This window comes from Spinacia oleracea, chromosome 1, assembly GCF_020520425.1.
Source record: "Spinacia oleracea cultivar Varoflay chromosome 1, BTI_SOV_V1, whole genome shotgun sequence".
Classification (NCBI taxonomy): domain Eukaryota; kingdom Viridiplantae; phylum Streptophyta; class Magnoliopsida; order Caryophyllales; family Amaranthaceae; genus Spinacia; species Spinacia oleracea.
The window spans coordinates 44,331,564-44,403,652 of record NC_079487.1 but is presented as its reverse complement, the minus strand read 5'-3'; the positions used below and the strand labels follow the sequence as shown (position 1 = coordinate 44,403,652).

The 72,089-nt window shown below is 36.7% G+C and overlaps 3 protein-coding genes and 1 long non-coding RNA gene across 14 annotated transcripts in view; 2 read left to right on the top strand and 2 right to left on the bottom strand.

Moving 5' to 3' along the window:
* Positions 1-10,036: 10,036 nt before the first annotated feature.
* LOC110801991 (uncharacterized) lies at positions 10,037-15,032 on the bottom strand. Of its 5 annotated transcripts, XR_008922471.1 has the most exons (7): positions 14,803-15,032; positions 14,482-14,672; positions 13,444-13,521; positions 13,186-13,320; positions 11,944-11,982; positions 11,747-11,849; positions 10,037-10,261 (listed from the first exon to the last, which is right to left on the bottom strand). It is a non-coding gene; the product is annotated as an uncharacterized lncRNA (long non-coding RNA). The 5 variants fall into 5 exon arrangements; XR_008922241.1 differs by having other exon boundaries at positions 11,747-11,982; XR_008922630.1 differs by lacking the exon at positions 11,944-11,982.
* Positions 15,033-17,048: 2,016 nt separating this feature from the next.
* On the top strand, positions 17,049-30,273 carry LOC110793796 (pyruvate kinase 1, cytosolic). The gene is made up of 16 exons (XM_021998696.2): positions 17,049-17,361; positions 18,796-18,892; positions 18,981-19,078; positions 19,172-19,327; positions 19,727-19,804; positions 19,893-20,024; positions 20,345-20,425; positions 20,778-20,846; positions 21,029-21,118; positions 28,421-28,565; positions 28,667-28,755; positions 28,992-29,087; positions 29,276-29,343; positions 29,453-29,552; positions 29,655-29,711; positions 29,875-30,273. The coding sequence occupies exons 1-16, from the start codon at positions 17,293-17,295 to the stop codon at positions 30,025-30,027; spliced, it is 1,578 nt and encodes a 525-aa protein (XP_021854388.1). The 5' UTR covers positions 17,049-17,292; the 3' UTR covers positions 30,028-30,273.
* A 17,200-nt stretch (positions 30,274-47,473) lies between these two features.
* LOC110793797 (cystathionine beta-lyase, chloroplastic) lies at positions 47,474-54,433 on the top strand. The gene is made up of 13 exons (XM_021998697.2): positions 47,474-47,704; positions 47,811-47,964; positions 48,195-48,307; positions 50,316-50,386; positions 50,509-50,600; positions 50,873-50,960; positions 51,043-51,154; positions 51,310-51,406; positions 51,522-51,603; positions 52,149-52,266; positions 53,283-53,390; positions 53,517-53,619; positions 53,974-54,433. Exons 1-13 carry the CDS (start codon positions 47,642-47,644, stop codon positions 54,147-54,149), a joined length of 1,377 nt encoding a protein of 458 aa, XP_021854389.2. The 5' UTR covers positions 47,474-47,641; the 3' UTR covers positions 54,150-54,433.
* Positions 54,434-56,231: 1,798 nt separating this feature from the next.
* The window catches only part of LOC110793798 (uncharacterized), a 22,507-nt gene continuing 6,649 nt past the window's right edge, over positions 56,232-72,089 (bottom strand). For 5 of the 7 annotated variants that reach the window (XM_056827728.1, XM_021998700.2, XM_021998705.2 and 2 more), the window contains 5 exons: positions 60,816-60,998; positions 58,664-59,125; positions 58,348-58,434; positions 56,968-57,042; positions 56,232-56,618 (listed from right to left, as the gene is read on the bottom strand). In XM_056827728.1, coding sequence (XP_056683706.1) covers positions 56,981-57,042; positions 58,348-58,434; positions 58,664-59,125; positions 60,816-60,998 — 794 coding nt within the window. In that variant the 3' untranslated portion in view covers positions 56,232-56,618; positions 56,968-56,980. The remainder of the gene's footprint in view (positions 56,619-56,967; positions 57,043-58,347; positions 58,435-58,663; positions 59,126-60,815; positions 60,999-72,089) is intronic. The other 2 variants (XM_056828083.1, XM_056828297.1) reach the window with 2 other exon arrangements.

The following is a 72,089-nucleotide window of genomic DNA, read 5'->3' as shown; positions in this document are numbered from 1 at the left end:
CCTTCACTATTATTCATTAAACCTAAAAGTAAAACCCTAACCCTAAATTCCTTTTCCTTTCGTCGAACTTCTGTTCGTCCGTTTTTCTCCTACTCCCGTTCGTTTTCAGAAAATAGTTTCTTCTTCAAAATTGTAGATCTCGAAAAGTTTTTTTTCCTCAAGAATCGATTGATTCTGAGTTATAGATTAGAAGTTATGAGCGTTCTACAATCCTGATGTAGTATTTCACTTTTCTCTTTTCTCTCCTTTTCTTTGCCTCCTCTTTGCGTCGCCTGCCCAGCCGAGCACCTTGCTCGTGCTTCCCTGCACTCGACACACTCACCCTCTCTCCTTGCTGCTTCCCATCACCGCACACTTGTGCACCATCACCCTCGCTCCTCGTCGCACACACTCGCACACTCGCCCCTTGCGAGTGATGTTGCCTTGTTGTCCCTCGCACAGCACGCTGCTCGTGCTCTCTCTCACTCGCACAGCCTCGTGCCTCGCCGAGCGCTGCTGCTGCCTCGTGCTCGTTGCCGAGCCGTGCTGCTGCCCCTGCCTTCGTGCTTGCACCGCACGCAACACACACACACAACCGTGTGATGTGTGTATTATACTCCGTATACTTTTATTCCTATTTTAATTCCGTTTTAAATTATTAAATTATTATTATTGTTTTGGATTATTTAAATTGCTGGGAACGGTTATGAACACCGTGTTTTAATGTTTTGTATTTAAATTGATGAGATTGATTTTAATTATACGAACTATTATTTTCAGATTTAGTAATTAATTAAAGTGTCAATTTTTATGGTTAAACATCGTTTTAATGATAACCTATTGATAGGATTTTAATTCCAACTGTTTAGGCGATTGATTCACATAATTTAATGACGATTTAAATTATGAGAATCAACTTAAAATTTCAGATTTATTATAAAACTTTAAAGTGTTGATTTTTAATGATTTTAAGGTCAAAAAGTCAATGTTTTTATACTAGGACTTGAGTTGACTATTTGAGACTATCAATTTAATGAATAACGATTAATTTCTAATTAAAAAAAAGGTTTTAGAATCTTAAATAGTTGCTGGAAATTTAGTAAACATGGATAATAATTAAGTTTCTCCATTATGTTTTTAGGAGTTGATTTATAGCTTTTAGTCGTGATTCGCACAGTGGCCCCTGTACTTAGGTATTCCAGGTACGTACATGACTAGAGTGACCACCTATTCCATGAGGATTATATGATGTGTATTGATTGTGAATCATGTGAACTTAAAGTGTTGAGAATTCATGTTTGATGTGTGAACAAGCATCTTGTGAATTAATATTGAATCTTTGAATTCTATGTGAACAACCATGTTATGGACTTTTATAATCGTTGAATTATGTCAAGCATGTTGTTCGAATTGATATGCATGAATGAGTGTTTCGTATGCAAGTTATTACGATTATGCTATTGTACAGGATGTCTAGCATACTTTGAGCCTATTGGATTTGCCTCAGTGCATTGTTTATTCTACCGCCGAATAGAATACATTTAAGAAGTTTATTGTGAATTCAACTAAGGACTATTCGTGCTAAGGGCACACCCCGCTTGTTAACAGGCAATGTCGGGTTATCTCAAACAGTGTTTTGAGAAGGAACAATGGGAGTAAATTCACTTGAGTCCTATGTTTGATCACAAGTCCTAAAGGATTAAAATGAAGTGTCATTGTTTATTTGTTTAATTGTTGGCATGTTATGTCTTGTGTGGAGTCTTGAGTCGCCTTGAACATTACATACTAATTAACGTAAAGTGTAACCCGAATGAGCTTCAAAACTCTTGGAACGTATATACCTTGAGTAATGAACAATGGGGGGAGTCGCGTCGGAGAAACTCGTACTCCTTGAATGATACAAGACGTTGTTTCATTCTTTTGGTTTTATCGCTTGTAATGCGCAGGAATTCCGTCGGTATGGTTCGACTGTCGGTAGAAAGCCCAACCTTAATTATTTGGTGCTTGGTTGGCTCCCAACACCCTAGGTTTCCCTCAGTGGTTTTGTTATTATATTTTACCCGTTCGAAGCTAATTCTTATTAATCTGTGAGTCAAGAGTCGTGTCAAGTGTCGAGTCTTGTCCTCATGATTATTTGTTTATTAAGTGGCTTTTGTATGTGGATTATAGTTATTAACTCGAGTGAAGCATGTTAGGATAGAATGTTATTCTAGCTTATTCGTACTCAACTTTTGTTGACTTCGTGCTTCATGTCTTTCGGTCATGGCCTTCGCCTTAATGACCCTATGATGATCCATCATTGCACTTGCATTGTTGGGGAGTAGTTTTCAATAAGCAAGTTCGTAGAGATAACTTGCGGGAGAAGTTATCATGGGAATAGTGTTGAGAGACTGTTTCATCTTCCGTATTTATAAACTCTATTTTGATTTTTAGTCATGACTACTACTATTATTACTTAAACTATAGTTAATGGGTTTTAAACTATTTAATGCTTTGGTTTTGGGCCTTAATGGTTCCAGGTTGTTGATTGACCATTAACTATTTATTATGTTTAAGTTATTTATTTCCGCTGCGTAATTCTGGTAAATAGCCTTAGCCGTTATCACGGTGGCGGTAATATCTTGGTAATTCTTTTATATTAGTCGGAAAAATTAATTATAAATATAAGGAATTATCAGGGTGATACAGGCATCCATCGATGCCTCATCGCCATCGCTCGTTGGGCGTGTGCACGCGTTGCCCTTTCGCCTTGCTCGATCACCCGCACAGCACACACCGCACAGGCAGGGGCGGACCTATGGTTACCCGGTAGGGTCCATAGGGACCCCCATTATTTTTTTAAAAAAAATTAGAGTATTTGTAATTTTAAAAAAAAAAATTGTGTTTGTGGTCCCCCAAATAAATCAGCAATAATATGAGAGAGGAAAAGTTGGAAAAAGATTCCCAACTTTCACGTGAAACAATAAAAGGGAGTAATAAATTTGGCTTTTTCCTAATTCCCAAATTGAATACTTCCAAAACTCATTAATTATTAAATAAATTAATTAATTAAAACCTAATTTGCTTTACCAATTACCAACGGCTGTTTCACTCATTCACTGTTTGGCTTTTCAACTTTCCCAAAATCTCTCACAATTCACAAATAATGGGTTTTTGAAATTAATCTCTCATCTCACATTCTCGATTTCTCACAGCACTGCCGTCTGGCCCACCTGCCGGACTGCCTGCCGCCCTGCCTGTCGTCGTGCCTGTCGTTGTGCCTGCCGCCTTGCTCTGTTGCTCACTGCTCTACGGCTCTACGCTGCGTCGCTTGGAGTCCTGGACCAGCGAGGGCAGCTGTAGACACCTACTTTTGTCCCCGTTCCCGCAAGGAAAATGTTCGATGATGAAAGCATAAAAACTCCACTTGACAACGCATCTCCTATAAAATAAACGAATCTCGATTCCCCATTTCATTTCACCCGAAACCTGCTATTTATGGAAGCCTGCTAAAAATAGTAACTGCCGTAAAAGGTAGCGTCTAAAAGTGGCAAATCGTAAAAGATAGAAACCTGTCAGAATTAGGTGTTGTATTCCAACATAAATCCTAAATGAGATAGAAAACCGCGAGAATCCTATTCCTAATAGGATTCGGAAATAGGAGTCACGTATTAATTAAAATCCTAACGAACCTAGAGTTCGTAACGGGCCCAGACGCATTCCGTCATAAAATTGGTACGCGCTAAAAGACTCGAATTAATCTCAAACTCTACGGATTTTAGGAATCCGGATCTGACTAAACAAAACTGCCCAGACCCTATTTTCAACGCCTGGCTCTGGGCGCCGAAATCTTCGGCGCCCAGGCCTGGGCGCTGAAAATACCTGGATACGTCTCTTTTCCTAATTCTTTGTGGATTAGAACTCTGCAATCCTATCTTTCCACGAACTCTTCCCTATAAATAGGCCCCTAGTTTCGACGTGAAACAACACACAACAACACACAATTCTATTCTGAGTATTGACTCCAACCCTTAGCCTAAGCCTCTCGCTGCGAAACTGTTCACGCGTTCTATCGCAATCGATCCATAAATCGAACAGAACGTATCCTGTCCCATAATTGAGATTCGTTAAATAAAAAGGAGAAATAGCAAAGTCAAAGTGGTTAGTTTTCTGAGAACCGTGACGCACCTCTCAAGGGTGCGTCGTAATGTGTCCCTTTTTGATGATTTAACTGCTTTCCTCGCCGTTTTTATGAACCGTTAAACTAACCTAATTTGATTGTTCTATCACGCCTAACAAATATGATATTTTTGGGAAATCGGATTATCATGCTAGGTCCCTTAATGCTATTTAAATCAGATAATCACGATCGAATTAGCATTATATGTTGCATATTGCTAAAATCAACTCAGATTAGTTTAATAGTTAACGCATGTCCCTTCAATTATTTATGCTGAGCTAGTAAGGATATCCTGCCTCTGGAGTTATCGACGAGCGAATTACTCCTCTCGGTAGTTACAGTCCCCCGAACCCTCAATCTCTACCTTGCGGGTGTATATTGAGAGATCCCCACACCAGGGATCACAAGGGAACCTACGGCCGTCGTGGTCAAACATAATTGCACTCCCTTTATGTCACGATAACCGGGTTTTGTCAGTTTTTCTCATTGTCGTTAAAAACTGAATGGCGACTCTTATATTACTAGTCAATTGGGTGTATACTCACAGGAAATCCAATTACACTTGATTGAATAAAAAGAATCGTCACACCCACGAGGGACAAGGTCACGCATTAGCCCCACGCTTTTTCGACCCCCTCACAGCAGCGACCAGTGGATCTGTGGATGCGGTTGAGCCTCCAAGTTCCGAGACTCCCAGACGCCGCCACCTCCACCGCGCCATGTCGGTTGCTCTTCAGCTCTTGGTAGTCCTCTCAAGTCTCAACTCTTAATTTTTCAATTAATTAATTTATATGGTTCAATTTTAATTAGTTTTTCTTTTTTGTAAATGAGATTTTGAGTGATTTTAATAATAAAATAACATTAATGGGTAGTGTATGATTGTTTGGATTATTGAGTATTGAATTTAAATATTTAATTGAATTATTAGAATTATTGAATACTTGATTATTTGAATTAATGAATACTTGATTATTAAATATTATGTGAATTATTGAATACTTGATTATTAAATAATTAATTGAATTACTGAATTTATTTAAAATTAATTGAATTTATTTGTAGTGATTGTGAATTTTTGAATTTGTGAATTTATTTTTAGTGATTGAATTAAATTTGATTGAATTTGTAAAGTTGTTAATTATTAGTGAATTTGTTTATTGTTGTTGTTTGGTTGATTTATTAGTGACTTTTATAGAACGAGACGTTTTTATCCAAGTTAGTGATGATGCTATTATGAAGCGGTTTCAAGGAATGCAAAATCGTCGAGGGAAAATGTAATTTTTTTTTATTTTTTTTTTAATATTTTCATTAGTTTTATTGTGTCTTATGAACGAATTTATTATTTTGAGTTTTCAAATTTATAGTTGACTTTTAATTTTGACTTTTATAGTTGACTTTTATTTTTATTTTTTTGCAATGAAGTTGTATTTAATTTTGGACCCCCATTTTATAATTCCTGGGTCCGCCCCTGCGCTCGCGCGCGCATGCTCGTGCCTTGCTCGCTGTCTATTACCGCATGGGCGACGAGCTCCCTTGCTCGTCATCGCATGCCTGCACTATGCAACACCCCTTAAGGGTAACACTTAGCTTCCATTGCTTCGTGCGTGCAAGATTGTGAACGATTCATAAATTGTCTTATGAACGAGTTTATTATTTTGAGTTTTCAAATTTATAGTTGACTTTTAATTTTGACTTTTATAGTTGACTTTTATTTTTATTTTTATTTTTTTGCAATGAAGTTGTATTTAATTTTGGACCCCCATTTTATAATTCCTGGATCCGCCCCTGCGCCCGCGCGCGCATGCTCGTGCCTTGCTCGCTGTCTATTACCGCATGGGCGACGAGCTCTCTTGCTCGTCATCGCATGCCTGCACTATGCAACACCCCTTAAGGGTAACACTTAGCTTCCATTGCTTCGTGCGTGCAAGATTGTGAACGATTCATAAATTGTCTTATGAACGAGTTTATTATTTTGCGTTTTCAAATTTATAGTTGACTTTTAATTTTGACTTTTATAGTTGACTTTTATTTTTATTTTTTTGCAATGAAGTTGTATTTAATTTTGGACCCCCATTTTATAATTCCTGGGTCCGCCCCTGCGCCCGCGCGCGCATGCTCGTGCCTTGCTCGCTGTCTATTACCGCATGGGCGACGAGCTCCCTTGCTCGTCATCGCATGCCTGCACTATGCAGCACCCCTTAAGGGTAACACTTAGCTTCCATTGCTTCGTGCGTGCAAGATTGTGAACGATTCATAAAAATTTTAAACTTTTCTATTTAAATTTAACGACAAATTAATAACCAATATTAATTTCACTAAATTTAGGCGAAAAATCAAAAATTTATTAGTCAAATTAATTTCCTATTACATGATTTCTTAGGTATTAAAATCTAGGTCATAAAATTTTAAAAAAAATTCAACTTTAACAAATTTTATGGTGGTTTTTAATCATATAATCCTAATTAAATTATCAATTAATTATGAAAATCAAAACAAATTTTAAATTATTTGAAATTCAAGAAATTAATTATAATTACAAATTAGGTTGTATAATTAACAAAATTAGACCTTAAAATTGTTAAACATATACTGTAGGTCAATCATAAATTCAAGATTTACATACAAGATTCGCAAATATTTATTTTAACATCATAAAAATTACAAAATTTGCATTCTAAAAAATAAAACCTTCGAAAAGTCATAGTTAGGCTTCGAATTTGTGAATTCTGGGTTCGGCATCAAATCTTTGATTTTTGTCATAATTTTAAAACGTCGTTTACATGCGAAATGCACTATAAAAACATAAGAATTCGACCATTATTGACAAAACTGCCGAAAATCCCGCGAACATATAATCAAATAATCGCACGAATTTGCAAATAATTACAATCACGAAATTAATCACCCCTTTAATTCATTGCAAATTTATAAAATTTAATCCATGTTAACTATAATTGATTATAGAATTAATTAGAGGCTCGTGATACCACTGTAGGGTTATGAATAATACAAACAATATAATTCATGCGGAAAAACCATAAAGTCGGGAATCCAAATAAATTGCCACATAATCAATTAGCATAATTTAGGTTACATACAATGTGATGCGTGCCTTCCCTAGCTGCTCCCGAATTGAACAAGGACACGTCTTTAGAGCTCCAAGTGTCGCCCCTCCGTAGAAAGTCCACAACACGTTCGAATCCGCCTTAGGTTCAACCAACTAGGATATTACTTAAGGTTTTATGCACTCGGGTTAGGCTATAAACTATGTTCTCCCTTGAACACAATCTAAGTAAAGAATATGATATTGGTGCATTAAATTATGAGGGCTAGCCTCATATTTATAGAGTAGGAAATAAGGAATTTGAGTCTCACTAGGAAAACAATTACCAAAATTGTAGCAATAATTAAACTCTTAATTAATCCAATTCTAGTAGGACTAGGAAAACTAATACTTAAAGCCAAAGGTAGTTGGCGACTAAGTAATCGGACATTGCTTGAAGCCCAAGACGAAACAACCAACGCAGCCACATGGGCCACGCTTGCGCGCGTGCCTGGCTAGGCCCAAACGCAGTTGCTGTTAGGTTATGATACATATAAAGCATATATATTTCATGCGGAAAAACCATAAAGTCAGGAATCCAAATTAATTGCCACATAACAATTAGCATAATTTAGGATGCATACTCTTTGTAGCATGCCCTCCCTAGCTGCTCTCGAACCGAACAAGAACAAGTTTAGGACTCTAAGTGTAGTCCCTCCGTAGATAGTCCACAGCGCGTTCGGATCCGCCTTAGATTTAATTAACTAGAATTGCACCTAAGGTTTTAAGTTATTCGAATAATTTGTGGCAAATTAACGTTAGTTTTAATCCTTAAAACTTATGTGAATACTTGAATTATGTGTTTATAAATTGTGAATACCATCACATATTTATAGGGTTGGAATAATGGAATTAGAAGTCTACTAGGTTTCAATTAATCTAATCCTATTAGAATTAGACATTAATTAAAACTAATAAAGTTATTGTTTAATTAAACAACTAACTCTAGTAACTTTAGGAAATTTAATATTTTAATCTAATACTAATTGTTTAAGGATTCGACGTATGCACGAACTCTACGCACAGCCCACGAGGGGCGTTGGGCATGCCGCGCGCGGAGCAGCTCGGCCCACAGCGCTGCGCAACCCACTGCCTTGGGCGCGCCAGTTGCCTTGCGCGTTGGGCCTGGCCTTGCGTGCTTGCTTGGCTGGGCCTGCGTGCCTTGGCTGCTGTGTTGCACGCATGGGCTTGCTAGGCGCAGGCCTGGCTCGTGCTGGGCCTTGCGTCTAGCAACCTCATCCGATGTTTATTTCGTACGATGCGCTTCCGATTAATTTTCCGATTTCGGAATTCATTTCCGATTCGAACAATATTTAATATTTCCGATTCCGGAATCAATTTCCGTTTCGAACAAATATTTAATATTTCCGATTCCGGAATTATTTTCCGATTCCGGTAATATTTCTGTTTCCGGCAATATTTTCGATTCCGGCAATATTTCCATTTCCGATAATATTTTCTGATACGTACCATGTTTCCGTTTCCGGCAACATCTACGATTTGGATAATATTTATATTTCCGATACGATCCATATTTCCGTTTCCGGCAATATCATCGTTTCCGGAGTATTCATAATTTGCCTTTGGCGATTTCAGCTCCCACTGGAACCGAGATCCGTCGATTCCGAATATCCATAAATTGAGTATTTAATTCCTTTAAATACTTGATCCGTTCACGTACTATTTGTGTGACCCTACGGGTTCAGTCAAGAGTAAGCTGTAGATTAATATTATTAATTCCACTTGAACTGAAGCGGCCTCTAGCTAGGCATACAGTTCACTTGATCTCACTGAATTATTAACTTGTATAATTAATTAATACTGAACCGCATTTATTAGACTTAGCTTTGAATGCATACTTGGACCAAGGGCATTATTTCCTTCAGTTGCTGCCGGCCCAAGGCCCAGCGCGCGTTGTAGTTTGGCCTTGGCCATGTGCGCTGCTGCTTGCTTTGGCTTGTTGTTGCTTGCCTTGGCTCGTTGCGGCCCACGGCGCTCCAGGCCCATCGCATACGGCTGGGCGCTGGTGGTGGGCTTCGAGCCTAGTGTTGTGTGCTCGGCCTTTTGCTTGTCGAGTGGTGGGCCGGCTCGCTTGCCGGCTTATCGCTCGTTGAGCTTCTGATTCGTTTTCCGATTCCGAAATCTTTTTCTGTTTCGAACAAATATTTACGTTTCCGTTAATATTTCCGATTCCGGAAATAATTTCCTATTCCGGTAACATTTCCGTTTCCGACAACATTTCCGATTCTGGCAATATTTCTATTTCCGATAATATTTTCCGAACGAACCATGTTTTCGTTTCCGACAACATATATGACTTGGATAATATTTATATTTTCGTCATGAACCATACACTAGAGGAAAAAAGCTCAAGTGCGGGCTCATTTTAAGGGGTTAAGTGCGGGCTTTTACATGTGCAGCACATGGCATGCCCGCACTTGATGTTTCTCAAGTGCTGCCAAAATATTGGCAGCACTTGATACTTCAAGTGCTGCCAATTTACAAAATGAGCCCGCACTTGACAAATTTGGTGCTGCCAATTTTGCAATATGAGCCCGCACTTAACAAAGTTTGTGCTGCCAACTTTGAAAATGAGCCCGCACTTGACAAATTTTGTGCTGCCAATTTTAGAAATTAGCCCGCACTTGACATAAAAATGGGCAGCACAAGCATAAAAAAGAGCCGCACTTGATATATAAATGAGTCGCACTTGATATAGAATTTTGTTATATAACTGATATCCCTGCTATATATATTATACAATTAGACCACGCCCACTAGTTAACCTCCATAAATCACATAAAACAAGTATCCAATTATATAGATAATTAAATTACATAGTATATAATTGTAAATATAAAAATCGATTACACTACAATCATATGGAAAACTAGCATTCACAATCTATGATTCACTACAAGAAAATATCAAAGACAATCTCTTAATGAAGTTTGCCAAATTATCTCGAACTTCATTTATCTCCTCCGTAGTGAAGGGTTGCTCCTCGGATTGTTGAATACCTTAAGAAGATCGACCATCAAAAAAGAAATATATACTTTAGTTGTATTATAAATATTGTATCGTATAATAAAGTAAAATTTTGCTCCCAATTAATAATGAACATTAATAATGAATTGTATAACAATAAAAATGGCTTATTTCACTCCTAACTTTCAACTAATGAACTTAACTAATTATTTTAAACCCTTTATATTTTAACATATTTAGTTTTATGTTTAAAAGACTCATTCCCACCTACTTTGTTCAAGTTATGCACATTTAAGGCTCGCTTGTTCATTATAGGTCACATTTTAACTTAAATAGTTTATTCCGGTCTCAACTTTCAACTAATGAACCTAATGAGTATTTTAAACCCGTAACTTGTTTATCATACTTATTTTAATGTTTCTAAGACTCATTCTCACCTACTTTGTTCAATTTAAGGCTAGTTTGTTCATTTTAGGTCACATTTTGACTAAAAATGACTTATTTCGCTCACAACTTTCAACTAATAAACCTAAATAAGTATTTTGTGTCCTTTACATGTTTAATTTACTTAGTTTTATGTTTCAAAGACTCATTCTCACCTACTTTAGTCAAGTTATGCACATTTAAGGCTCGTTTGTTCATTATAGGTCACATTTAAATAAAATAGTTTATTCCGGTCTCAACTTTCAACTAATGAACCTAATGAGTATTTTAAACCCGTAACTTGTTTATCATACTCATTTTAATGTTTCTAAGACTCATTCTCACCTACTTTGTTCAAGTTATGAACATTTAAGGCTAGTTTGTTCATTTTAGGTCACATTTTGACTAAAAATGACTTATTTCGCTCCCAATTTTCAACTAATAAACCATTTAAAGTATTTTGTGTCCTTTACATGTTTAATTTACTTAGTTTTATGTTTCAAAGACTCATTCTCGCCTACTTTGGTCAAGTTATGCACATTTAAAGCTCGTTTGATCATTATAGGTCACATTTTGACTAAAATGGCTTATTTCGGCCTCAACTTCCAACTACTGGACCTAAATAAATATTTTCAACTCTTTACATGTTTATTAGACTTATTTTAATATTTCAAACTCATTCTCACCTACTTTGGTCAAGTTATGCACATTTAAGCCTCGTTTCATTATTATAGGTCATATTTTATCTAAAATGTGTTTTTTCGTTCCTAACTTTCAACTAATGAACCTAAGACTCAACAAGTTTGAACTCTTTTACTTGTATGTTCAACCCTTTAATGTACAATTGCATTTAGCAAACACATATAATTTCATAATTTTCCATGACAGTAAGCTAAGTAAAACTTGTACAAGTCAAGTACTTTTATAAACATAATATTCAAGGTACAATTTATGTACGTTATACTCAGAAAGGAGATCAAAGAAAAATGGGGCTGCAACCACCTAATCATTGGCATATTGTATTGTTCTTTGGCAGTAGAAGATGAAAGAGAATATCACTTTCATTATAGAAAATTTGGGCAGGCTTAACTTACATCATAAAAAATGTACTTGGCTGTAAAGCAACTGGATACCCTTCAAGTCCAGTTCTCTTCACGAGTTTTTTCTGCATTAATGTCGTAACATCCCTGGACTCCCCTGAAAGTTTGATAAAAGGTGCAATAATAGATAAGGTGAGAAACGATTTACTAGCAACATGACAATCTTGGGAAAGGAATGAAATACAAAAAACCTGAAAAAGCTGGAGGATTCCTTATGGTGGAATCTCGGTCTGCAAACAGATTTATATTAATTAACGTACTTTAGCTATAATGCAGCACGAAAAAAAATAGAAGATACCATCTTACTAATGCATGTATAGTGCAATCATATTTATGTCAAGCAACAAGCTGTCTAATACAGAACAAACAACAAGTTCAAGCCTCTGACTTTCCAACACAGTATAGCCACTTGCTTTCTAGCAACACACTTGGAATTAAAGAGGCAAACCAACATAAAGGAAGAAAGATCCAGATTATCTAGAGGGGGGAAGGAAGTAAAACGGAGAGAACCTGAATATAAAATTATTATATTGGGAAGTAAAATAGGTGTCCAAGAGCATAATTTACATTGCATGTAGCTAAGAAAAAAAGACCTCGTGTTGACCTGTATTCAAAATTTGTCACACTGACTTGAACCATTGATAATTTTCATTTCAAATACAAGTAACTAGTACATGTATTAGTTAAGTACACAAGCAAAGGAAAGAAGAATGCCAATAATAAAATGAGCTAACAGCAAATATCAAATTAAAGTAGACAAAAACTCTTGCAATCTCTGATATGATAATTCCCTTTCTTAATCAAATCTAGTTATTGAATAATTTAAAGATGAATCAATCAGTGAGTACTTCCAAGCATAGCTCTTCTAAATCTAGAATTCAAGTTATATATTTAGTCTTTACACAATATTATCTGAAAGTTTACTCAAAACTTTCCACCAGTTTTGACTGTTCAATAATATGATATAGAAGTCATATATAATGTTTTCTATATGTTACAATCAAAGCTTCCGAGGAGAAATATGGGAGAAAATCATGACTCAATTCAAGTACCTAATACCTATTGCAACCAGTCATAATCAACTATACCCAAAAACCAATAGTTATCCTTGGGGCTCTAGTAATACCTACGCGCAATTGCAGACAGACAAGGATAAATGTAAAACAATTCCCACAAACCAAAAGTTATCCTTGGGGTTCTAAGACAGACTACCTTCTACCGATTGTTATAATACCCGTAGTCTCGTAGATAAACAGTTACTCCTCCCTTATTTTATATTTTCAGGCAGTAGACCACTATTTAAATTCTGTACAAGGTATTACTGACTTTATCAGATTTTACATCATAAAAACCAACTCTGATTGAAACAACTTCATCTTAAAAAATAATTAATTGCATCGTATAGTATATATAGACTGAGTTCATAACTATACTCGTGTTCAGGGCTGGTAGTGATAAACCACATTGAACCTTGACCCAGGAACAAGGCAGATTACCAGAATAAAGCAACCCGAACACGGCATTGATAGCCTGTGCAAAGCATGGATTTCCTCTGTAAAAGCAAAGCTCTTGCAACAATGAAAGCTACAGATGTTACCAGGCTTACATAGACCTCATACAACACATCAAGGAAGGAGTCATTGAATCATCAAAACTAAATAGCAAGACTAACAGAAAATCAGAATGTGTACCTGAGATAGTAGACTGAAGGCATTGAGATTGATGTACGCAAGTCGTAGCGCTAGCTTGATTATCTTAACATGCACTACCTTTATCCAAAAAATCAGTTGTAACCACCAAAAAGTTAGAATCACATGGATAGTAAGAAAAAAATCAAATTGTAAAGAAAAGTTCATTTCAATAAATAACTATTTGTTATATGTACTCAAATACTGCTCAAACAGTAAAAAGAGGCTTCTAAAAGAAACTCCAAACTCAGCAATCTAACTGACATGAACTGCAAATTCAACTAGAAAACATAAGAGAAAATTCAGCTAGTAAATATCATTTCTCACTTGTATTAAAATCCCTATAAGAAGTAAATTATGAATTTCACAAAAAGATAGTACGCAGAAAACTTCAACAGAATGAAACATATATAGTAATGTATGTAGAAAGGGCATATACTTGATTGCAGGTGGAACCAATAAGCTATTGAGTATTGACACTGGCAAGACGTAGTGACAATTCACACTTGAACTGCAACCTACAAGAACTGATGCAAACTAATGTCTAACTGGCCTAAGATAGACCTGGTCGTATGACTTGAACAATAATATCTTCCAAGCAGAATTGACTACTGTTTTTTTATCTCACTTAAACGGTATCCTAACCAATTTAAGCCTTTGATGAAAACTAGCTAAGACAACCAATTATAAGCAAAAACCCCTGTCATGGTTGTGGATTAATGATCAACCTCATCTTTTAAGTCAACTATACCAACAACAAAAATATATAGTACATCAATCAATAAAGAAAGGAAAAGGAATTAGATCAAAATTTATCCTCCAATATAGAACCTTTCATATATCACACTATGATTTTATCACATAATCCCCAAATTAGTAAACTCATAGCAGAAATCAAAGAACAATAAATAGCAAGTTTAAAATAAAATGAAAATCCAAATACATAAAATTTTCCAAAGGCAAATGACAAATAAAAATAAATCCAGTAAAATTAAAGAAATCCCCAAATAGATCGAACAAAAAGGAGAGAAAGAGAATAACCTCTCACCCATAAAGGTGGGAAGAATAAACGAAAGGGATAACTTTAGAAGAATCGTCATGGATGCCGGAACAGTCAACGATGGTATGAGAAGCTCCTGATCTTTTTCTCTACTGCTATTCCCATCACCTTCGCCGGCTATTTATCATCTCCCATCATCAACTTTGCATAGTTCTGCAACTATATGTAAGGTCTGCAAACCCCACCTCAATTAAGAACATATAAAACCTAAGATCTAAACCAAAGTAAGAAATTAATTTAGAAAACCTAAGATCTAAACTTGAAACTAATGATCAATAAAAGTTAGGTTTTAAGTTACAAACCTAGAAGAGATAAGGGGAGAGCAGAGCGTGACGGCGGTGGGGGAAGGAGGAAGAGCAGAGCGCAGCGGCGACAAGGAAGAGGAGAGAGGCACAAAAGAGATGGGTGAGCGAGTGTGCAGTGAGTTTCTTCGTTTCGCGGAACGACGGAGACAGAATGTGAGGGAAGAAGATGAAGAGCGGGAAAATGAAAAAAATTGAGACACCTTCTTTTTTTTTTTTTGGGAAAAATGTTTGTGCTGCTTGTTTATAAATGAGCCCGCACTTGACTCAAGTGCTGCTTATTTTCTAAAATGACCCGCACTTGTGAAAATGTAGTTTTAATTTATTTATTTTGTGCTCTCAAGTGCTGCCTTTTTATTAAATGAGCCGCACTTGAAGGGAAGCACATGGCAATTTTTCTACTAGTGATATTTCCATTTCATCTTCATTTCCGGAATATTCTTTACTTTGCCTTTTGACGATTTAAGCTCCCACTGGAACCGAGATCCGTAATTTCCGAATGATCATAAATAGAGTACTTAATGAATAATATATTTACTTATATACTTAATCCGTTCACGTGCTATTTGTGTGGCCCTACGAGTTCAGTCAAGAATAAGTTGTGGATTAATGTTATCAACTCCACCTGAACTGAAGCGGCCTCTAGCTAGGCATTCAGTTCACTTGATATCACTGAATTATTAACTTGTTAATTAATACTGAACCACATTTATTAGACTTAGCATTAAATGCATAAATGCAAATTTGGACCAAAGGCATTATTTCCTTCATTTTCCAGCTTTAAATTCCAACATTTCTATTCCATGCAAGTACCATATAAAACGGCGAAGTACAAAAGAGAGACTATTTAACAAAAAAAGTTTATGTATGTGAAACAAACACAACTCAATGAAGCGTAGTGTTTAGGACAGGTTTGAACACAAGCTAAAAGAATCTCTCTTAAAGCAAAGTATTCAGTTTTTAGTTAAGGAATGAAATCACTCTCAACCTAAACTAAAAGGGTTTTCAATTAACAAAATAAGTGAATCACTCTCAAATATTGTTAATTGGATTGAATTCTTGTAGTTTTACCTCCCAAGAGATTCGTGCAAGTTAGAATAAAAACACCGAGTTTTTAGTCTTTAAACACAACAGTTTATAACAATGTTTTTCAACTTCAAAATCTGCCCTTCATTGACAATCAGGCTTACATATAGATAGTACATGAGCTAAAGACTTAATACATCAGCAACCAATTCTTACACACTAAGGAAATAAACAAAGCAAAGAAATTACAAAATATCTCCTAAAACTGACTGAAATCAGCCAACCTCCTACTTGTTTGCTTCCTTCTCTTCATTGGACGAAATTCTAAATAAGGGAACCCATAGAAACCTTTCCTATACATGAATACATCTTCAACCAAGGAAAGAAATAATTGATTTGCTGCAAAAAGCCTTATGCCCAGATCAGAATAAAAAGGCAGGCTTCTTTTGTGTTAGGCAAATGAGAAGCTTTCCTAGCTAGGAAGGAAAGCTTGGAATTGGCTCAAAATCTGCAAGTAGCTTAAGCACCTCCATGAGTAAGCTAAGAGCTTACTACACCTTGCTTACACGTCCCAAAATGCTTCCATACTAAGCTAAATACATCCGGTTTTACGAAATCGTAAATTACAAAAAACTGTTTTAAGAGCTAAGTAGCTAATGAGCATAATTAGTGAAAGTAAAGCATGTTTAGGACTTTATTAACACTAATTGTCATTAAGCACCTCAATCACACACCTTACCAACATCCATGGGCAGCTGCTTGCTTGACCTACTTAGCTTCTTTTCCTTCGTTGCTTAATACGAGCACCTAGTACTAATCTTTAGGCCATGGATTTCTCATTTGTTGTGATTAAGATTAGTACTTAGCAATACTTGTTGATTTGCATCTGATTTCACATCAGTATGACCCTAAAAAAGTGAAGGAGGTAAAGCCTAGCGGAATTATCGAGATACTTCACTCTTTTTTCACCGACGATTATTCGTTAATAAAATGATAACATAGGAATTTTTTTTTTTTTAATCGTTCAATATAATGTCGGCATAGTCCTATTCCTATATATTCTGAAAAACTGAAACTAAGTTTTTTTCAAAATCATATTTCCACATGGTTTTGTATTTGATTTTGTCGTATTTGGTGTACACGTCTACACGATGCCCACGCCTTGCTTGCATGAGCTCATGGGCAATAGGAATACTCGCAACACAATCGGAGGTGCATTTATGTAATTTCCAAAATTTGGTTCCTACCTACCAAATGTGGATGACTGGAATTTGGATCTGGCTATTTTTAGTGTCCAAACTATTTCCTTCATTTTCAGGCAACTTCCCCAGTATCCCAGCAACAGCAACAGCAACAGCAACAACAACTGGCTAAAATCTCAGCAACACCAAACCAGACTTTTTGTTGCATAATTTCGTTGATTCTCCAAAAATTGTTTATTTTTCTGTAAAAAAATCCAAAAAAATGCAGGGCGGTCAGATGGTTGTTGAAGAGCCTATTCGTCTTTCCTCTGTTCTTACTCCCACTAAATCGGTACCCATTTCTAAATAATTTGAACAGTTGAAGTATATTCTAGTATTTGTTACTATTATTATGTCGGTTAATTTGTTGCTGATATTGGTTGGAACTTGATTTGGGTATTTTTTTGCTGTGGTATGCTACATCAGTTGAAATGTGTAATGTTTTATCTACTGAGTAGAATCTGCAGTATTGAACTTTCATGTGTTGGTTTCATCTTCTTTACTTTTGCACCAAAAAGAATTTAAAACAAAACATCAAATACATAAGTTTTATGAAACATCTACTTGTATGGAGGAAGATGAATTTTGTCGACAAGTCAACGACCCCGTCTTTATTGGGATTAAAGGCTTTGACGTAGTTGTTTTTGTTTGTTGATGTTCTATCTCCCCAAAATTTAGGAGCTAATACCAATCATTGCCCTCAATTTTAAGAGGGGTGTTTTTGGCAATGCAATCATAATCTCTATTGAAAGTGATAGCTCCATCATCATTAATCTAAAATTGTGCACCCTTAATGTGGTGATATTATGTTTTAGTACTTGTAAATAGTAACAATTACAACGGAAGTGAAAAATTGTTGCTGAATTTATTTTTGTTGTAACTTTTTTTACACAGTTGCTTAATGCAGAAAAAACAGTCTTTGTGCAAGATAGTCAATTATGCATTAACCCTTAAACTAAAAGTCCTCTCATTTCCTTGAAAAACTGTCACCGTTACTAATTGTTGCTTAATTTTATTTTGCTCGACTATGGGCAGTGCCGTCAATTTCTTTTCTGTGCTTAGAGTGTTCTTGGTGTGTTTGAGGTAATGCGTGTGTTTATGTGTGTGTGTGCGCGCGTGTGCTTACTTGGATTAGTCATTGAGAATGGAGAAGATCAGACTATAAATACACAGGAGCACCCTACCCTATCCAGGTTTTTGATGATATCTGGACGTTATACTTAAGTTAGTCATGTGAGCATATTCTGTCTTACAATGGTGCAAACTTTCAAATCATGAATAAGTTCTGAAGTTTTAACTGATCAAAGTCAAAAGGCAATTAGTATAAATGTCCGAATATGATCATCTGCCTCAACTTTTCCTGATTCCGTACCTTCTTCTCAAAAAGAAAAGAGGAGTTGGAGGCCTAAACAATTCTGTTAACGTTGATCAATGGATGTGGTAGAGTTGAGTAAACTCAAGTGGATGAATGTAGTCATTGTTACTGCCTTTTTCAATGGGTTCCTACTGTTAGAGTTAGCATCTTTCTTTAAGATTGCTCGACCGCTTAAAAAACGAGGTAAAAACATGTAATTAAATTGTGAAAATTTTCTAATTACAAGATTTTACGCAGAAATGATGCACCACCAATGTACCATTTCTTATATCTTGTAGTTTTGATGCTATATCAAACTTTCTTATCTCAAGCAAATAACACTTTTAACATTTTTACTAAATTTGGGTGCAGGGTTTTTCTCCATCATTGACAAAAATTATGGCAACTCTTGGACCAAAATCTCGCTCTGTTGAGACTATTGAGGCTTGTCTAAAAGCAGGAATGTCAGGTAAAATTCTGTGTGCTTCAAACATGGTTAGTAGACCATTTTTTGTTATGGTGTTTTCTGCTTACCTTTTTGGCCTTTTCTTTTACAGTTGCACGATTTGACTTCTCTTGCTTGGACACTGATTACCATCAAGAGACCATTGACAATCTGAGGATTGCTGCTAAAAACACAAAAAAGCTGTGTGCTGTAAGTAAATTTCACTTATTATTCATGAATCAGATATATATAATTTTCTAAGTGATATTCAGTCTGGAATAAATCTTATAAAATGACTTGCAGGTTATGTTAGATACCGTTGGTCCTGAAATCCTAATTTCTAATAAATCTGGACACCCTATTGAGCTGAAAGCTGATAGTCTCGTGACAATCACTCCGGATATCACCAAAGAACCATCCTCAGACATTTTGCCAATCAACTATGCTGGATTTGCTAAGGTATGCCAGTTTTCATTTCGTTGGCTGTGCAGAAGTTTCCATTAGTTAAATTCCCTTGCTGTAATGTACAGCTTTTACTAGCTATGAAATTCTCTTGTTTCCTATGTAAGTTATGCACACTTCTATAATGCCTCTGCTACCAAAACATTTGATCTCTTTTTCCCCTTCTTTCTGATATTGGTTTTCGTGAAGAGCTATATTCTTTTACTCCACACGGCTAATACATGGGAAATGAGGGATTATTACCGTGTCTGCATAAATAATTGAAAACTGTAGATTTGATGCCCTATGTGTACTTGAAGGATCAGAACGGATAATTTAAACGTATCACGGTAGCTGAAGCTTCTGTTTCTGACTGGGTAAATGATTGATTCCTGATTCCTTCTCTTTAAATTGCAGGAAGTAAAGAAAGGTGATACTGTTTTTCTTGGGCAATATCTCTTCACAGGAAGTGAAACATCATCCGCATGGCTTGAGGTGAAAACCGCATCCAGGCATTCTTTGGACTTTCTTACTCTTATGTGTTCCTCATAATTTTCTTCTATATGTATCTGATTAATATTAGGTATCAGAGACAAAAGGTGCAGATATCATCTGTCAAGTAAAAAATAGCGCGACATTGACAGGATTTAACTTTAACTTGCACATTTCGGGGGTCCAGGCCGACGCGCCTACTCTTACTGAAATTGATAAAAAGGTAATCCATGTTATATATTTCATGACAACTCCTTATATTGAGCTTTATCTTGTCATCAAATCAATTTTCATAACATACTCAAGGATCAGTTTTTAATGTGAGATTTTACATACAGTAACTTGAGTCATTGTTTTAAATACTGAATTGAAGATTCTTGCTTGATAAATATTCTCACTTTTGACAGTAATTATGCTGGCAGGAATATCATAGTCTCATATTAGCTTTCACCTCATGAGTTCTCGTGTCGTGGACAATTTTTTTTAACACATTGTTAATTTGTTATGTTGCTTCTCACCATTGGGATATGATTTTCATAACAGATTATTTCCACTTGGGGCTTACACAACAAGATCGATATTATTTCCTTGCACTATACGCGCCATGCTGATGATGTCCGAGAGGTCAGTTTCTTTTCACTTGGCTACAGCTGTGTTCTATTGATGCTTATTTCCCTCTCTCATTATTTCATAATAGTAGTGAATTTTGAGATGTTGAAACTTAACAACTTGGAGTTTAAGGAAAATTTCTTGAGGAAAAATAAATAAATCTGAATCAAAGTGTGCGAATACAGTAGTAAAAGTCATGTATTAAAAATTGTAAAAAGGATACACAGAGTACTTTGAGACGGTGGAGTAGATATATAGGCTGCAACATGCTATGACAGTGTTTTGATTTTTATGCGATGTAACAGTGCCTTGTTAATAATGTTATGGGACCTCATCTTCTTTTTGTTCTTCTGCCTTTGTCTGCTAGGTCAGAGCATTCCTTGCAGCTCAAAATCTTCAAGAAACCCAAATATTTGCTAAAGTTGAAACAGTAGAGGTGAGCTTCCATAGACTGTATGCAGTGATTTCATCAAGACTTGTTCACCAACGGTTGAAATAATCTTTTGATTTCATTCAGCTCCCTTGGTGATTTCATCAAGACTTCTATGTTTGAAATAATCTTTTTAATCCTTCAGTGGTTTAGTCCTTTTTCTTTTTCTTTTGTGCAATATATTCCAGGGATTGAAGCATTTTGATGAGATCCTGAAAGAATCTGATGGTGTGATCCTTGCTCGGGGAAACCTAGGAGTTGACCTTCCTCCAGAGAAGGTCAGTTTGTTTTTATCTGTGCCACTGACAAAATTAAAAAAAGTTTAGTTTTAATTGTGTTCCTTTCACCTGAAATTCACGCATATCTACTACTGTAGTAAAGGAACTTACCTAAACATATTAAAATAATTGTGAACTAAAGTTGGGTAGCCCTTATTGGAGCTTACCTGATTTCATTGAAAGTTATTTTTAAGGTGAAAAGAGTCTGGCATATGGATCAAATCTGCTATCAGGAACTTTAATTTCTTTGCGTATCTGGTAAAGAGAACAACATACAATGAATGTATGAGTAAATCTAGTTATGACTTGAGAGAACCTTCGTTTTTACATATTTAATCAACTCCGTGTCTTCTTTTAGAAGAATTGCAAGCACCAAAGAGTGCACAATTAGGCCTTGTTCTCTTCAACTTATAAGACCTTATTTTCTGGTCCTATGAGTTCAGATAAGTCCAGATAAGTTCAGATAAGTTTTGTAAGTTGAATAAGGTCCTATAAGTTCCAATAAGGTCCTATAAGTTCCAATAAAGTCCTATAAGTTCCAATAAGGTTTTAAATAAAATGTGTAATATTATGATTATTTGCGATGTTATATTAAATAAATCAAATTTATATTATTATATTAAAATAATTTGTGGTTACTAATTGACGATAATAATTATCAATGATACGTAAATATGAATTAATAAATAATTATTAAATACTCAATATAACTATAAGGGAAAAACTTAATAAACATTTTAAAATTACATGTACATCACAAATCAATGTACGATCTTTTTGGTGAGACGCAAATAATCATAATATTAATTCTTTACATCAATGAATTAAGTGAAACTCTCGTAGGGAGTATCAAAGAGTTGTTTTTCGTTCGTGATGAAGTTACATCACAGAGTATAAAGGTGTTTATTAAAGAGTTATTTACAAATATCTTTTTTCAAATTGGTCGAATTCGTACTTGGATTTATAAATTTTGGATAATTATTAGAGTGTAATAAACTAATAATTTATATTCTTAAATAAAATAAAAACATAATTATTAATATAAGAACTAAATAATAATTGCTTTATTAATTTATACTCCTTATTTATTAATATTTACAATCAATTACTCCGTACTATCAATATTCTAATGGTTAAAAGTTTAGTAATAATCTAATAAACTTTAAATAAAGTCTAATAAGATTTAATAAGGTCTTATAAGGTTCTATAAGTTAAATAAGGTGTTATAAGTTCCTATAAGTTAAATAAGAGTCCGGCTAGAGTTTTAATATAACTCTATAAGGTAGATTTGTATCTAAACCATACATTTTAAAATCAATGGCTCATATTGATGAGAAAAAATAGGGGGTATTTTGGAAATATAATATATGAACCATTGATTTTTCATTCAATGGTTGATATGTTCAAACTCTACCTTCTAGAGTTGTTTTAGAACTCTAGAGGATCCAAAACCGTTAAATAAGGTCCTATGCTAGATTTAAGAATAAAGAAAGGAGAGGAATTATCTTTTTTATCTCCTTATATTATGCCTTGAGGCTGCTGCAATACATACAGAAAACTAGGCTAATTATATAAGATTAGTTAGGAAATTAAGCTATCAAATCGGAGATGATACAACCATATATTCCTATTTATGAATAATATGCCTAATATAATATGCCTAATAATATGCCTAATACTCCTCCTCAAGTTGGAGCATGAAGATCTCGAATGCCTAACTTGCAAAAAAGTATCAAAAACTGTGATTTTCCAAGAGCCTTTGTAAAGATATTCGCCAATTAACCACTCGTTCTTATGTATGATGTAGCAATACTACCAACTTTAAGCTCATCTCGAACAAAATGACAATCCACCTCAATGTGCTTCTTACGTTCATGGAATACTGGATTTGCTGCAATATGTAAAGCCGCCTGACTATGACTATCACAATGCAGGAGCATAGGCCAACCATGTCGTACACCAAGACAAAATAAAATAGACTTCAACCATTTTAACTCGCAAGTAGTCGTAGCTATGGAACGATATTCTGCCTCGGCGGAAGAGCGTGAAACTGTGGGTTACTTCTTTGTCTTTCAAGATACCGGAGAATACCCAAGAAGCACAAAATAACTGGTTAAAGATCGTCGTGTAATAGGACTACTAGCCCAATCACTATCACAAAAACCATATATCTGCAAGTTGCACTGACTATGTAGCAAAATTTCTTGCCCGAGGCACCCTTTGAGATATCTGAGAACGCGAAGTGCTGCCTCCCAATGGGCGATCACAGGAGAAGACATAAATTTAGCCAACACATGAACCGAATAGGAGATCTCAGGTCGAGTATTGTCAAGTAGACCAACCTCCCTACAAGCCGCCTATACTTTTCAGGTTCTGAAAATAACTCCCCCTCAACACGAGCTAATTGATGATTTTGCTCCATTGGAGTAGAGATAGGCTTGGACCCTAATAAGCCGGCCTCACTTATGATATCCAAGACATACTTTCTTTGACTAAAAACCAAGCCATCGGGACCTCGAGCCACCTCAATTCCAAGAAAGTACTTTAAGGACCCCAAGATCCTTCACATGGAAACAGTCACGCAGATAGGCCTTCAATTTTAGCACCGCATCATGACTTGAACCTGCAATGAGTAGATCGTCCACATATACAAGAACATACAATGACACATCCCCCTTAGTATAGCAAAATGATGAGTAATCTGCAGTGGACTGTTTAAAACCAAACAACTTCAGAGCGGATGATAATTTGACAAACCATTGCCGAGGTGCTTGCGTAAGACCATACAATGCTTTTCGGAGACGACATACCTTACCTGCCGAACCCAATGGTGCATATCCAGGGGGAAGCTTCTTACAGACCCTCCTCCTCACGTCTCCATGAAGAAATGCATTGTGCGCGTCCATTTGATGAAGCTCCCAATTTCGAGCAATAGCAACGGCTAAAAATATACAGACAATCACCATTTTTGCGACTGGTGCAAATGTTTCATTAAAGTCAATACCAGACAATTGTCATTGCCAAAGACAACAAGACGCCCCTTCGGCCGTTCCAGAGACCCGTTCTGCTTAAGCTTAGCCTTGTACACCCACATACTACCAAGAGCAACCTTTCCCGGAGGTAAAGATTACAATGTCCATGTGCCTTGTCGTTCAAGAGCGTCAAGCTCGTCTTTCATGACATTACGCCATACTGGGTGTTTGACTGTTTCAGAGTAGGATTTTCGTTCAACCCAAGTTGTCACCGCTGCCAAAAATTGTCCATGTTCCACAAAAAATTTATCACAGTTAACAAAATAAGCTATTGAAAAAGGCGTACCTGAAGACCGCTTTGGAGGAGACGAACTAGTGACAGTGATGGGAGTAATGGTTGAATTGTGTTGGTGACATAGCCTTTTAATCGAGTTGACGGAGTTTGTATACGATGTCCTCTACCAAAGGGGTGATAAGTGGCTGCTGCAACGGGACTGTGGATGGTGCATCGAAGCCACATTCGTGTTGCTGAGCCTCTTGCGTGTGTTGCTGCGTGGGTAACACATTCGTGCCACACCCAGGTTGTGGAGACTGTTGGTCAAGGGAAGTAGTAATATGGTCGTCCGCTCCAACCTCATGACCCTCACAACTCCCCCTAATTCCACTATCTCCATCATTCTTATCAACAACAATTTGTGGTTGGCGATGAAAGAACTCATTTATACCAACTCTATTAATTGTCCCAGGTGCATCCATGTTAAAAGGAAAATTATTTTCCACAAAAATAACATCACAAGAGACAAAATAAACCTTCCTCTCCAAATCATAAAGTCGCCGACCCTTTTGCCAAATGGATATCCGAAAAATATACATTTCCGAGAACAAGGACCAAACTTGTCCTTCACTCTAGGACGATAATTAACATAACACAAGATACCAAAAATGCGTATAAGAGAGTAATTCACAGATTTTTCAAACAAAACTTCGTACGGAGACTTATCATTTAACACACGAGAAGGAGTTCTATTGATCACATAAGCAGCCGTCAAGACACATTCACCCCAAAAACTCAAAGGTAAGTTAGCTTGGAAACGTAAAGCCCGAGCCACATTAAGTAAATGTTGATGCTTACGTTCTACGCTACCATTTTGTTGAGGTGTATCAACACATGAAGATTGATGTAACATTCCATTTTCAGCATAAAAACGTCGTAAACAGGTAAATTCATGTTCATTACTCCATTCTCACACTCTTACCCCTCCAAGTCTCCAACCCAGAAAATGACGGGAAGGCTTCAGCCATAGCCATGGCTTATTCTCAAGATTATCATTATCAATGAAAACAAAAATTGAAGAGTGCATTCATCTCGATTTTCCTTCTACGACAAAAGCCCCAACATATTTTTTCTTCTCTCACCTTCCCCGACCATCAATTATTAGATTTAGGGTTTCGAATTCTTCAAGATCCGTTAACTTTGGTGCTGGGTAAGACTAATTTTATCACTATATCTCTATCTTGAATGGCAAATTTGATTTTTTTTCTCCTTTTCTTTTCTCCCCCCGATTTCGACACCGCAATTCAGACCCTTTTCCGACACCGGTGTCGACACTTCCCCGGACACCTGTCGAGTGTCGTGTCGCGGGTCGGGTCGTGTCGACACCGACACCCACCTTCCAACGGGGTGTCGGAGTAACATAGCCGTTTATTGAATTGAGTTTGAACCATAGAACAAAAGTCTTTGATAATCTGTCCAACCTCACTCTTAGCACTCATTAAATACACCCAAACAACTCTCGAAAAATCATCCACAATTGGGAGAAAGTAATAAGCACCGCAACTAGAAGCAACTTCGTAATCGCCCCAAATATCATCTCAAACAAATCAATTGTTTTACTTTCACTAATCGGAAAAAAACACTTCTACTTTGATGGGATTAAACAAATACCACAAGATTCCTTAGAGTCACAAAAATCATTGCTCTCACTAGAAACTTTATTGCAAGAAATAAAAGGCAAAAGAGACACCACTTTTCGAAAAGGATGACTAAGCCGACGATGCCACAATCCTTGTTGTCCAACCACAATAGTTTGATTAGCTTGAATCCGCTTCGTGGACTTAAACGAATATACTCCGTCCATTGTTCACCTGCTCCAATCAGGGTCCTCAAATTGTGGTCCTGTATGATACATAGCTTATCAGTTACTGTGATAAAATAATTCAAGGTAGCAAGTAATTGTGAAACAGAAATGAGATTAACATTTAAATCAGGAACATATAATACATCATTCAAAATCAAACCATCACTCTAGACAATTTTGCCTTCCTTAATTGCCATGTTTGGTTGCCATTTGGTAACCCAACTGGAGATGGAGAAACATCATACAAGCTTTCTAATAAAGAAATATTCCCGGTCATATAGTTCGAACAACCAGTGTCCATAATCATGTGTAGGAGTAGCATCATTGGGTTGAGAGGGTTTTAACATACCCAATAAATGATGCCATTGTGCATCCGACGGTTGCACCCCATTGCGATCGGGTGCGTCAATTTGTTGACCTGATGTGGTGCCAGAGGATTGACCAACAGCATTGGCCACATTCCCACGGCCACGACCGTTTCCCCTGCCACCACGGGTGTACAGTGTACTTGTCGCCACCCCTAGCTGTTGCCCTATTTTCAGAATACCACCGGTCAGGAAATCCCAAAAGCTGGAAGCAGTTGTCTTTGTCGTGTCCGACTTTTTTTTACAATGAGAGCACGTGCCGGTGAAACGACACTTGTCACCCTAGTGGTAGGTGTTGCGCCACCCCCACGAGTACTGCCTTGCACCGGGAAACCCACGGTCTCATCTTTCTTGTCACCTTGACGAACAATGGAATGATGACGTTCCTCAGTCAAACCCTTGGAAAAGGCTGTGTTCAATGGAGGAAGAGGATCTTGCATCAGAATCTGAGAACGGACCGTACCATGTATGGATGATTCAAGACCAATTAAAAATTGGTGAACCTTTTGATCTTCCCTTTCCTTCACCAATGCACCCTTTGCACCACACTTGCAGCTACAGGTACATGCAGGGGCTAAATAGCAAGCTAATTCATCCTAAATTATTTGTATTTTTCCATAATAGTCGACCACCGAGTCGCCACCTTATTCAAGACTAGTCAATTGACTCGTTAATTCATGGATTCGAGGTCCGTTTCCTACCGAGAAAAGCTGCCTAATATCTTCCCACATATCCCTAACATCGTCAGTAATAGGGGACAGTAGAACGGATGGATGCATCGAGGGTGTCATGTAACCATGCGCCGAGCATAGAATTCACCTGCACTCATGGAGAATACATCGTTGATTTTGTCAACTCGGGTGGCTTAATCGAGCCATCAATAAACCCAAGTTTGTTGTTCGCTTTAAGAGCAATCACATCTGCTCTGATACCATGCTAGATTTAAGAATAAAAAAAGGAGAGGAATTATCTTTTTTATTTCCTTATATTATGCCTTGCGGCTGCTGCCAATATATACACAAAACTAGGCTAATTCTAGCTAAGGTTAATTAGGAAATTAAGCTACCAAATCGGAAATGATACAACTATATATTCCTACTTATGAATAATATGCCTAATAATATGCCTAATATCTTATAAGGTCCTATAAGTTCAGATAAGTTCAGGTCATATAAGTTGAAGAGAACACACACTTCGTTTGATCTTGCAAATATCTGCGGAAAACATCAAATCTCTTGTTTGTGTTTATTTACTGTTAAAATTGACACTTACTATATATAGCTATGCTATTAATTGAATGGTTGATATACAGAACAATTGTAAACCATTAGTTAAATAGATAATGAGTTACTATATAATATAACGTTATGTTTTGTAAACATATATCAAATAATTACAAAAACACATTTTCTCATACTATTATTATTCCTTGTTTAATCATTTCCCACAATAAAACCATCAATAACATTTCTTTCTCTTTGTTTTTGTTCACGAATTGCCATTTCTTTGCTCCTTCACATGAAAATCAATCACCTCAGGCATTGTTTTTTCTTTTGTTTCCGTTTCTCCTTTGTTCGGGTACCAAATAAGTTAAGTTTTATAGCTATACTAAGAATCCAGTGTTTTTCAATGTATACATATCTATAACGGTGCACACAACTGTTCCGCAATCGATTTACGTATATATTGATGGTACATCTTATGTTGCCTAGTTGTGCTGATCATTAACTTCTACTGCACATTTTTTGCATGGAGTTTATCTGTTACTGAAAGAATTTATTCCACGGTTTATATTGAATACTGATCAATTAGGGGTTTTATATCTAGGTCTTCTTGTTTCAAAAATCTGCTGCACATAAGTGTAACATGGCCGGGAAACCTCTCATTATCACCAGAGTAGTGGATAGTATGGTTGGTAATCTAAGGCCTACTCGAGCAGAAGCAACAGATGTTGCCAATGCTGTTCTAGATGGTTAGTGAACCCTTCATGTTTCTGGCTGTTTCCTGATTATAATTAATTTCAGGTGTAATTTTTTTTTTTCTACTTTTCATCCTTTGCATGCTGTTTTACAGGTGCTGATGGCATATTGTTGGGTGGAGAGACTTTTGGCGGTCTGTATCCAGTTGAAGCTATTAACACTGTTAGGAGAATTTGTGTTGAAGTGAGTCTTCTATCAAGTAAAACTGTTAGATTTTATTGTTTCTGTTTCTTTAGGTTTAAGAAAAACATGAACTGAATTATCATCTTATGAGAAGTATATGAGAAGTAAGCAAATAATAACTACTTTGTGCAGCATATAATTTAGTATTGTTTCAGTCCACATTGATAAAAAGCTGCAAAATGATTGACTAATCCATGATGATGGCTGTTGACTTGGGAAATATCTGTTTCCTGCAGGCTGAATATGTATACAATCAAGCGTTAAATTTCAAGCGTATTGTCAACTTTGCTGGAGAACCTATGTCTCATTCTGAAGCCGTTGCCTCTTCAGCGGTACTATAGATTTTGCTTCTCTATTTATCAACTAATCAGAAGTCTCTTTTGTTGGTAAAACATAAAAGTTTGTAAGATGCATGTGCAATGGTTATGGATATAATATACTTAGATTGCACGGTGTTAGTTACTAATTTATTTCAGTTATATCATGGTAAAATAACATAGTAGGGCCATCCATTTAATAGGTACGGGTTGCTCTCAAAGTACATGCAGCTATGATTGCTGTGTTCACATCATCTGGGGCAGCAGCAAGGTGTATTTTCATCCATATGATTAGATGATTTTACAGTGACACACCTTTTTATTTATTTTATGGATGTAATATTTTAGGTCAATTTGGCCTTGTTTTTCTCTGTGAATAGGTTGATTGCTAAGTATAGGCCATCCACGCCTGTCTTTGCGATTGTCACTCCGTTTGTGAGGTCAAGTTCTGTAAAATGGACAGTTACTGGTTCAATGCAGGTAGCATCTCTTCTTCTCATAGATTAATTATTTACGATACCACCTCTTGTTTTTTTTTGGAGTTTCCGGATTGCTTCCTAAGTGTTTGTTTTGGTTGTTCAGGCTCGGCAGTTGCTTGCTGTACGTGGAGTTTTCCCTCTCCTAGCGAGCGCTGATGCTGTAAGAAACTGTTTAACTTTTCTTCCAATGTAAATTGTATTGAACATTTAAGACTTGTATGAAACTTTCGTCTTAAAATGGATGCCATTACTAAAGTGGAACACTCTTGATTGCACCTAAAAACTCAAATTTGTTGGCTAAATAAATATGTTATATTGTCCAGGCCAACATAGGGGTTGTGAATGAAGAGTCGGTGCTGAAGCTTGTTTTGCATCACGGAAAAACCATGGGACTGCTGAGACCTAAGGACAAGGTGGTTGTCTTTCAGAAGATTGGAGATTCATCAGTTGTTAAGATTGTCGAGTTTGACGACTAACAACAACCCTTTGCCGTGCCGTGTTGTTCTTAGTTTGTAATTTTCACCGCATGTATTTTTTCATTCCGTAGTTTCCAAGTTCAAACAAAGGTCGATAGCTTTGCTTTGGCATTTGAGCACAGGAATAATCAAGCTTAGGTTGTTTTTAGGCAGAGAATGTTAATGTTTGTTGAAGTTAAGCTACCCGCAGTTTCATTGTTTAGCTTAAACACATTCTTGCAATTGGTATATCATATCATTCTTGTGTATTGGTGTACACAAACTTTTAGGAAAGACCGCCTAATGGTTAGACGGTTAGACTACTTTGTTGTCACTTGATGAAAGTTATTAGTTAAGCACTGAACCAATTATTTAAACAATGAAACTGATTAGTTAAGCAATGAAATCAATTAGTTAAGATTTTATGAGTTTTAGTTAATAATAATAAGTTTGTTAAAAAATAATATTAGTTATGTCTTTATTACTTTTAATGACTCAAAAATAATACTTCCTTCGTTCCGGAAATATCGCACCATTTGTTTTTAACACTATTCACACTACGACTTTGGCCATTTTTTGTGATTTGTACGTAAGGAAATTTTAGTCAAATGGAGTCTTGTTAGATTCGTATAGATATATATGATGTGGGAGCTATCAAGCTCACCAACAATGGTGATCGAAGTTTCCAGAAAAGAGAGATGAGAAGAAGAAGAATAGAAGTTTGGGGAAGAAGTCAGAAGAGAATTGTAGGAGAGGGAAGGAATCTTTGTATTTGATTAATTGTCCTCCAAATACAATGTATTAGCTACTTAAATAGTTGGCTGACAGCAACAAACTAATAACAGATTCCACTAACAAACAAAAGTTGTTCTAACAACTTTTCCCGCCAAAAACAGAATACAATTTATTTGCTTAAAACTGCTTAAAAAGGAAACTAAAATAGAATCCCATATCATAACTTCCCCCCAAAAAAGAGACTTGTCCTCAAGTCTGGATGACAAAGTTAGGAAAGCGTGCTTCAAAGTCCAATGCCACTTCCCATGTAGCTTCATGATCCTCAAATCCAACCCAACTGACCAAATACTGAACCTGTGGGGCATTTTGAAACTTAACTACTCTCTTCTGAAGAATGGCAGCTGGCTGAACTGAATTTTCCTCTGTAGATGAACCCTGAAACCATGGAGGAATGTGAGCAGCAATAGGTAAAGTGCCATGAAAGGCCTTCAACTGTGAAACATGAAAAGTGTCATGAATTTTGGCATCACTAGGAAGCTGGAGCTTGTAAGCAACTGGACCAATCTTAGCCATCACTTGAAAAGGACCATAGAATTGCAAAGCTAGCTTTTGATTAGATCTCCTTTGCAAGGTCTGTTGTCTATAAGCTTGTAGCTTAAGCCAGACCCATTCACCAACTTCAAACTCCCTTTCAGACCTGTGTCTGTCAGCTTGTACCTTCATCCTTTCTTGAGCTTTAGAAAGGTGCAACTTGAGGGACTGAATCATTGCTTCCCTTCTGAGTAAACTTCTGTCAACCTCTGCATTACTGGATTCAGTAGGGAGATAAGGCAAATGTAGAGGAGGTGGTTGATTATAAACAACTTCATATGGTGTGAGTTGAGTTGCAGTATGGAAATGTGTGTTGTACCACCATTCAGCCAATGGTAACCACATGTTCCAATTGTTAGGGTGTTCTCTTGTCATGCATCTCAAATATGTCTCCAAACACCTGTTAACCACCTCTGTCTGCCAATCTGTTTGAGGGTGATAAGCTGAAGACAGTAAGAACTCAGTGCCTTGTAGAGAAAACAAACCCTGCCAAAAATTGCTAAGGAAAATGGAATCCCTATCACTGACTATTGATCTAGGCCAGCCATGGTGTTTAAACACATTGTCTAGATAACATTGAGCTACTTGGAGTGTTGTATATGGGTGAGAGAGAGCCATGAAGTGAGCATACTTGCTCAACCTGTCCACCACTACAAATATGACATCTTTGCCCCCAGACTTGAGTAAACCAGAAATGAAATCCATTGACACATCTACCCACACTTCTTCAGGAACAGGAAGGGGTTGCAGAAGGCCAGGATATGCTGATTTGTCATATTTAGATGCTTGGCAAGTCACACAGTTTCTCACAAACTTTCTGACATCATGTGATAAGCCCTTCCAAACAAACAAAGCTTTCATTCTTCTCAAGGTGAGCTCTCTTCCACTGTGACCACCCTCAGGGGAAGCATGTTGCCAAGTGATGATCTTGTGTCTGAGTTCATGATCTGGCCCAATTACCATCTTATTTTTGTTAGGTTATGATTCATATGACAGTTCATAAATCATGCGGAAAAACCATAAAGCCAGGAAACATATTATTTACACATAATCATTTAGCATAGTTTAGATGCATACTCTTTGTTGCGTGCCTTCCCTAGCTGCGCCCGAACCGAACAAGAACAAGTCTTTAGGACTCCAAGTGTCGTCCCTCCGTAGATAGTCCACAGCACGTCCGGATCCGCCTTAAGATTGACCAACTAGAATCGCCCTTAAGGTTCTAATATTTTCGGTTAGGTAGGCAAGAATATTGGCTGATTTTTCTGCTTAAAAATCTTAGTTTTGAATACTTAAAACTTGTGTATAAATAATGACCCCTAGGCCTTTATTTATAGAGTTATGGAAAAGGAATCGTAATCCTAGTAGGATACGAATTAATTGAAATTAGAATCCTACATGAATTCTATTTAATTAATTTATCCAATTAGGAATAGGAATTTAATCATACACTAACTCTTGTAGATTTAGGAATCACGCATGAGCACAAACTCACACACACACGGCAGCCACAAGGGCTGCCCATGCGCGTGCGAGCAGCAGCCCACGCAGCGCGGCCCACGCATCCGTGGCCTTGGCGCGCGCTGGGCCTGCCTTGCGGTAGGCCTGGGCGCTGCCTTGGCTGGGCTTGTGGCGCGCGTGCTTGCTGGGCGATGGCCCGGCTTCGTGCTGGGCCTTCGTCCGGCAGGCCTCGTCCGATGCTAATTCGTACGATACGCTTCCGATTAAATTTCCAGTTCCGGAATTTATTTCCGATACGAACAATATTTAATATTTCCGATTCCGGAATTAATTTCCGTTTCGAACAAATATTTAATATTTCCGTTTCCGGAATTATTTTCCGATTCCGGTAATATTTCCGATTCTGACAATATTTCCGTTTCCGGCAATATTTCCGATTCTGGTAATATTTCCATTTCCAATAATATTTTCCGATACGTACCATGTTTCCGTTTCCGGCAACATCTACGACTTGGATAATGTTCATATTTCCGATACGATCCATATTTCCGTTTCCGGCAATATCATCGTTTCCGGAGTATTCATTTCTTGCCTGTGATGATCTTAGCTCCCACTGAAACCAAGATCCGTCGGTTCCGAATATTCATAGATGGAGTATTTAATGCCATTAAATACTTGATCCGTTTACGTACTATTTGTGTGACCCTACGGGTTCAGTCAAGAGTAAGCTGTGGATTAATATCATTAATTCCACTTGAACTGAAGCGGCCTCTAGCTAGGCATTCAGCTCACTTGATCTCACTGAATTATTAACTTGTTAATTAATACTGAACCGCATTTATTAGACTTAACATAGAATGCATACTTGGACCAAGGGCATCATTTCCTTCAGTCTCCCACTTGTCCTTAGGGACAAGTGTGCATTTCCTAATTCCTTTGTCGCTCGATGCTTGCTCTTGAACATAAGGTAAGAGTTGTCATCCTTATTATGTCCAGAGGTGTTCCTCGGTTTCAGAGTTCAACTGATCAAATAAACAGATAATCATAGCCTATGATTCATCCGAGCACGGCCATGCATTTCACAGTTTCTAGCTCTCCGAGTGGCCTTGTACAACTTTTAAGCATCTCATCCCGATTTATGGGAGGACAATCCCAATCTTGCGATCTTGAGATTAGACTTCGTTTGATAGGTGATTACCTGAGCGTTGCCTTTATAGCCTCCTTTTATGGTGCGACGGTTGGTCAACGTCAAAGCAACCAGTTCTCAAACAAGTAATCTCAAATCACTCAGGTATTGAGGATTTAGTGTCTAATAATTTAATGAAATTTACTTATGACAGACTTTCATCTCTTACAGTAAAGTTTCATAGGTCTTGTCCGATACTAGTCTTCCCAAAGTAAGTATCTATGCAAATGATTATGACATTGCCATGTCCACATAGTTCAAGAAACAGAACTACTAGTCATCTTGCATTCTAGTCGTCTAACGTTTTCTATGCGTCCAATTTTATAGAAAACTCCGATTAGGGACCATTTTCAACCTTTGACATTCAAGTTCACTTGATAGACATTTCTTAGTCACAGGACTGGTCCTGACAGTCTATCTTGAATATATCGTCAAGTTGAAGGGACTCATCATTTAATAAACCACAAATTAAATGGAAAAATGAATTCCTTTCATTTATTGTGAATGATTAACCAATAATGTTTTACAAAGATTTAAACTCTAAAACTTTAAAACATTAAACAGAGACATCAAAGCCATTCTCCAATATGCTTGATTCCCATAGCTGCAGTGTGCGAGTTGTGCTTCGCTTGCGGCAGAGGTTTAGTTAATAGATCTGATATGTTGTCATCAGTTCCAATTTTGCTTATCTCGACTTCTTTTCTTTCAACGAACTCTCGTAGAAGGTGAAATCTACGAAGTACATGCTTGACTCTTTGGTGGTGTCTAGGCTCTTTTGCCTGTGCAATAGCTCCGTTATTATCACAATACAGGGCTATTGGTCCTTTAATGGAGGGGACTACACCAAGTTCTCCTATGAACTTCCTTAGCCATATAGCTTCCTTTGCTGCTTCATGTGCAGCAATGTACTCCGCTTCAGTTGTAGAATCCGCAATGGTGCTTTGCTTAGCACTTTTCCAGCTTACTGCTCCTCCGTTGAGGCAGAAGACAAACCCAGACTGTGATCTGAAATCATCTTTGTCGGTTTGGAAACTTGCGTCCGTATAGCCTTTAACAATTAATTCATCATCTCCACCATAGACCAGGAAGTCATCTTTGTGCCTTTTCAGGTACTTCAGAATATTCTTGGCAGCAGTCCAATGCGCCTCTCCTGGGTCTGACTGGTATCTTCTCGTAGCACTGAGTGCGTACGCAACATCCGGGCGTGTACATATCATAGCATACATTATTGAACCAATCAATGATGCATATGGAATCCCATTCATTCGTCTATGCTCATCAAGTGTTTTTGGGCACTGAGTCTTGCTTAGAGTCATTCCATGAGACATGGGTAGGTAGCCTCGCTTGGAGTCCGCCATCTTGAACCTATCAAGCACCTTATTGATATAAGTGCTTTGACTAAGTCCAATCATCTTTTTAGATCTATCTCTGTAAATCTTGATGCCCAATATGTACTGTGCTTCTCCTAGATCCTTCATCGAAAAACATTTCCCGAGCCAAATCTTGACAGAGTTCAACATAGGAATGTCATTTCCGATAAGCAATATGTCGTCGACATATAATACTAGGAAAGCAATTTTGCTCCCACTGACCTTCTTGTATACACAAGATTCGTCCGCGTTCTTGATGAAACCAAAGTCACTGACTGCTTCATCAAAACGTATATTCCAGCTCCTGGATGCCTGCTTCAATCCGTAGATTGACTTCTTTAGCTTGCATACCTTTTTAGCATTCTTTGGATCCTCAAAACCTTCAGGCTGTGTCATAAACACAGTTTCTGTTAAAACGCCGTTTAAGAAAGCAGTTTTGACATCCATCTGCCATATTTCGTAATCGTAATATGCAGCGATTGCTAACATTATTCGAATAGACTTTAGCATTGCAACTGGTGATAAGGTTTCATCGTAATCCACACCGTGGACTTGCCTGTAACCTTTTGCAACCAATCTAGCTTTGAAAACTTCAAGTTTCCCATCCTTGTCCTTTTTCAGTTTGAAAACCCATTTGCTTCCAATGGCTTGGTAGCCATCTGGCAAATCGACCAAATCCCATACTTGGTTTTCAGACATGGAGTCTAATTCAGATTGCATGGCTTCTTGCCATTGCTTGGAGCTAGGGCTCGTCATAGCTTGCTTGTAAGTCGCAGGTTCATCACTTTCAAGTAATAGAACGTCATAGCTCTCGTTCGTCAAAATACCCAAGTACCTTTCCGGTTGAGATCTATATCTTTGCGATCTACGCGGGGTAACATTTCTAGATTGACCATGATTCTCACCAGATTCTTCTAAAGATCTCTGAGTTTCATCCTGAATGTCATCTTGAGCATTCTCTAGAGTTTGTTGTTCGACTCGAATTTCTTCGAGGTCTACTTTTCTCCCACTTGTCATTTTGGAAATGTGATCCTTCTCCAAAAAGACACCATCTCGAGCAACAAACACTTTGTTCTCAGATGTATTGTAGAAGTAATACCCCTTTGTTTCCTTTGGATAGCCCACAAGGATACATTTGTCAGATTTTGGATGAAGTTTGTCTGAAATTAATCGTTTGACGTATACTTCACATCCCCAAATCTTAAGAAAAGACACATTTGGAGGCTTTCCAAACCATAATTCGTATGGAGTCTTTTCGACAGCTTTAGACGGAGCTCTATTTATAGTGAGTGCAGCTGTATTTAGTGCATGTCCCCAAAATTCTAATGGAAGTTCGGCCTGACCCATCATTGACCTGACCATGTCTAGCAAGGTTCTGTTCCTCCGTTCTGACACACCGTTCCATTGTGGTGTTCCAGGAGGGGTCAATTCTGATAGAATTCCACATTCTTTCAGATGGTCATCAAATTCATAGCTCAGATATTCACCGCCTCTATCAGACCGCAGTGCCTTGATCTTCTTGCCTAATTGATTCTCTACTTCACTCTGAAATTCCTTGAATTTGTCAAAGGATTCAGACTTATGCTTCATTAGGTAGACATAACCATACCTACTGAAGTCATCAGTGAAAGTGATAAAGTAGCTGAAACCACCTCTAGCATTTGTACTCATTGGTCCACATACATCTGTATGGATTAAACCCAATAGTTCATTTGCTCTTTCTCCAACTTTAGAGAAAGGTTGCTTTGTCATTTTGCCAAGTAAACATGATTTGCATTTACCATAATCCTCTAAGTCAAATGGTTCTAGAATTCCTTCCCTCTGAAGTCTTTCTAAGCGTTTCAAGTTTATATGGCCTAATCGACAATGCCACAGATAGGTGAGATCTGAATCATCCTTTTTGGCCTTTTTGGTATTTATGTTATATACTTGTTTGTCGTGATCTAATAAATAAAGTCCATTGACTAATCTAGCAGATCCATAAAACATCTCTTTAAAATAAAACGAACAACTATTGTCTTTTATTATAAAGGAAAATCCCTTAGCATCTAAGCAAGAAACTGAAATGATGTTTTTAGTAAGACTTGGAACATGGAAACATTCTTCCAGTTCCAAAACTAGCCCGGAGGGCAACGACAAATAGTAAGTTCCTACAGCTAATGCAGCAATCCGTGCTCCATTTCCCACTCGTAGGTCGACTTCACCCTTGCTTAACTTTCTACTTCTTCTTAGTCCCTGTGGATTGGAACATAAGTGTGAGCCACAACCTGTATCTAATACCCAAGAAGTTGAATTAGCAAGTATACAGTCTATAACGAAAATACCTGAAGATGGAACGATTGTTCCGTTCTTCTGATCTTCCTTTAGCTTCAAGCAATCTCTCTTCCAATGCCCCTTCTTCTTGCAGTAGAAGCATTCGGATTCAGAAGTGGGTTGACTGACCTTCCTCTTTGCAGATTTGGCGCCAGTTTGCTTAGTTGGGCTGGCCTTGTTGCCACCTTTCTTAGCATTCCTCTTCTTTCCAGATTTCTTGAACTTGCCCCCACGCACCATAAGCACATCCTGCTTATCACTTTTGAGCGTCTTTTCAGTGGTTTTCAGCATACCGTGAAGCTCAGTGAGCGTTTTGTCCAGACTATTCATACTGTAGTTCAGTTTGAACTGATCATACCCGCTATGAAGAGAATGGAGGATGGTGTCTATAGCCATTTCCTGAGAAAATTGCTGATCCAGCCGACTCATATTCTCAATGAGTCCAATCATTTTGAGAACATGTGGACTTACGGGCTCGCCTTTCTTAAGCTTGGTCTCAAGAATTTGCCTATGAGTCTCGAATCTTTCGACTCGAGCCAGATCTTGGAACATGTTCTTCAACTCACTGATGATTGTGAAAGCATCTGAGTTGATGAACGTTTTCTGCAGATCCGCACTCATGGTGGCGAGCATTAGACATTTCACATCTTTGTTGGCATCAATCCAATGATTGAGGGCTGCCTGAGTGACCCCGTCGCCTGCAGCTTCGGGCATCGCCTCATCTAGGACATACTCCTTTTCTTCCTGCATAAGAACTATTTGCAAGTTCCTTTGCCAGTCAAGGAAGTTTTTCCCGTTCAACTTCTCCTTTTCGAGAATTGATCGAATGTTGAATGAATTGTTGTTTGCCATATTAAAAACTACAATTGAAAAGAATAAACAAATAAATAACCATTCACAGTTTCTCTTAATAAACTTAAATTCTAGCATACATGCATAATTCAATGTTTATTAAGCATTTTATTCAAATTATGTGTTCCGGCAGGTGTGAATAAAATGATTCCAAGATCCTAAAATCATTGAAGAACTAAGCACAGTTTGTCGACTTAATCCTAGAACATCTTAGGTAAGCAAAAGCCTTTTGCTAATAGTCTAGAAACTATTCTTGGTTGATAGGTACGTCTAAGAACTTATTAGGTAAACCTATCGAATTTGCCACGACATAAAAGGACTCCTTACTTATATCGTTGAGTTTCACCAAAACTAACATGTACTCACAATTATTTGTGTACCTTGCCCCTTTAGGACCAATAAGTAACACCTCGCTGAGCGAAAACTATTACTAGATTGATGTAAAGGATATCCAAGCAAGTGTATATTTTGGCATGGCACCTTTTAACTCAATTTTTAAGTTTGGAACTTAAGGCTCTTACTATGTTGGTTAGATTTTAAGTGAACTAAAATCCTTAATCATGCAACATAATCAAGCTTTTGATCTCATGCATTTTAAGACATATTTAAAACAATAAATAACTTAAAACATGCATAAGATATTTGTGATCTAGTATGGCCCGACTTCATCTTGAAGCTTTGACTTCAAAGTCCGTCTTGAAAATCTCCGTGGGAGGCACCATTTTCTTCAAATAGGATAAGCTATAACTAATTACAACTATTTGATGGTTCGCAGACCATATTTGAATTGAAAAATAACTTTGGTACTTTGGACCAATTACATTCAAATTAATGGTACGCAGACCATATTTTCTATCCTATTTGGGCCATACTAGTCACTTCATAACCTGCAAAACAGTACATATACAATATATACCATTCACCCATTCATTATCATGAATGGCCCACGTAGCTGGTTAGTAAAACACATTATGCATCACGTAAACATTTGCAGCAATTAATCAAGGGCACCAATAATCTACCAATTATTCAGTCCTTATTAATTCTAATCAAGTTGTTTTAACCTTAAGGATTTGTAGACCTAATCAAGAGTTTATGACTAAAAAGCGCTCCCACTTAAACCAATAAATTCATATGCTTTACCAATTTTAAACATAAAAATGTATTTCTAGTCTAACCGGAAACATACAAATTTAATTAAAATTTAAAGCTCATATCAATTTATAATTGAATCCAAAAATTTAATTTAATTTCAGTCGTATTTAAATTAATTCATGATTTTAATTTTAGTAAAATAATTAGAATAAATAACATTTATTATAATTATAATATTCAAAATTAAAATCCAAGAAAATTATTCAAATTATTAATTTTAAAATTAATTAAAATTACGTGAACTGAAATTTTCAAATTAAACATTCAAAACGATCTAATCGTAACGCAAACACCCTACGCGTTGCACGCCCATGGACCGTACGCACACAGCCATTGCTGGCCATGTGCGCGCAGCCCATGCGCTCGTCGCATAGCTGCTGCTTCCCTATCGCAAGCCTCCGCACGCATTGGTGCTCGCTGCGCGCGCCAGCGCTCATCGCACGCGAGCTATCGCTCGCAGTGCGCGCGCGCGACATCGCTCGCTGGGCGCGCGAGCCATCGCTCGCTGGGCGCGCGACATCGCTCGCTGGGCGCGCGACATCGCTCGCTGGGGCGCGACATCGCTCGCTGGGCGCGCGACATCGCGCGCTGTGCGCGCGAGTAATGCTGGGCGCAGCGCTCGTGGCACGCGAGCTTGCGCTCGCTGCGCGCGAGGCTGCGCGCTCTTGTGCGAGGCAGCGCGCGTTGTGGCGCAGCTCGCTTGCTGCCCACACGCGACTGCCTTGGCTCGCCCTTCGCCCATGCCCATTCGTTCATTGCTCGTGGCACACGACACAAGGCAGGGCTGCTGCCTTGTGCTCGTGCACTACGCCCTTGCTCATTGCATTCGTGCCGCACGGGCGACGAGCTCCCTTGCTCGTCGTCGCATGCCCGCATTATACAACACCCCTTAAGGGTAACACGAAGCGTCCATTGCTTCGTGCGTGCAAGTTATATGAACGAATCGCATAAAATTTAAAATTTATATTTAAAATTAATGACAAATTAATAAATAATATTAATTTCATAATTTTAGGGCGAAAAATCGAAAATTTATTATCCAATTGATTTCCGATTGTTATGGATTCAAGTCTAGGTCATAAAAATTTAAAATTTATCGTAAATTTACAATTTTTATGGTGGTTTTTAATCATAGGTTTCTAATTAAATTACAATTAATTACGAAAATCAAATTAATTCTAAATTATTCTAATTTTCAACAAATTAATCATAATTACAAATTAGATTGCATAATTAACAAGACTAGGCATTCAAACTTGTTAAACATATGCAGTAGGTCAATCAAAAATTCAAGATTTATCAACAAGAATCGCAAATATTTAATTTAACATCTTAAATTTACGAAATTTTGCATTCGAAAAACTAAAACCTTCGAAAAGTCATAGTTAGGCTTCGAATTTGATAATTCTGGGTTCGGCAGAAAAATACTATTTTTTGTCAAAATTTTAGAATGCCTTTTACATGCGGAATTGACACAAAAATCACTCGATTTGGATGAGTAACGAAGAAACTGCCGAAAAACTGCGTACGTATAATTAAATAAACGCAATTTGCAATTAATTAACAATTACGAAAATTAATCACCCCTTTTAATTCTTGCAAATTTGTAATATTTAACCATGTTCATGCAATTTAGATTATGAAAATAATAAGGGGCTCGTGATACCACTGTTAGGTTATGATTCATATGACAGTTCATAAATCATGCGGAAAAACCATAAAGCCAGGAAACATATTATTTACACATAATCATTTAGCATAGTTTAGATGCATACTCTTTGTTGCGTGCCTTCCCTAGCTGCGCCCGAACCGAACAAGAACAAGTCTTTAGGACTCCAAGTGTCGTCCCTCCGTAGATAGTCCACAGCACGTCCGGATCCGCCTTAAGATTGACCAACTAGAATCGCCCTTAAGGTTCTAATATTTTCGGTTAGGTAGGCAAGAATATTGGCTGATTTTTCTGCTTAAAAATCTTAGTTTTGAATACTTAAAACTTGTGTATAAATAATGACCCCTAGGCCTTTATTTATAGAGTTATGGAAAAGGAATCGTAATCCTAGTAGGATACGAATTAATTGAAATTAGAATCCTACATGAATTCTATTTAATTAATTTATCCAATTAGGAATAGGAATTTAATCATACACTAACTCTTGTAGATTTAGGAATCACGCATGAGCACAAACTCACACACACACGGCAGCCACAAGGGCTGCCCATGCGCGTGCGAGCAGCAGCCCACGCAGCGCGGCCCACGCATCCGTGGCCTTGGCGCGCGCTGGGCCTGCCTTGCGGTAGGCCTGGGCGCTGCCTTGGCTGGGCTTGTGGCGCGCGTGCTTGCTGGGCGATGGCCCGGCTTCGTGCTGGGCCTTCGTCCGGCAGGCCTCGTCCGATGCTAATTCGTACGATACGCTTCCGATTAAATTTCCAGTTCCGGAATTTATTTCCGATACGAACAATATTTAATATTTCCGATTCCGGAATTAATTTCCGTTTCGAACAAATATTTAATATTTCCGTTTCCGGAATTATTTTCCGATTCCGGTAATATTTCCGATTCTGACAATATTTCCGTTTCCGGCAATATTTCCGATTCTGGTAATATTTCCATTTCCAATAATATTTTCCGATACGTACCATGTTTCCGTTTCCGGCAACATCTACGACTTGGATAATGTTCATATTTCCGATACGATCCATATTTCCGTTTCCGGCAATATCATCGTTTCCGGAGTATTCATTTCTTGCCTGTGACGATCTTAGCTCCCACTGAAACCAAGATCCGTCGGTTCCGAATATTCATAGATGGAGTATTTAATGCCATTAAATACTTGATCCGTTTACGTACTATTTGTGTGACCCTACGGGTTCAGTCAAGAGTAAGCTGTGGATTAATATCATTAATTCCACTTGAACTGAAGCGGCCTCTAGCTAGGCATTCAGCTCACTTGATCTCACTGAATTATTAACTTGTTAATTAATACTGAACCGCATTTATTAGACTTAACATAGAATGCATACTTGGACCAAGGGCATCATTTCCTTCAAATTTTCCTTCTAAGGATACCATGTTGTAACTGATAGCCATCCACCAACTGATGTTGTTCCAAAGACTCAACAATAACTTTTAACTTGTCATCTAGCTGGTTACTTGCTGTAATCAATGTAGCTAAGTTAGAATCAAGTACAGAAACTGCCATGCAAAGAACTTCTGATCCTTGTACCCTAGAGAGTGCATCAGCTGCCAAATTTTCCCTCCCACTCTTGTACTGGATCTCATAATCAAAACCCATCAACTTTGACAACCAGAATTGCTGAAATGGTGTTGAAATTTTTTGCTGTAGTAGCCATTTTAAGCTTTTTCTGGTCTGTTTTGATAAGAAAATGACTCCCCATTAAATACTGCTCCCATTTCTGAACAGCAAACACAATAGCTAACAGTTCCTTTTCATAAACTGAAAGTTTCTGCCATTTGGGACCCAAAGCTCTACTGATAAATGCTAGTGGATGTCCTTCTTGCATTAAGACAGCACTAATACCAGTTCTGGAAGCATCTGTCTCCACAATAAATTGTTTATCAAAATCTGGAACAGCTAATACAGGAGCTGTAATTAATGCCACCTTCAGTGCCTCAAAAGCACTCTGAGCTTGTTCATTCCTCAAAAAACTGTTCTTCTTAAGCTGTTCAGTTAGAGGTTTACTGATGAGAGCAAAGCTTTTTATAAATTTTCTATAATAACCAGTCAGACCTAGAAATCCCCTAAGTTCTTTGACTGTAGATGGCACTGGCCAGCTACTAACTGCAGAGATCTTCTGTGGGTCTGTTTCCACTCCATGTTCAGATATAAAGTGGCCCAAATACTCCACTTTTCTGGTAGCAAAAGTGCATTTTCTTGCCTTAGCATACATCTGGTTATCCTTCATCAGATCAAAAACCATGGTAAGGTGCACCCAATGATCCTCTAGAGTTCTACTATACACCAGAATATCATCAAAGAACACTAAAACACACATTCTAAGGAGGGGTTTAAAAACTTGGTTCATCCAATTCTGAAAAGAAGCAGGAGCATTGGTTAACCCAAAGGGCATAACCAGAAATTCATAGTGTCCAGTGTGAGTTTTAAAGGCTATTTTGTATACATCATTATCATTGACTCTCATCTAATGATATCCAGCTCTAAGATCAAGCTTACTGAACACCACAGCACCTGACAACTCATCTATCAGTTCATCAATCACAGGAATAGGGAATTTATTTTTAATTGTTTTGCTATTCAATTCTTTGTATTCTACACACACCTCCATGTGCCATCTTTCTTTCCTACCAACACTACTGGTGATGCAAAAGGACTAGCACTTGGTTGAATAATTCCCCTATCCAACATTTCTTCTACCAATTGTTCTATTACATCTCTTTGCTTAAGAGGGTACCTATATGGTCTGATATTCACAGGGGTGGAACCTGGGTTAAGTGGGATAGAATGATCAAATACCCCCCTTGAAGGAGGCAACACAGTTGGTTCCTCAAAAACCATACTGTAAGTCATTTTGAGTTCTTTCAACTCTTCACACTCATGTTCTGTCTGCTGTACTTCTGTGGCTAGACAAGTTTGGTCTACCACTTGCATTAAGCACAACTGTGCAGCTGTACTGAAGAGTTTAGCTGATGGTTCCCCTTCAACTACTTTCAGTTTTCTGGTTGGAACCCCTTTAAGCATTACTTGTTTACCATCCAAGCTAAACTCCATTCTCAGCTTATTAAAATCCCAACTGATGGGTCCCAATAAGCTAAGCCACTGAATCCCAAGCACCATATCACAACTCCCCAAAGGAATTAGCAACACATCAGTCACAAAACTTATCCCTTGCATTTCCCAAGTGAACCCCTGGCAACTGTGTTGGCAAGCAAGATGGTTTCCATCAGCCACAGTTATTGCTTGAGCTGGTATCTTGTCTAATTTACATCCCAATTTTTTGGCAAAGTCCAGATCCACAAAGTTGTGAGTGCTACCTGAATCAATCAGTATCTGTAGGGGTTTTCCTTTCACCAGACCCCTAACCCTCATAGTACTGAACCCTTGGCTTCCTGCTAATGCACTCACTGATATTTGAGGCTCACTTATCTCCTTTTCAGTCACCTCTTGATCATCAGAATCACTGAGTTCTTCAATCTGATCACCTGGTTCCCTAAATTGACATTTGTGGTTTCTGTCATAAGGGGAATCACAGTAGTAACACAGTCCTTTAGCAATTTTTTCTTGTCTTACATCAGCTGGTATATATTTAAAGTTTCTGGTTCTTTGTTGTGGATATTTTATGAGGGCTAGGCTTGTGTTTGGCTTATTTGTGGGTGTGGGTAATAATGGTGGTTTAGGGTTTGGTAAAAGAGGAACAGATTGCAATGGTTTAGGATTAAACATTTGTGTTTTGTAGGGTTTGTGAGATACAGCTTCTAGATTTTCTTCCTGAAGTCTGGCTAAATCAATAGCTTCAGCAGTAGTGGCTGGTTTGAAGGCTTTTACAAATGGCTTAACAGCAGGTTTCAAACCCCCAATGAAGCTTTCCAGCATGTAAGTATCAGGTAAGACATGATTATTCATCAACATAATAGATCTCAGGTTCTCAAATTCATCTATGTAATCCTCTAGAGCACTAACTTGCTGCAGTTTATTGAAAGTTTCAACTACATTAAAGGCTGAATTGTCCCTAAATCTAGCATATAGATCAGCAACAAAGTCATTCCATTCCACCATCATATGCTTCCTAACAGACAAATAGTTCATAACCCACCCTTCAGCCTTTTCAATCATGTTCAATGATGCTAAATCTACCCTCTGATCCTCAGCAATTTTACACATATCAAAGTATTTGCAACATTTTTTGACCCAAATTCTAGGATTGCTTCCATCAAATTTAGGAAATGACAGCTTAGGGTTCATACCTAGAGTTCTGTGGTTTGCATTTCTCTCATTGTGACTGCCAGAAGATTGTGAGTCATTTGCATCCTTGAATGATTGCATCACCTTCAAAAGTTCTTCAAACTTTTGATCCATCCTCTTGTTTTGATCCTCGAGTTTTTCATTTTGCTCCTCGATTTTTTTCTCCAAATTTCTGAGTTGATCCTCCATAGCTTTCCTTCTAGTTGCAGCTAGAGCCAGAATGAAGATAGGAGATGATGGAGCTACTGCAGAATTTCAGAGAGCAGCAGATTGGCTCTGATACCAATGATGTGGGAGCTATCAAGCTCACCAACAATGGTGATCGAAGTTTCCAGAAAAGAGAAATGAGAAGAAGAAGAATAGAAGTTTGGGGAAGAAGTCAGAAGAGAATTGTAGGAGAGGGAAGGAATCTTTGTATTTGATTAATTGTCCTCCAAATACAATGTATTAGCTGCTTAAATAGCTGGCTGACAGCAACAAACTAATAACATATTCCACTAACAAACAAAAGTTGTTCTAACAACTTTTCCCGCCAAAAACAGAATACAATTTATTTGCTTAAAACTGCTTAAAAAGGAAACTAAAATAGAATCCCATATCAATATATTTTCTAAATATTATTTTTTTTATAATTTTTACTTGCATACGATTTGGTATATTAAGAGTCAAAGTAATGATTAAATGGGTAAAAGTCAACCATGGTGCGATATTTCCGGAACGGAGGAAGTATAAGATTTAATGACTCATAAATTTAACTATTTGTCTTTATACCTTAACTATTTTGTTATTCAATTAGTTATGTTTTTATTACTTTTAGTTATGTTTTACACTAGTTAGTTAAGTACCAAAAAAGTGGTCTAACTGTTAAACGGTCTTACACAAAAGCTTTTGATTGGTGTATCCATATCCTTGTTATTGTTAAGAGACAATTGTGTTAAACTTTCCCCGATTTCAGCCATACACATTATGTTTGGCCTTTTCTTAGCGACACGCTCCCAGATTGGGCAGTATGGTTCGGAGAAGAAAATCAAAAACCAAAAATTGGCGAAGGAATAAATGACTTCCGATCAATAGTACGAAGTATATAACTATATACGGAGTACTACTCAACACCATAACCAAAACATCATCTAAGAGATTCTAGTGTAGTTTTTAGGCTCAGGTGACGCCCCAAATTACTATATTAGTAACATTTATGCTACTTTTACTTAAAAATGTTATTGATTACTACTCAACACCATCACCAAAACATCATCTAAGAGATTCTAGTGTAGTTTTTAGACTCAGGTGACGCCCCAAATTACTATATTAGTAACATTTATGCTACTTTTACTTAAAAATGTTATTGATCATTTCCTTGTTTATTACATTTATAGGGAGATTCGAACCCGAGACTTATTGTACACAGCTCCTCAATTTTAACCACTAGGCCAATACATCATTTATATCATATACCGTATTATAACTCAATGATAAACATTTTATTGTTTAAAGGAAAAATTGACATTAATAATCCCAACTTTCACCCATCTTCTCAAAATAATCCCAACTTTGAATTATTTTAGAATAATCCTAACTTTAGGGGGTAACTTCTCGAAATAATCCGAACTATCTTTTTCTTGCCTACACTAATCCGTTTTAGTTCTGTAATATGTTGAAAAATAATAGTTCGGATTATTTCGAGAAGGTACCCCCTAAAGTCGGGATTATTCTAAAATAATTCATAGTTGGGATTATTTTGAGAAGATGGGTGAAAGTTGGAATTATTAATGTCAATTTTTCCTTTAAAGGTCTACGCCTAAACCGAGCAGGAGTTATTTTTTTTGTTTTTTTTTTTGGGGAGAAGGATCAAATAACAAATGAGAAACCAAAAACAGTGAAGATTCTGTTGGAACTCTAGTCTTTGCTGTTGAAGAAACATCCTTTCTCTCTTGTCCAACGGTCACAGACTCAGTGTTCTACTCATATTTTTACTTCAATTGTGTAACCGATTAACCCTCTCATAAACCCTACTATTTTTGTTCACACCTTCACAAATGGCGGCTTCACTCTCTCTTCAATCTACCTTTTCCTCTATCTCCTCCGATTTTAACTCTCCTGTAAGCCTAATTTTCCCCCCAATCTCCAATTTGTTTACCCTAGTTCAATTTTAAAAGTTTCTATGCTAATCACAGATTAATATCATCCAATTTCAATTTTTTTTAGGGATTTGCATTTGGTGTTTATCCGGTGAGAATCGGATTCAATTCGCCAATTTTCGGGGCGAAAACTCGCACATTTGAGCTCAAGTGTACGGGGGAGAAATTCATGGATGTTAAAACTGGAGCTTTGGTAGACAGTGTTGCAGAGGTTTTCAATGGTTAGTTTGTTTAGTAAGCATTTTTCTCTAATTATTATTTTTCCCCTTTTTTTTCTTCTAATTTGAGCTAATTCGATGCTTAAAGTATTTTCATATCAATTGTTCGTAGTTTTAGTAGGAAAATGACATACCGCCCTGAGGGCTAATTACAAGAAGCTAAAAGTAGAAACCTTAATAAAACTGATTGACGCATGATTTTTTTATGATCGGAATTTGAATTCATTTTGTAGAAATGGAGATTAAGGAGCCAAGTGTTGCGACAATGTTGATGAATTTCGATAGCAGTTTCGATCCTTATGGTTCGATGAGCACACCATTGTACCAGACAGCTACATTTAAGCAGGCGAGCTATGAATTACTGTCTTTTTTTTAGCATAGCTTTTTTACATTATAGCATCGAATACAGACCATCTAACAAGACTACCTACATCCAGTTTACAACCTCTGAAAATTCTACCATTTCTTTCCTTCCATAAAAGATAAATGGACACTACAAAAGATATTCTATAAATCTCCTAATTAATCTTTGAAGTTCGAAACGCCAGCTTTAAATATGTCTCAATAATGTTCCTACATAATACAAGTGCACCCATTTTATCCACAACTTGTCTTTCTTCTGTGCTAGATTCCACATAAGTCTGCAAATAGCAACGTGATTCCACATGGTACTATCAGTGAGATTCCAACCTCCAACACTTTTAGGCCTACATATTGTTTCCCATGCTACCAACACCTTTTTAGAGGTATCAGATTTTCCGGTCCAAAGGGAAGTTCTACAGGCCACTTGTAGAAGCTTAATAACCTTCTTTGTAATAAAAAAAACCGGACAGCAATAAGTTTGTATACTGAACAAGACAACCTTGATTAACTGTATTCCCCTTGCATAAGAAAGGAACCTCGAAGACCAATTATTGATCCTGTGTAGTATCTTCTTTTATGAGAGGTTGGTATTGGATTGGAGGACGCTGAGGTCCTTTGAAGAAAGCGGTACCCCCAGATACTTGAAAGGAAGAGAGCCCAGGGAGAATTGAAATTCTTGCAAGATATTAGATTGAACATCAAAGGGAACACCACCAAAGTAAACTGAGCTTTTGTTTAGATTAGCTTTCAGACCCGAGACACTAGAAAACTTCTCAAAGCAGGCAACATACATCTAACAGAATGAATGTCTCTTCTTGAGCACAAGAGGATCATCAACAAAACAAACAGGAGTGAGGTTAAGCTTCTTACATCTTGGATGGAAGTTGAACCCCTTTTCAGTCTTCAAAAGAGAGAAACACCTATTCAAATATTCCATACATATCACAAAGAAATGTGGCGACATAGAGTCCCTTTGTCTCAAACCCTTTTTTGCCTCAAATGGAGTAGTCAATTCACCATTCACATTGAAAGTGTATGAGATAGTTTTCAAGCAACTCATAATCCAATTAACAAACTTGGGGAAACCCAAGGAAGAGAAGCAAATGATTAATAAAGGGCCACTCTACCGAATCATAGGCTTTCCAAAGATCAATTTTCAACATGCATCTTGGAGAAACATTCTTCCTACCGTACCCTTTAATCAACTCATGGCTTAGAGTAACATTATCGAAGATACCCTCCCTTTAACAAAGGCAGATTGAGCATCGTTGATAATATTAGGAATTACATGTTGCATTCTGTTGGAAATTATCTTAGAGATAATCTTGTAAAGCATAGAACAACATGCAATGGGTCTATATTCTTTCACTCGGGAAGCATTAGGAATTTTAGGAATGAGAGTTACCAAAGCACAACAATTAATCTGTTTTGGAAGTTCGCCGAATATGAAGAAGTACTGAATTGCAGCAGTGACAGAAGAACTAATCACATGCCCCGTTTTCTTGAAGAAAAGAATGTTGAAGCCATCTAATCCAGGGGCTTTCATATCATCCATACTGAAAAGAGCCTCTTTCACTTCTGTATCAGTCACAGGAAGACAAAAGGTGTTGCTTACGAGCTTCTGACAAAACAGGAACAGTTTCCACAATTGATCTATCAACCATAGGTATAGTATCTGCAGCAGAGCCCATTAGTTTCTTGTAGAAGTTAACGACTCCTTCCTTGATCAACTGTTGAGTTTTCAGAACCATTCCACCATCAGTTGTCAGACTTTTGATAGCATTATGACTCAATCTATCTTTAGTAAAAGCATGGAAAAACTTGGTATTAGCATCGCCAAGATTAATCCATGTTACTCTAGATTTTTGTTGCCAAACTCTTTCTTCAATCCCACTCCATTCAATCCCCCGAATTATTTTAGACAACCTTGTTGTCTCCGTTAGTGCTACTTTAATCTGATAATATTTTGTGCTTAATTTTCTCATTTCTAGCCATCAGCAACAGAAAATGGTCCGTATGATTATACAAGGAGTGGGAATCCTACACGTGATGTCCTGGAAAGGTAGTTTTTCATTAGTCCTTTTATTTAAGTTTGCGTTTATATCTTGTTTTCAAATGCAAACCGTAATCTTTGTGAAAATTTTGTTGTCGTTTCCACTAGTATTCACTATTTGTATGTTGCAGACTCCTGGCACAGCTGGATAAGGCTGATCGAGCATTTTGCTTCACTAGTGGAATGGCTGCTCTTGCTGCTGTCACTCGTCTTATTGGAACTGGTATTTGCTTACATTTGCCTCTTTATTTTTATTTTCTTCTCGTCATGCAATAAAATCTTTCTACCCGTATTAGCTGTTGCATATGAACAATTTGTGCTGAGGATTTACTTGCCAGATTGTACTGAACTCTATATTATTTTAATCCTACAGTACAATAAGTTTTGAGAACATGTGTTTCTGCTGTCTTGGTTCGTGACTCTTCCCCTAGTGATAGATCGATTCTTTTAGTGTTCATGTATCCGTATTCTTAATTTCTATATCTTCTGGTCTAGGCCAGGAAATTGTTGCCGGAGATGATATCTATGGCGGATCTGATCGGTTATTATCACAAGTTCTTCCTAAGACGGGAATTGTGGTGAAGTTAGTTATTCTTTACTGTGCTTGTCAAATATAGCGGTGTTTTAATGCTGTGTGAGAAATCTGATGGTCTAATGCTTTGCAGACGAGTTAACACATCTGATTTAGATGAAGTCGCCTCAGCAATTGGACCTTGGACAAAGCTTGTCTGGCTTGAGAGTCCAACCAATCCTCGACAACAGATTTGTGATATTCGTGTAAGTTACCAAACCTTGTTCTTTTGTTGTCCTTTTGTGTAAGATATGCGCATCATATGGGTTTGTATTTGCCTATGTTTTTATGAATTGTGATGAGCATATTACATATTTTCTTGAGGAATATTTGAATGTTTTCCTTCTTCACTCCAATCTAGAAAATTTCAGAGTTAGCTCATGCACACGGGGCTCTTGTTCTGGTGGATAACAGCATCTTGTCTCCCGTTTTATCCCAGCCGCTGGAACTTGGTGCAGGTACTTTTTAATTGATGAAAACTGAATTTCCTGAAAATGTATTTTCAAAAGAATTTTAAAACTAATCCTTGTCCACCTTTTTATATACTTATACTGTTATATATGGTGATGGCAGATATTGTAATGCATTCAGCTACCAAATTTATAGCTGGGCACAGTGATATTATGGCTGGTGTTCTTGCTGTTAAAGGGGAAAGGTAATATAACCATTGAGCTTATACACCATCCTGTTGTCTGAATCCCAAATTTAAGCCTTGAAGATGCTTTTCTTTCTCTTATTGCAATTAAATTTGGGAATCTCTGAGCCACTCAGACACTCAGTGCAACTATACAAATTCTGTAAGATGATTTACTTGACGAGTTGAAGACCAGAGGTGTGAACTTGACATATTTAATCCAATTCTGTTTGAATATGTATGGATGTAGGAGTAAATTGAGCTCCTTAACTCCTTAATATACTTTTGACGCATCTCTTATTTAGGGGTCCGTGCTGGGTTACTCAGTATTTAAAAAAAAAAATTAACGTCAAGGAATGGCACCTATTTAGGGTTTTAACAGAAGTTCGAGTATATACTAATATCACAAAATTATGAGTTCTGAGTGCATGCCCGGAAAAACCATGTAGCTTGACTAGCTTCAGTACACTTTTCTAGTTTTAGGCTTTTTAGCTGCTAGTTACAAAGTATAAGTTATTTAAGCATTATAATGTTTAAGCCAAATGTCATTTTGTTCCCTTGAGCAGTTTGGCAAAAGAAGTGTATTTCCTACAAAATTCTGAAGGCTCCGGATTGGCTCCATTTGACTGTTGGATTTGTTTACGAGGTATCAAGACCATGGCCCTTCGTGTTGAAAAGCAACAGGTGCTTGAAATTATTTTCATTCTTCTACACTGATTACCTTGAAAAAACAGCTTTTATAACTCGTCATTCTTTTCTTAATTGTCAATCCATATTTGCTTAAAGATGTTTACGCAGTTGACAGCATTATGTGCATTGGTAATTTGCTATCATAATGGATACTCTTAGGTTGAGACTTAAGGTGGATCTGCATAAATGATATGTATCTTTCCTTTCTAGAACCACAAATGTTGTGGACGTGACAGCTTTAACCATTACATGACTAGTTTCTAATTAAACGATTTTTAGAGATATTCTATCCTGGCCTTCTTGCTGTGAAACTGAGATGATATGAAATTGATTTCACTATCATTATGGAGCTAGAGTTGTCCTGTTTTGCAGTGTAAATTAGTTTGTTGGAATAATGATCATTAATTGTTAACCATGCTGGATAAAGACAATGGCTTCTTTCCCAATCCTGTGCGAGTCTCTACTCAAATAGGTCATACCAGTGCCGTTTGATGCAAGAAGACCTAAGAAAAACCTCCCACACCTCATTTCAGTGTGATGGAATAGAAAAATATTACGCACATGAAAGATATTTCTTAACCTTCTCATTACTTTGTCTTTGTAATGACTCTGTAGTTGGAGACGACTCATTCACCTATTCTTACGTTTTTTCCTAACTCTTATGGGACCACCAGTACTAAATTATCCTATACATGTTTCAGAAGAACTACTAAATCTACAGCCACCTATGACTCTGTGGTTGCTGAAGATCCATCCATTAACATGTTCTACTTGTGACAATTTTTTCTTCTCTTGCTTGCTTGTTGGTCTCTCACATCATGTATGTGTTTGTTAACTTGTTTGTACTGCGAGAAGGACAATCTGCCTATCTAGGTGTTTGCTTGAGACGATCTTTTCTTGAATGGAAACTGTATACCTTCACTTGTGTTCTTGTGGATCAGTATGCGTATTGGTATGAAGAATTTCCTGTATTATGTTACACTGATATGCTTTCTTTGTACTTTCCACAGGACAATGCACAGAAGATCGCTGATTTTCTTTCTTCCCATCCAAGAGTTACGAAGGTTAACTATGCTGGGCTTCCTGATCATCCTGGACGGTCTTTGCATTATTCCCAGGTGCTTCAAACGTGCTACAATGCATTCTACAGCCTGATATGATACTCTATAACTCATATCTTGCAAGTGCATGCTACCGTTTTATATTTCTGCTTCAAGATAAAAAGATTTGCATACTTGTTGCAGGCCAAAGGTGCAGGATCTGTGCTAAGTTTTCTAACCGGTTCTACGGCTCTTTCAAAACACATTGTGGAGAAAACCAAGTATTTCAGCATTACTGTCAGTTTTGGTAATTTTACTCGTATTTAGCTAAACTAAATTATCTACGAGGGCTTTAACATTTCTTGAATCCCACTGCATAATTTGGCATCTTTGGTTTTTTGGGTGTCCATAAATTAGGACTTATACAGACATATAACTTGAAATAAGTCCTTTTAGCTAATGTATCTTGTCTTTGGCTTTTTTTCATTTCCCAACTGCATTCTGTAGCGAATCCCCCCCCCCCCCCCCCCCCCCCCCCCTCCCCTTTTTTTGATGGAATGGGAATGAAAATGACATGTTTCGTGAAAGAGAAAGCATGAGATGGAAATGCTTAAGCCAACTAATGTTAGTTTCTTAACTTGGAATGCTTTCTCGTTTTCAGGAAGTGTGAAATCACTTATAAGCTTGCCTTGCTTCATGTCGCATGCATCCATACCAGCTGCAGTTCGTGAAGCCAGAGGTTTGACCGAAGATCTTGTCCGCATTTCAGTCGGCATCGAGGATGTGAATGATCTAATTGCTGATCTGGATCATGCCCTGAAAACAGGGCCTGTTTAGCAAATTTATGTTATCTTAATTGTGAATATTCCAATTAATGTACAATATTCTAATTGATGACGAATTAATAAATAATGTATGATTCCAATTAGGAGAATTCTGGGACTTCCATTTCCAAAAAAATACCTCAAATAATGATGGGTATGGGAATGGAAAATCCATTGGGCTATTTCGACCTTAATCTGCTTATATGAGATCATCTCTAATTCGAAGCTCAAATAGGGCTCAAAAGGAGAAAGGTATTCTTCCAATAAAATTAATAGAACAGAGGGTCATTTATTTTATTCTCAGTTTGACAAAAAAAAAATTCCATCATTTGGCATGGATTTGGAAATTGTACATGAAGAAAGGAAATAGGTTGGGGGTTTTCCCAACCTTATGCTTGGACAAACTTGCATGTTCAGCATTGGTTTAATGAGCATGTGCTTATTGGCGACCACTGCTGATGTTCTTATGCTTGTTTGAAGACGAAAATGAAGCAAAGTAGGGTGTACTTTGTACTTCTTCTGTTATTTTCTAGATGATACTTTGATATTTGATATTATTCCGTATGATTTACTTTTGCCATTGGATGTTATTTTCGTATGACTAGGGATGACAATGGGTAGGGTCTGGGTAGGGTCTAGTAATACCCGGATCCGGACCCTAATTTTTTGACATATACCCATACCCTACCCTTACCCTATAGGGTCTAAAATTATAAGACCCTTACCCGGACCCTATGGGTCCGATAGGGTATGGGTAGGGTCTAGGGTCTTATGCGGGTCCGCGTTAAACTATAACTTTTATTTCCTTTTTTGTATACAATTATATGTAATATGCAAAAATAATTCAAGAACAACGAGTAATAAGACATTTTAAAACAAATAAATAGCTAGTCTTCAAAAATTATCCTTGTCTTTCCTTAAACACAATACATTTTAAAGTACGAAGCTCATAAGTTACAAAATCCCACATTCTTAACTACACAACATTAATGTTAATAAATAGGCATCCATTCAGTACATTAGTAGTAGTTATCGTCCATATCATCATCTACTTCATCATCAAGATCCTACCAAAAAAGTGAAGTACAAAAAAATAACAAAATTTAAGCGGGTCTAAATATAGGGTATGGGTAGGGTATGGGTTTTAAGGGTCCGCGGGTAGGGTATGGGTAGGGTACGGGTCTGAAAAATTAAGACCCTTACCCTACCCTAAAAAAAACAGCATATGCCCATACCCTACCCTTACCCTATAGGGTCTAAAAAATAAAGACCCATACCCTAATTTTAGGGTAGGGTCCGACAGGGTCCGGGTAGGGTCCTAGACCCGCTGCCATCCCTACGTATGACTATCAATTGTTATTTATAATTACGAAAAAATACAGTCATGTCGAGTCCTGTTCCAATCGTCTCATTATATAGATTTATAATATCAACTTTTTATAATTTTTATCCATTAATAATTAACGATATAAATGATTGAAATATTGCGTTGGCAAACGTGATAAAATTGTGTCAACTTAAAAGAAAAGGAGAAAAATATTACTTTCTCCTTTTCTTAGTAAATGCATCGTTTAGATATTTTAAAATATTCATTTACAGAATTATAGAGTGCTAACTTTGACCACGTTTATTCACTAATATGTACTTCGTAAAAGTGAGATGTTATTGCAAGTTAACTGGAATATTGCAAGTTATCGAATTCAGACCGAATAATGGAAAAGTGAACATGTAAGTGATGAACCACCCTGAAGCATCCAAAGGGAGGGTTTCAACTTTCAGTTCCAATTAGATAATCCAAGGCGTCTTATTATCACATACCAATCTCAAATTGCCCATTTCAAGTTCAAATATACTCAAGGATCCGTCTTCAATAAAAGAGTTCATGCTACATGGAAAAAGTAATTACGGATTTAGGGAAAATGCCCTGAACAAAAGTGACGCCTTATGCCTAAGATTAAATAGGGTAAACTGGATCAGGTGATTAAATAAGGTAAACTACAGAACTTCATAAACCATCAACCTGTATCCAAGAAACCATCAACCCGATCCACACCAGGGATGAATTCTGGATTTCAATCAAACTTAAAAATAAACATATTGCTAAGTATCAATATTGATATTAAGTCACATTAAGCTTTCAGATTTCAATCAAATAATTTAAAAAGAAAAAAAAAAAGATATTGCTATGTTTGTCAATTTCATTTTACAAAATCCAGATTAAGTCACAACACTAAATTAATGACTTTCCTAAGAATTACTTTGTACGACAAACAAAACACTAAACTAAAAGTTGCTACACATCTCCACAGCACTTTGTCAAGACTTGAACTGCTACCATCCTTCGTTAAGGAAGCATCAACTAATGTAGGAGTACGCACACAAATTTATGTACCTCCACGAAAAAGTATTTAAATCTGCAAAGACTCGGTCCATTCCTACAATCTTATGTACATATAAATGTCTGCTCGACTGATATACTAGCCTGCCAACAGAAGAAAAACAAGAAGTTGGTATAATGCAAAACACTTTTCAACAATTAAACAACTTGCTATAGTGCAAGGGATCACATGTCAGTTAGCATCTAGATCACATGTCACCTAAGGAAAGATTAACATTGTCAAGAACTACTTTGGCTGTAAATAACTAAATACTATACCAATTATGGAGTAATTTGTTTGCATATAATTGATGAAGCAAAAACCAATACTACCATCCATAACGAGGTTGAACTAATTGCGGGAATAAAGATGTGAAAACATTGCAAACACATAATTCAACAGATAATATGCAAAGACCGTTGCACTTTAGTTCATAACCAAGGAACATCTTACCAATAAAATTATATTACTCACTTCCAAATTCTTCATAATTACTATAGTTCTCTGTCATTGCCACCTTATTTTCTTCTGTTAATCCACAACACATATCAGGAACCCACAAAAGTGGCAACAAAAATAAAAAACTAGGTTAGGTCCAGAGCACGGATTAAAAAGAATTTGTATAATGAAATAAAATAAAATCAAGTTTTGTCATGTAATATTAGAAAAATAGAGGACAAGGTATAAAAATGGTTTGGAATGATGTTTCCTCGTCATTTTTTATAAATAGTTACGGTTATCGCTCGAAAAAAAATGTTGGATTATACATGTTTGTCTAATACTACTTTTTATTAATAAGGTTGGTTGGGCATGGATACAGTTGGGTACGAAACCAATATCGGTATTGGATATCGATCCGTAAACGGCAACACTAAAAATAATATCCATAATAAATCCAATGAATACCCAAATTTCAAATACCGAATATGATATCAAAATTGAAAAGTATAAAGCTAATAAGGTTGGTTGGGCATGGATACAGTTGGGTACGGAACCAATATCGGTATTGGATATCGATCCGTAAACGGCAACACTAAAAATAATATCCATAAACTTAATAAATCCAATGAATACCAAATTTCAAATACCGAATATGATATCAAAATTGAAAAGTATAAAGCTAAATTCATTTAATATCCAATACTAATTACCAATGCAACCCTAAGTTCCCGACTATATTCAACACTAATTATCAACCTTGTCAAGTACGATATAGGTTCGGGTACCTTACATCCAGATTTTTGAATCAGATATCCCATCCGATAACCATATAGGTCCCGGTACCTTATTATCTAATAATTTTGCTCAGCCATAATTTTTAATATTCCTGGTGTGTCTCTTAGTATATATGTTATTGACTTTATATATATATTGTAAATAATACGGAGAAATATTTTCATTCTTGTCATTAGTATTGTAAAAAATATTAGAAAACTAGTAACATACATTTTGAGATTATTTCCATGCTTATCATATATTCTTCAAATAAATATTAACATATTATTTAAGATTCGTGCCATAATATTTTTCTATCATATATGGCCGATAATGTAGAAGGAAAGGACACAATTTTTTTAAGATAATATGGAGTTTTCTAAGTTTCTTTTATAAATTATTTTTAAAAAACTAAAAACACTAAAAATCAAGGACAAATTGACGTTCCGGGTGTGTCTTTTTGTATATAGTTGATCTCACCTGCAAAGAGTATCTCACTTGGTGTGTCTTTTTTAGTTTTCTAAAAACTAAGAAAACTAAAAATCAAGGACATATGACATGTGCCATACATGGTGTGTCTTTTTGTACATAGTTATTGATTAGCAAAGAGTATCTCACCTGCAATGTCACCCCTGTCTTGGGAGTCAAGGAAGTTCTCTGTCTCAGACGTCATAAAGGACGAATTCGTATAGTTCTCTAATGTATCTGTCCAAGCCAACAAAACCAAAATTCAGAAGAGAAGTATGAAATCACACATCGGACTTTTTAACTTCGTCCTTGTTGTACAATAAAGACAAAAGGGCAAATGGCCGACTTATTCAAGCACACATGGCAAATATTTGTGTTATTCACATAGTATTAAAAAAGTCAAATGCATCTTGAAGTAATCTAAATGGGAATAAATAAAGAGTTATGAAGAGAAGTAAAACCGTACTAGGATAAGCCACTAACTCGGGAAGACTAAAGTATTTATTAATGCCCAACTGTCCAAAAGAACCATTCACGCCCAATAGTGTCCCATTCATCGGTTGTGAGCTTGCCTCCATACCACCAAAATTTGTAATTGATGCCTCTTCCATGGAACGATGTGCTTCACCAAGATGAGGATCGGCATTAAAGAAAACTGAAGAATCAGAAGGGTAACCACTTTCTGACTTAACCATCCCTCCATTCAGACCTTGCACTAATCTCAAGGAATTAGTGTTCTGAACATGAAGTGTGTTAGGATGACAATCAATTGTTCTTGATGGAGTAGACAAGTCAAAAGGTGTTTGCAAGGGTGAGACACCATTAGTGTACGAATTGTGTAAATTTGGACCAACAGAAGGTTGTAAGCTCTCTTGTCTCATAGATGGTCCAGTCTGATCAATAGCATAGCAGCCAGCATTTTGTTGGTCTGTTCAGAGTGCAAAAACATAGTTCATGTGATACTCGGCAGTGCTATAATTATTACAGTGGCATAAGAAACAGAAAATGTAAACTTACATAAGCTAGTTTGGTTGATAGAGATAACACCCTCCTTTTGCAATTAAAATAGACCATAACAGAAACAGAAGCATCTTTTGTATTATCAATTTAAGCATCAAATTAACAATTAAGAATGTTAAGTTGTTAACCATTAATGACAGAACAAGTAAATAACAATAAGGTTCTGTTTTGTTCACCTTAAACTTATTCCTTATTTTTGTTTGAATCAGATCAGACTAGATCAAAAAGACTCAGACCAGATCTTATTTCATAAAAGTTTTAATAAAAACGTATTACCTCCGTTTCTTTCTGTTCTTTACGTTTCTATGTAATTCCATTTTTGGCAATGGTTTTGTACACTTTTACCCTTACCCCGCACAAAAAGGCATATCCTGATAGGAAAAAAATATAAAAATCACAACAATCACCTTATTTCAGGTGAAGAGAATATATCCTAAGCAAATACATAAGTTATGCTTTCAATAAGGAAGCACATGACTTGGTCAAAAGACTCAAAACCACTTATCCCATTGAGAGATTCCCAAATTATGATGTTCCAATTTATGATTGCTACCCTCAGAATATCTTAACAAGTTAAAGCATCTTTTCTGATATTTTTTGGAAGGGGATTGGGGGTGGGGGGGTGGGGGGGTGGGGGGGGGGGGGGATCCTAGGAACAAGGTCCATGATGCAGATACCGTAGAGTTCAAAAACTACACATGAAATGGCAATACAAAACCCACTCTGAAACTATCATCGCAATGTAATCTAAAAATTGTCGAAGGTCGTTCTTTATTATTTAAGAGTGAGTTTATCCCTAGTCTTGAAGGGAGTCTCGAGGTGAGTCTCAAGCCTAAGTCTTGGGATAATATGGTAAAAGACTACACCAAGTCTTGAAGTGAGTTTGAAAATCCAAGACTCACTCAAGACTCACTTAAGACTCCACTTTTCTTTTTCCTCCAATAAAATCATGCCACATCATCAAACTTAATTTATCTTATTTCACCCAACTAAATTATTGATGGTTTACGTATTATTTTGGTTTCATTTGCCTTTAAATTTATGTTCTAGATCTTTTGAATTTAATATGTTGTATTATTGTTTCTAATTAACATTTTATGTTATATTTTTCATTTTTTTTCTCGAATTATAAATTACTTTGTTTGTATATAAGAAAACATAATTTCAATATTATTTAGAAAACGTACCAAAAAAAGAATATATACATAAACTATTATTTTAAGAGTTAGATGAGTCTGAAGTGAGTTTGGGTGTAAAAATAGGGTGAGTTTTGTGTGAGCTTGTGTGAGTCTGGATAATGAAAAAGTTAGTGGAAAGCTGATGTGGCGAGTCTGAAGATTGAAAGTAAGTCTGTGGATAAACTCACCTTAATAAGACTAGTAAATTTGTAAGTTTCAACAACTGACCAGCTACGCAACTCAATTGCTTTCGTTAACAACATTTTACCCTCCTCTAACATATTTCCATTGAGAATATCTCAAGATTCTATGTTCTTGCTAGTAATTGATAAGCAGTGAGTAATTATAGTTCTGAAGTCACCAAAGAGCAAAAAGAGAAATGTACTCTTACTAAAAACTAGTTCCTAGAATCAGTCTTACATTGTGCTACAGTAGTTCCATTAGAAACTGGCATGGTAGTAACTCCTGTAGATTGGATATTCCCCATCAGCGATGCCTGCGCCTTCAACAGTTCATTGAATTTCTTTATCTGCTCTGTCAATGCCAAACGAATATGATAAACCTCGAAAAATTCCTGATTCTCTTCTTCAAGCCGCTGCCATACTACAGAAAAACAAAAATATGAGTTAACATCACGGGAAACAGCTGAAATGTTACTTATTCGGGGGTGCTTGTTTGGTGGGAATAGGGAGTCTAGACTGGCAATGCGAAATTAGAGTGAATTAAATTGTATTTCAGAAACCCAGGGGGCATGTATTGGCGCTTAGGAATTTGCTACAATTGTATATATATTTTTTTTACATAGGCTAAATGAACAATATTACGAACTAAGTAAGATCCAACTAAAACTACAACTATAACTACTACATTGAGCTTTTAAAGCTCTTACAAACCAGCTAAATAGAAAGCTAAATAAACAACTTGAAATCTTCAACATTTGGGAACCTCGGTTGGTTGTAGCACCCATCACGTACCATCGAACAAGCCTGCAAAAACACATTTTACCTTTTGCTCCTATGGCTACCTAAGCATTGGGATGATACTGGAAGAATACCCAAAATGATCCGGTGACAAAGTTAACTTCAAAGCTAATCACTAAAAGCCTACAGAAATGGAGTAATAAAGAGTATAGCAAGACAGAAACCGAAGAGTCTGATTGTTCACCTTGAGTCACATTTCCTTGTGACTCTACACCCCGTACCTCGGGTGCTATTCTTTGTCCCCCCTTGAAAGAAGAGACAGAATATGGAGTGCTATGAATCCCCAAACTTTCCAGTTGGAAAGCCTCCTTCGGATGAAACTTTTGCAAAGTAACGAAACCAAGAATCATTGCTAAGCTAAAACGAGAATTAACAACTAATTCTCCACAAACCTTCACAACAACAATCAAAGACTCGAACCCCGACTATTCTGTCCACCACACACCCAAACTAATACCTTACTGTCCCTTGCGCACTTCTCAAACATCACACGAAGTTTCAACTGCCCCTGCGTAGCTAACCCTGTCATCCACACTACAATTGACCAAAAACATCCAAAACAACAAAGTAATCTGTCATCACCCCAAGCGTGAAAAACACCAAAACAAACAAGACACCAAACTAAGGCACTACCAACCAAAAACTTAACCATGGAAGTCGCACCAAAAAACCAAGAGACGACCAACTGACCAAACTACAAGCACTAAACATAATTAACCTTTTATCGTAATTCTGCTAAACCCGTACCAAAACAGAAAACCTAATTATTTACCTTTATCGTCAAGATCAGCGTGATCCGACAGGACTGACACTACAAGACAACGGCAAAAAAGTTAGCTCCGATACTAAGAACGCCCAAATAGAAACGAAGAAACGGAGCAGGTACTACCCTGATTTCAGCACCGAAAACCCCAAACAGAAACTCCCACCGTATCTTTACCTTTACCATCAAATCCTAGACCTTTGCGGCAACCCTTTGACGGCGGCGAAAGTGGGCTTGAGTGAAATTAGTGCCAAAACCCCTTAATTCCAGATCGAAGACAAAGAAACAAGAATCCTCCAAAATTGGATATGTTTTGTTTTTCGGTGAAGAAGTGGATTCTAGAAATAGAAGATTTACAATCGCAAAATATCTTTGTGGGTTATTTTTTAACTTTTCCCATTTTTGCTAAAATTCTTCTCAACCAGATTGTCTAATGTGCGGCTGCACATACTGCAACATATTCAGCTTCCGCAATAAAGTGACCCACATTATCTTGATTTTGGCGAAGCCAATACGCCATTTCCAAGTGAAAATATGTATCTGGGAGGTGTCGTCACGACGCTAAACACGTGTCTAGGAGTTATCGACACCGGCATCGTTAAAGGGTCCGAAATACAATGTCGAAATTGGGAGGAGAAAAAAAAAGGAGTAAATAAATTCAAAATTGTCATTCAAGATGAAGATATACATCGTAGGTGGCAAAATTCATCTTAGAGTGTTGTTAGTTGGGCATGTTCATATACTACACATTTGACAGTATGCATGTTCATAATAGGGGAGGTGAGTGAACGGACCATATTTGGTTCGCTTTGCCCGCCACATAACGAGAGGAGTGATTCACATGGTAAGATCCGATCTTTGATTTTATGGGTATGCCTTTTGAGCCTTGTGTGAACTTTGTTCAGGTTGATGTATGATCGTAAGGACTAGATAATTCGATCATGATATTTGCTTGCCTTAATTTGATCTTTGATTGATCGTTTATCTTTTCTATTGGATTTGAGGTGAGTTGATTGTCCATATCTCATTGATGCTCTTTGCTTAAGGACAAGCAAAGGTTTAGCGGGGGGGGGTTGATATATTCATATTTTATATTACCCCCGTCCCCTAGTACTTTTTGATCTCAAATGAGCTACTTTAGTACTAATATGTGTTATGTAGTTTTCAGGTTGATTGAGGAAAAATTAGCCTTTTAAGGCTCGTTTCACGCTTTTTGGGCCACTACACGATCACGAGTTAGTTCGGGATGATCATAGTCAACTCTAAGGAGCCTATGATGCTTATGTTCAAGCCCTAAGAGTTAGACTCGGTGTTGGAAGAGAGAAAGACGTCCAAGGGCTTATATTGGCTAATTAAAGCAAAAGCAATCTCTTCTACACCCACCCGATCGGCCGCCGTTCGCCCGGTCACCATCCGTCAGTTGGATGCTTCTAGTATTCATGGGCGAAAATCGCCCATCAAGCAAAAAAATAGGCATTTCTACACACACCCGATCGGGCGGCTACTGTTACGCTGATTTTGGGCTATGCGTACTTTGACGAGCAAGATGCCCCATCTGGCGACGATAATCTGCCCACAGTTCTTAATTTAATGATTCCTTTTTTTCCCTTAATTTTTAGGAAGACTATAAATACTAAGGCTTAAGGACTTAGAAAACATCTTTTTTTTTCCGGCACTTTTATTTTACTTAGTTTTATTTACTCTCTCAACTTTAGTTAATTACTTTGCAATTTCAATTCAAGCTTCGATTTTCCAAGTTCATCCTTCGTTCTTCCATTCGGTATTGATTTATTTTCTATTTCAATATTCAATTTCATTTATGTATTCATTAAACACGTTTGTTTTGTTTAATTTAAATATGAGTGAGTAGTTTATTTTCTAGGGTTTAGGGGATCCATGAATGTATGATTGACATTGGATTGGGATTGATATTTGATTATTGATCGTGATTTCTATATTCTGTTTTAATTGTTCATCAAATTTGTTCTGCCAGACTAATTTGATTGAGTTTGATTAACATTATGCGCCGAGAGGTATAATTTGATGTTGTGATCTATGGCTATTAGATAGGGTTATTTCTAGTAAATTGCGAGAGCCTGCTAGTTGTATTTCCTAAGGAATTCATATGATTTGAGAGATGCATGTTTTCCTAGTCATGGTTGTTAATTGATTGTTATTGTCCGTCGTCCAATCTTATTCTGCATTTGTGGTGAACCGTGTTATTATCGTTATTTAATTACCGTCGTACTTTTAATTACCAAATCAACCAACTTTATTGTTACCCGTAGTCTACTCTAGACCTGTTAATTAGTAGTAAATTATTTCCCTGTGGATTCGATACTTCCCTTGCTATTCAATGAGTGAATTTAGGTTTATTTATGATAAGGTGATACGACTTTAGCCTCTAGTGGGTTGGTGGACCGGTGAGTTTTGAAACTTTACACTTTTTTCTTTTCTTTTTTTTAAAAAATAAATAAATTAAGCCATTAAGGTGTGGGAAATGGGGCAAACCCACGTGTCTGGTATCTTTCCATTCAATCTTTTATTTTACTCCCTCTGTCCCAGATTAGTTGTTACACTTTCCTTTTTCGTCCGTCCCAGATTAGTTGTTCATTCATTCATTATCATTACCCCATTGCCTCAAAGAGGCTCCCGCAAGAAGCGGGGTAAGTGGGGTCGGATGTACGCAACCTTACCCCTGCAATTGCAGAGAGGTTGTTTCCAATTGACCCAAAAGCGATACCAGGACAACTACGGAACGACCATCTCCTACTTCATGGAAAGGAAGCAAAGAGGTTTTAAGAGCCATTTTGATTTAGTCCATTACATCCCACAACCAAAAGAACAAATGAATCTTTGGCTCCATCCGAAGTTGTCCCAGATTAGTTGTTCCACTTCTAAAATAGGAATGACCCCACAATTATTTTAGTCTCTCTCTTCCCACTAAATTGTTTTTTGTCCCCACACCCTCTCTCATTCAATTAAAAAAATACCCCACTAACTCCTATCACATCTACTTTTTCAATAAAATAACAATTGATAACCAAACAACCACTTATCACCTAAAACTTTGTGCAAAGGTAAGTGTAACAACTAATCTGGGACAGAGGGAGTAGTTTTTTTTCCTTCTGTTTTTCATTTATTAGCTTACTGTTATGTTACTAGGACTTGGATACGGGTGGTGGATACGGGTATGGATCCTAGTGTCGGACTCAAAAAAATTGAAATGTGAAGTGACGGGACCAGTGTTACCCGGAACGGTTCCACGTCCCGGGTTCGCTCGTCCCGGGTTCGCTGCGAAACTCGTAACGGTTCGTTGAAGGCGCCGTACCCGTTATATAGTAGGCTATATTTAGTTTTTGGTGTTCTCTATATAGATTGAAATTTGAAGCTTCATATTTGTTAATGGTGGTGGACTGGTGGCGTTGAAGAAGACGATGAGGCTTGAAGAAGACGATGCAGATGTTCTGTACTTTTGTTCTTTATATATTATTCTTTTATTCTTTTACTTTTTTGGCAAAAGATTCTTTATATGTATGAGTTACAGCTGTAATACACAGATAATCATGTTGTGGGCCTGTGGCCCCTTCATCTTTATTTTTTCTTTATATATTAGAGTGTGACTTTAGAAGACCCTTCCACTTTTAACATTTTTTTAGTATTTTTATGCTTCTTTTATTTATTATTATCGGTTGGTGCTGTAAAAATGGGCACGTGAGTCATGTAATTTTGTATTATAACATTTAAATTTAAATAAAAAAAAAGTAACACAACGTTCCGGGAACTTTGAATGAAGAGTTCCGCGTTCCCGTACCACGTTCCGAGACGTCCTCGTTCCATGTAATATTGGACGGGACCCTTTCCTAAATTTAGAGATGGGTACGGGGATATGGAGAATATAAAAAATCCTATATAAATAAAAGTAAAAGTAAAAGAAATTAAAAACAAAATGCCTTTGCCTTACGTTGATATTGCCTCACCAAGTCCTCCAATCTTCCTAAAGGGGATTAAAAAAATAAAGACAAAAATAAAAAAAAGTTTTTATCTAAAAAGAGAATCTTTGTTGTACGAAGCAATAGGGAAAAATAAAGTTCTTTCACCTTCTTCACTTTCCCCTTCCTGGGAGTCTGCTACAAGACCAGAGACCACAACCGTTTCTCACATTGCCACCAACAAGTAACATGTGGGATTGCCGACGAAAAATTACACCACCATGTCCGGGAATCGGGACTACGTTTCTAACAAAAGCACCAATGTTTCAACAAGAAATTAGGTAATCTTCGACCCCAATTAATAAATCTAGGGTTTGAAAATCGAAAAATAAATAAATTTAATTGCCCATTGTGTTCGGAATTACGCTTCCAAGTAACAAAAGGCCAAATATTTCAACAAGAAAGTACGTAAGCTTCAACCCAAATTAATTAACAGATGCAGGGTTCGAAATTTGCCAAAATAAAAAAGTTAGACTTGCTTCTAAGACCTTTTAGTCTGTCGTGTCCTATTAACCTTACAAGGATCCGGTACACCCGACGTACGAGGGAAAAATGGCCGTGTCGAAGTAACATAGGCTTATTGTTTTGGTATCTTTAATAAATTTTACGTTTGGATATTTTGAGTAACTTTAATTAATACTTTAATCTTCAATTTTTTTAAATTTAACAACTATTTTTGTTTTTTTATAAAAAGTGTCGTATTTTTATTTGACACTTTGCATGGGAGTCATGTCTAAGAAACAAGTCAAGACACTCCTTTGACCGTGTCGGAGTATCTGCAAATATTTGGATGGAGTGCAAATATTTGGATTGGAGTGTCAGATAATCCGAGACCTTGTCAGACACGGGACCGACTTCAAATTATGCTTCTACATTGTTTAAGATCAACATCTTCTGAATCATCTTCTTTGCTAAACTTTACATTTAGAGCTGAAGGAGTGGATGCTGGTTTGCAATTTTCCTTCTTAAACTTTCATAAGATGTTTTGTGCATATTTGTTTCGGTTGATGAAGATCCCTTCTTTTATTTGCTTAATCTCCAAAACCAGAAGTTGTAAGTCATTTCAAATTGACTCATGGTATCTTGCTTAAACGCTTCTATCATAGATAAATCATTCCCAGTAATGATTAGGCATCCACATAAACAGATAAGATGATAATGTGACCCATCTTTCTTGATGTGATTCATTAGGACTCCTCTTGAAACCTTATTACCGTCAATTCTATTCTACTATACAAAGCTCGTGGAGCTTGCTTGAGCCCACATATAGCTTTCTTAAATCTCAATATTTTATCTTCTTTTCCTTCCACGACAAAACCAAGAGGTTGTTTTATATAAACTCTAATTGAAGAAATCCATTTGAATGGCAGATTTAACATCTTGCTGATAAATTTTCCCTTTTCGTTGTGAACCTAAAGCAAAAATGTTTCATTATAAACAATCCAAACTGTTGTGAATTTCCTTTCGCTAGTAGTCTGGCTTTGTGCTCTTGAATTGAACCATCTTAGATTGAGTTTTGTTTTGAATATCCATTTTACACCAATGACATCTTTGTTAGGTAATGTTTGGTTTTTCTCAATCATGCGAATTTCTTCTTTTATAGCAACTCTCCATAGTTAAAATTGAGAGGCTTGCTCATAGTTAACTGGTTCATCTATAGCGTGACAAAAAAGACACATTGTTCTAGATCAAGATCTGAAATTCTTTCAGTAGTGTCGTATATGTCTGAAGTTCTTCGAGTCCTTCTAGGAGGTGATTCCGTAGAACTACCATACTCACATATGTGAGTCAGATTCATTTGTATTATTACAAGTCTCCTCCTGCGAATGTTGACCTGTTTGGTCATTCGGAGTTGATATTAGTGGTGTAAGACAATCATATATGAGTCAGATTCATTTGAATTATTACAAGTCTCCTCCTGTTGGAATGTTGGAATGTTGGTGTTGTAATATACCTCCTTTCGATGTCATTTTGCTATCAATTACATGTTGCATTTTCATCAAAGACGACGTCTCTACTAACTTGAACTTTATGGGTAATTGGGTATATGGATTATACACCCTATATCCTTTAGACCGAGAGTAAAATACCTTTTCAGCTTTACCATCAAGTTTATGACATTTTTGCTCAGGTATATGAGTGTTAACATACGCAGCCGAACACCCTTAAATGACTTACTGATGGTTTATGTTCGGTTCATGTCGACCTTCTATTGCTTTTGTTAAGAGTTAATTTTGAAGATACACAGATGTATAGACTACTTCTGCCACAAACTTGCTAGGCATTGGCCTTTCTTTATCCTTGAGCAATGATCTTGCCATCTCCATTACAGTACACCATTTTGTTGCGGTGTATAGAAACCATTTTTTTTCTTTATGTATACCTTCCTCATCACAAAATTTATTGAACTCTAATGAGATATATTCATTGTCGCGTCTAAGACTCATTATTTGTGAAGAACTTTCTTTCTCTAACATAGTTAATGAATTTATTAAATATTTTAAAAACATCAGAACGATCTTTCATGAAGTATACCCGTGTCATCATTATCATTCATTATCATTACCCCATTGCCTCAAAGAGGCTCCCGCAAGAAGCGGGGTAAGGGGGGGTCAGGTGTACGCAACCTTACCCCTGCAATGGTAGAGAGGTTGTTTCCAATTGACCCAAAAGCGATAACGGGACGACAACGGGACGACCATCTTCTATTTCATGGAAAGGAAGCGAAGAAGTTTTAAGAGCCATTTTGATTTAGTCCATTACATCCCACCGCCAAAAGAACAAATGAATCTTTGGCTCCATCGCAAGAAGTATACCCATGTCATCTTAGAAAAATCATCATTGAACAAGATGAAATATTCGCTATCATCAACAAAAGAGTTCTCAATGGGCCACATACATTTGTATGTACGAGCTAAAATTTCTCTGTCGCTCTTCGTGCAAGTCCCTTTGGAAATGGTTGCCTTGTCATTTTTCCTAATTGACAACCATTGCAGACAACCGTTATATTTGAGATAATTGGTATACCTTTCATCATATTTTTCTGTGAAATAAGTTTTAGATTTTGGAAATTGCTATGACCAAAATGCTTGTGCCATAGCCATGTTATTTCATTTCCTTGAGCTTATTTAAAGGAAAACATTTTTGTTGCATTTTGAATTAGCAACTTGATTTCTTTGCGAATCCAATATTGCACATGATTCATCCTTAGAAAGGAAGGAATATCTATTCTGAATCATTTGAGGAACACTTAGCAAATTTTGATTTAAACCAGGGACATAACAACATATTTAATCAATTTTGTTCCTAGCTTTGTCCGATTGTACCTTTGCTTTCAGATTTTACCTATTGCTTAGTTACCCATTTTAATAGGGGTTTTAACAAATGTGTTAATGTTGGTGAGAATGTCTAAGTCGCTTGGTCATATGATGTGTGCATCCACTATATTAAGTCCATCATCTCTTTTATTACTATATCGTTTTTATTAGCATAAAAAGGTATCCTCTTCATCATTTGTCTTGTTGCTTTTCAAACTTGCATTCGCTTATTGCAAGAACAAATTTCTTGCAATAATTGCATTCAAGTTTTCCCTTGTGCCAACAATTTTTTTTTCATGACTTGTATTTTTGCAAATTTTGCGAGGAAATTTACCTTTTCAATCTTTCTCCTTATTGTTGTATCAATTATTCTGCTTGAAATCCTCTTGTATTGTGAGATTTTGAAGACGAGGGTCTATGTCTTGATTGAAAAGCTCCTTTTGGACCGTGTTGAGATGTTTCATTATCCCTAAAAGTCCACGAGAGATAATGTTGTGAGATCTTTTGCCTCTTCAATTATTTGAACACCGTATAACATCTTTTGCACCACTCGTTGATCAATAATGCTTTCACACGTGGTTGTTAATTGATTAACTAGCTCATTACTCTTGAAGAGTAATCTTTTATACTTTCATATGTTCCCATTTTTAAATGATCAAACTCAGGCTGAAGCGATTGTGTTTTCATTTTCTCGTTTCCTTTGAAATTCATTTTTCAAGGCATCTCATGCTTGTTTAGTTGATATAGCCTTCATTATTCAAGGAAATAACAAGTATGTGGTAGCTTGATGAACTTTCGCTAGCATTCACTATTCAAGGAAATAACGAGTCTGTGGTAGCTAGATGACCTTTCGCTAATGATTCTACATCTTTTTTTTGCCAATCAATTGCTCCTACAACTAGTTCTCCTCAGTTGTGTTGCCGATACGGCAATTTCACAACTTCTTCCCATGCTCTAGAGGCACGTAAAACAACCTTCATTTGAATATTCGTAATAGTCGCCATTGAATAATAGAACAACCTGTTGTTAGTTTGTGCTTGAAAATGTCATTTCCCTATTTTTTGAGAAAAAGTATTTCTATATTATGGATGAATTACATTAACGTTGCGGAAATCGTGCTAGAGCCTTCTTGATCGTTATAGCTCTTAATACCGCTGTTAGGATATTGTGCTAAATGTGCATAAATAATATATAATAAATGAATGTAACTTTTTAAATAATTATAACATGATACATTTCTTAAATTTTACGATAACTATTTTAATTACATAAACAACGTAAATAGTTTACTTAAATTTAGATGATTTTAAAACTAAATCAATAGTAATTTAGTAATATCTAAAAATAACTTGTTAATTTAGAGAGTGAAGGAGGCTCTTTTACTCTTTTAAGAGTAAAACCACTATACCACCCATTGTTTTACATCCACGAGTAATGCAGATGGTTTCCGAATGTTGTGCAGGTGTGCCCTTAATATTTAATATTGCCTCCGTTCCTTAAATTTACAAATGAAGTATGTTTATTTATTTACAAGGACCAACGGATTTATCTACCTCAACTTAATTTTTTCTTAAATCAACGTATATTTTTAATTAAATTAGACGTACTACCTCCGTTCCTTAAAGTTATTTACGCTTACTATTTGCACGGACTCCAATGCAATATTAACCACTAATATATCCAATTCCGTATGTGAAAAAATAATAAAAAGTTGATATTCTGAAAATACATAATACATACCGAAACCAATCTAACAAGATCTTACATAATGACGGTTTGATGTATATAGTAGTGGGAATTTACAGTCAAAGTTTTTATACTTTAGACAGGCGTAAAGAACTTTCTAGAACGGAGGGAGTACTTCGTATTGCTACCTCCGTTTCTGAATGATCTTTACATTTATTATTTGCACGATAATTAAAGAACTTTGGTGAATATGTGAGGGTGCGGATAACAAGTAGGGAAATTAGTGGTTATAAATTGTCCCGCAATGCAAATGGGTAAAAACTAATACTTCCTCCGTTCTTTTTTAAATGACACAATTATTTAGACACGTTTGCCAATGCAGGATTTCAAACATTAATATCTCTAATTGTGGATCGGAAAAATTATAAAAAGTTGATATTTAAATAATATTTACTGATACGAATCTAATAAGACCCCACACGATTATGTTTTTTCTTATGTATATACCACAAAAGGAAGTCAAAGGTGTTTGTGTGAATAGTGTCTAAAACGTCATTGTGTCATATAAATAAGAACAGAGGAAGTATTAAAGTAGTGTGAGTAAGTTATGGTGGACTCCTTTAATAAAATATTGTAAGTTGTATCTTGTGGTGGGAAAAATAAGGGTATGAATGTAAAATTTATATGCGCAAAATGAAACAAAGGAGAGTGTAGAGCACTTTTAGGAAATGACTAAAACAGAAAGCTTACAATATTAATTATAGAAAGAAATAGATGGGCACTGAAGAACTATACGGATAAAATGCTACTCAATATGGTGATAAAGAAGGATTGAGTTTGAAGTTTCAAACTCACCTACGATACATATATACCCATTCTAAATAATAATTTAATTTGTAGTTTATTGACTAATTTTTAAATAACTAATTTTTAAATAACTAATTTAATGTTGATGT

Coding starts and splice junctions, on each gene's coding strand:
- LOC110793796 (XM_021998696.2), top strand. CDS start 17,293: ATGCAGGGCGGTCAGATGGTTGTTGAAGAGCCTATTCGTCTTTCCTCT. Junction 28,756..28,991: donor TTAGGAGAATTTGTGTTGAA/GTGAGTCTTCTA, acceptor TGTTTCCTGCAG/GCTGAATATGTATACAATCA. Junction 29,553..29,654: donor CAGTTACTGGTTCAATGCAG/GTAGCATCTCTT, acceptor TTGGTTGTTCAG/GCTCGGCAGTTGCTTGCTGT.
- LOC110793797 (XM_021998697.2), top strand. CDS start 47,642: ATGGCGGCTTCACTCTCTCTTCAATCTACCTTTTCCTCTATCTCCTCC. Junction 47,705..47,810: donor CCTCCGATTTTAACTCTCCT/GTAAGCCTAATT, acceptor AATTTTTTTTAG/GGATTTGCATTTGGTGTTTA. Junction 51,604..52,148: donor CTTGCTGTTAAAGGGGAAAG/GTAATATAACCA, acceptor TCCCTTGAGCAG/TTTGGCAAAAGAAGTGTATT.